This window comes from Neovison vison, chromosome 10, assembly GCF_020171115.1.
Source record: "Neovison vison isolate M4711 chromosome 10, ASM_NN_V1, whole genome shotgun sequence".
Taxonomy (NCBI): Eukaryota; Metazoa; Chordata; class Mammalia; order Carnivora; family Mustelidae; genus Neogale; species Neogale vison.
In genome coordinates, this window is record NC_058100.1 from 48,843,476 (window position 1) to 48,915,564 (window position 72,089).

Here is a 72,089-nt window from a genome sequence, read left to right on the forward strand (position 1 = left end):
ACTATGACTGGAATTGGGCTGTAAAATACTTCATCAAAGGAAAATAAAGAATAGATACAGGAACTGTGGAGAATCTTGATGATTGTTGAATCTTGCCAGTGGGATATGTTGGGGTCTATTATAGTATGCTCTCAACTTTTGTGTATTTTTGAAAATTTACAATATAAAATTTAAAAATAAAGTATTTGCGACATTAAAAAAATCCTTTGTTTTTTCATTCCTTTGTTTCTGTCCTCATTTTTGACGTTTCTTTCCCTTGACATGGCACCCATTCATAAACCTATTTCCTTCCATCAAAGACTAACACCTGTCCCGTCTTCCACACAGAACCTTCCCTCATCACCTCCAGCCCTCACAGGGCCCCCCCTTTAGAAACATCATAAAACTTAACTCTTCTTGCTCACAGATTTGTTCTGCTTCCTACAATGACTGCTTTTCTGTGTGGGCCAGTTTTAGCTCCTCGACTAGATGGTGAACTCCTTGATTTTGAGCAGGAGAAAACTATTTTCTTGTTGACATTGAATGAATATCCTGAATTTTAGCCACCCCTCCTCCCACTGAGGCAGCTTCAGGAAACGAGATTGCATGAAGAATGGTATTTTATTAAAAAAGAAAGAGAAAATTTGTTTTAATCTCCTATGGTCAGTGTCCAGCCTGAAAAATAAAAACTACGGAGACAAATCTTAACATGAGAAGGGCTACTAAAACTGCCGCTATTAGCTATAAATAGAATTTGTAACAAAAGTATGCACAAGGCACAGTGCTATCAGGAAACCAAACTTCCCAGAGACAAGACATTAGGGATCAGACCATGTGCTAGAAAAAGCATTAAACTGGGGTCAGGCAGTCTGGGCAACTCTGGACTTGCCACTCAGGAGCTGCACAGTTTTGGTAAAGTCCCTTCATGAAGCATCATTTACCCATTCTGGAAATAGAGCATGTCAGAATAGGGACCTCTGATGTTTGCCCAAGCACTAAAATCCTGATGTTTGTTGCCATGCCTGGGCATGATTTCACACTAAGTTAGAAGGAAACACAGGGTTGTTTTAGGAAGTGATTTGAACTATGCAGTCTAATTTAGAAGGCGGCCAGCCTTCCGTCCTCAGCTCTTGGTCTCCTATCTGGCTAGAAAAGTAGCTTCCCAGGGAACCCAGGAAGAGCCCTGAGTTTAGCCCCACGCTTCGTCTTGGTATACTGTTTCCAAACTGCTGCCCCTAGTCTATCAAACTTGCCAATTGGCTTATAATATGTATATATATATTTTATGTGTGTGCTTGTTTCCTTTCCTTTGGTTAACCTTGAAGTTGAACACAAATTTGTTTTGCTGCATTCATTCTTAGCTGACTGCTGAGTAGGTTAAGATTCTCACAGCCTTTTGTTTTGCAGAACATGGATTTTTCCATGCCCTAGGCGCTGCCTCCTGCCTCCCCAGGGCACTCCTGCCAGTGTGAGCCACCTTCCCTCTTCTTTCCTCCTAGTAACATTGCAGAATATCTTTGTGAACGACCATGCAATAGCCACAGATCATTTGCTATGAAGTTTAAATCCCACAAGGAGGTTATCAGAAAGTGGAGTGGCTGAATGACTGAACCCTAATTCAGTGATTTTGTGAAATTCGGGACATTGTCTAGCAGTCCCTGAAGTCATTCTGGATCACAGTAGCTTGAATGACATGCCTGGCTCTCAAGCTTATGAAGTTTGCGTTGAAACCCACCACTAGACCAACTATGTGAGCCTGTAGACTCTTGGAAGTTCTCTACCAGGGGTTCCTTGCAATGGAAATGGCGTCCCCAAGGTTGCTGTAAGGAACACTGGGCATGAAGAAGCATCTTACTTCCAGTCATATCAGACCCACTGCTGCCATGGAGTCAGTGATCTAAAGTTATTAGTCAAGTCTGGGGTGTGAGGGCTTGCTCTTGAGAAGGGCTGCTGTGGGCCAGTGGTTCCTTGCAAGAGTCAACTTGGAGAGAGTAAATACGGGCTTGGACAAAGAGCTAGAAGAACACTGAGGCCTCAGGAAGGTATTGTCAATGACTGAATGAACCCATCATTATTCCTGTGACATAAGACACCTTCTTCATCAATTAAGGGATGCTTTTTACTGAAAACTAACCAAGAGAAATAAATAAAAGTCAGTTTTCACATGCAGTGCGAGTCCGTTGTCAGACAATGCGGATTAATGGTGAGACGGAACACAGCCTCCCTCTGAAGCTGATATGAGCCCTGCTGAAAATCGCAGCCTTGAACCTGTGAAGGGTTTGGTGTCAGTCATTCTTCTTCCTTGGATACCCTATATTGAGAGTCTTTCTGTTTTTTTCTTGGAAGAAAATATAACTGAAAGAGAAGAGTGCCAGGTCCTTAGTTGGCAAATCCTAACTCAAGAGAAGAAAAGCTTCTATTTCTCAAGTTTATTCTCTGGGTACGGAGCATGTACCTGGGGTCAAGGTGACGTGCATACATCCTTCTTGACCCTCACACCACTGATGCACAGGAGATGTTCCATCTCTCTTTCACTTTTGAGAGAAATGGCATCCCCAATGTTGCAGAGTAGCAAGGGCAGAGTCAGGGGTAGACCCAGCTCAGACTGACCCCAAAGCCTTTGTTTTCACTGTCTCCCAACCTTCCATTAGAAGGGCTTCACCATCCTGGTTGAATGTAACTCTAATATTTGCCAAATTTTTCAGATTTTGAAGTCCCTTTGCTCAGTGGCAACCACACATAAAAGTCAAGGATTTATATTCTGAGAATGAAATCAACAAGGCAACGCTGCCTGCACTGTGGTTTTGAGGATCTTAGATGATGTGTTACCACCTTTTAAAGTGTTCCAGTGGCTCCTACTGCCAATGACCAGAGACCTCATCACTGACTATGACCACAAGGACCCTCTGCTCCCTCTGACCGCAAGCCCCTTCCCCATCCAATATGCCTTTCTACACATGCATGTCCCTCCACTGGGGAAAATCAGAACTCCTAGATCTGCTGACACCACAAAAAATCCCAGGATTGTGATACTGGAACCATCTGTCTAGACAGCTCCCCTCCACCATGGAGGGTTCCTGCTTCTTGCCACTATGGACATGGAGGTATGTTGAATGAGAACATTTCTGACAGACATACAGTGTCTCCAAGCTACACTCAAGGAAGCAGTTCTTGGCTTCCCCCAAATACATTTGACAGTTGCTGTGGACCCAAGGGGATTCATCCTGAAAGACAGAGCAAGGACTGTCATTCTGAAACCCTGCACCCCCTTGGTGCCCTACTCTCCAGTGACTAGAAGACATATCTTTTTCCTAGGGATGGGAATTCAGTCATATCCTGCTTCTCTTAACACTATGGGTTAGAGTAAAACCCTAAGGTCAGACCTCCAAGCTCTTCTTTCTACATGGGAAAGGAAACTTTGGAAATCCAAAAAAAAAAAAAAAACAAAAAAAACCCTTCATCCCTAACAAATCCTGGCTTCCCCAAAGAAATTTTTTCCATGGACTCAAAAAAGTCTAATTTGAAAAGGCAGTAATTCCCTAATCGTAGGCTATCTACTCAATGCTTGTCCTTGATTTTGATCTGTTTGTTTACCTGCCTGGGACAATTAAGTACAAGAATTGAGGCTGTTAGAGACTTTTATAGAGATTTGACAGAGAACTTTCATGTTTGTTGAATTCAAAAGTATTGTGCCTGCTCTATTTATGTTTGTTCTTAATTTAATTTTTCTACGAATTTATGTTTTGATTGTATTTTACAAAATGACGGATTGGAAGATTTTTTTTAATGACCCTTTAACACACAAAGTTTGAGAAGCATTGTTCTAGTTTTTATCTGAACTTCCCCCTTAGGGAAGGGTATGCCACCAGAGTCTCAATATATGGAACAGAAATAGAAAATGAGGAACTAAGTATTTTCTAAAACAAAAAAATGCAGGGGCGCCTGGGTGGCTCAGTCAGTTAGCATCTGCCCTCAGCTCATGTCATGATCCCAGGGTCCTGGGATGAAGCCCCAAGTCAGGGTCCCTGCTCAGTGGAGAAGTCTGCGTCTCCCTCTTTCTCCCTCGCCCTCTGTCCTTTCCCTGCTCATGCTGTCTCTCTCAGGCTCTCTCTCAATCTCTCAAATAAATAAATAAATAAATAAATAAATAAAATCTTTTAAAAAATAAGGAGTACTATGGCTTAAACCGGATCAAGTTAATTTCTTTTTCATGTGTTGGTCCGGCAGTTGGTAGTGCAGGATCACCGGGATGGCTCTGCCGTCTTCAATGAGTGGTGGCATCCTTCACCGGATCCAAAGGAACCAAACGACGTCTCACTGTTGCTCAGCCAATGAAAGTGAAAAGCAGTATACTTAGTTTATTCTTGTAAGGGCAAGTCTAGTAGTCTTTAGCTAAATGGCCAACTGCCCAGTTAAAATTCTATTTCTATTAATGATGAGGAAAACAGATAAACAACCTGCCACACTACAGAAAAATTTTTTTTTTTAGATTTTATTTATTTGACAGAGAGAGAGAGAGAGAGATCACAAGTAGGCAGAGAAGCAGGCAGAGAGGGAGAGGGGAAGCAGGATCCCCGCTGAGCAGAGAGCCCGATGCGGGGCTCGATCCCAGGACCCTGAGATCATGACCTGAGCTGAAGGCAGAGGCTTTAACCCACTGAGCCACCCAGGTGCCCCCAGAAAATTTTTATTTAAACCCTGAACTCTTCTGAGCTTGTCAACACTAGTAACTCAAAATTTTACACATAGAAACCTAAATAATATTCATTCTCCCAGTGCTTTCCAAGTCAAACACAAATTTGTATTGTTAAACAAATTTTTCTTGAAAAATCTTCCCCCAGGTATTTTGTGGTCATGACCTAAACAGTGAAGTCAATTCGTTTAAAAAACAAAACAAAAAACACCTTTAATTTGCCAGAATTGGTTCAAAAATATGTCTAAAACCTGGGGCACCTGGGTGGTTCAGTCAGTTGGGCATCCAACTCTTGGTTTGAGCTCAGGTCATGATCTCAGGGTCATGGAATCAAGCCCCAGGTGGGGCTCTGTGGTCAGTGAGGAGTCTGCTTGGGATTCTCTCTCACTCACTCCCCCTCAGCCCCTCCTCCTGCTCTCTCTCTCTCTCAAATAAATAAAAATAAAATCTTTTAAAAAAGAATGTATCTAAAACCTGAGCAATTGTTAGCCAATAAAGAAATTAAATTAAAAAAAAAAAGAAAATAAAAAATTCCTACAAAGAAAACCTGAGTTCCAGATTCCTTTCTTAGAAAGCTCTGCCAGTGGGCGCCTGAGTGACTCAGTCGGTTAAGAGTCTGCCTTCGGCTCAGGTTGTAATCCCAAGGTCCTGGGATTGAGCTCCATGTCCAGCTCCCTGCTCAGCAGGGAGCCTGCTTTTCCCTCTCCCTCTGCCTGCTGCTCAGCAGGGAGCCTGTTTTTCCCTCTCCCTCTGCCTGCTGCTCCCCCTGCTTGTGCTCTCTCTCTAATAAATAGTCTAATATATAAATAAAATCTTAAAAAAAGAAAGAAAGGAAGAAAGCTCTGCCAAGTAGTCAAGGAAGAAATTATTCCAATCCTATGTAAACTATTCCAGAGAAAAATGTGTAGACAGATAATGTGGGGAAGGGTATCCTAGGTGAGAGGAGCATGTGCAAAGACACAAAGGTAGGCAAAAATACAATGAATCTGGGAAACAAGTGGTTCAGTACAGTTGGAGCTCAGGGAACTTACTGGAGAGAAGCAGAAGATGAGACTGGAAGTTAGTCAGGAGTAAATTTTTTTTAAGATTTATTTACTCATTTATTTGAGAGAGATAGCAAAGAAAGCTTGAGCAAGGGTGGAGGGAAGGGCAGAGGGAGAGGGAGAATCAGACTCCTCACTAAGCAAGGAGCCCAAGGTGGGGCTCAATCCCAGGACCCTGGGCGTGACCTGAGCGTGACCAAAGGCAGACACTTAGCCAACTGAGCCACCTAGGCACCCCAGGAGTAAACCTTTTTAAGCCACACTGAAGACAACAAGAAATTTTGTTCCATCCTGTAAACAATTAGGGCACGTCGCATAAGACTTGTAATTACCTACAGTGAAGGTCTGTGATGACCCTGAGATACCATTTAATATTTATGCAGGAAAAAAACATATTTATAGAAAGAAACTCAGTACCAACATCAACTGAAAACCTTTTACTAACGTCACAGGAACAAAGACGTTCCAATGACCTCCACAAAGTGCCTTTACAAGGTATCTTAAGCACAATCTCTACAAGGATTTATATAAGCTGGAACTGGGATAGCAGATAGGCCAAGTCCACTCCTGGGCCCACAGTAGGTATGACCGTAACAGCTAATATTTATTGAGTACTCTGGGCCCAATACATTGCTGAGCTGTTGGCATGAATTATCTCAACTAACCTTCATAATAACCCTGTGAAGTAGGCGCTATAATCTATCTCCATTTTCCTGATGAAAATAAAGCCTGAAAGTGATTAAATAACTTGCCCAAGGTCACCTTGCTAATAAGCACCAGAGACAGGACTTGAACTCCTGTCTCTCTGATAACAACACCTATGCTGTTAACTACTATGCTGTCCTGCCCAAGGCAGATATTACTAATTAATTATTACATTACTCCCAACTTTTTTTTATTATATTACTCCCAACTTTCAGTGTAGCTCTGAGAAGCCACTGTGGGTAGACTGGACTTGACTCATGAGATAGGACTGATGGCTGCCCTTGGCCTACACCTTAGTGATGTCATCTCAGACGCAGCCTCAGATTCTAGGCACTGTAAGCATAAACCACAGACCTGCCACAAAAGCAGACCTGCCACCACAGCCTGTTGGAGTCTTTACATGAGAAGCCCCCACCCCACCCCGAGTGCTTTCCTAAGCTGATGCATATTCAGTCTGTTGGTATGGAAAAAGGACAGGAGGAATTCAGGTTATCCACAAGCTGTCAACAAGAACTGGCTGCCCTTTCGGGGCATTCTCACCATTCTTTATGAATATCTGTGGTGAGGAAATTACAGAAGTGAATCCAGAAAGAGGCTATGGCTTTATGCTATATATTCCACATATCTGAATTGCTTCAAGTAGTATAGAATCTAGAAGCACTGTTGAAGACTCGGTTGATTTGGATTTTGGAAAAGATTCATGCACTTCTATAACATACTTAACATACCTCGTCACCGCATGCTAAGTGGTAAGAAGTCGAGAACCTACAGAGACTTTATAGAGTCCTTCCAGGTAGACAGCCCTACCTTAATGCCAGTGCTTTTATTTTATGTCCAAATTCCACGACAGTCACACTTTGCCACCAAGTATTTACAACGTGATGACTCAGGTAATGGAAAGTCCAGGGCTGGGATGAGGGCAGAGGACTGACGAGACCAAGCAGGGACCTGATCCCTGGTAAAGAGAGGGAGCAACAGGGATGACCCACCTGGATTCCAGGCTGTTCCTGGAAGGGCAGCTGTGTGCTCCCGGAGCAGTGACATGAGTCGCCCAGCCACTCATGTCTCGTGTTGGAATAGGTGGGCGGGCGGAGGATCTTCAAAGTCCAGAAGCCTCTGGGTACCAGGGAGGCAGGTGAAACTGGATGATGCACCAGCATTGGCGAGAAACCCAACTGGGACTGAGATGTGAGGGTCCTGCCCTGGTCGCAGGCTTGACACTCATTGTATGTCTCCGCAAAGGGAAAGATGACTAGAGAGAACCCAACCACAGTGAGTTCAGGTCACACTCCCAAACACGTGGACTGGGACAATGGGTGGGAATAGGAAGAAGCAAGGAGAAATTTAAGCAATTTAGGGATAGCCTAGGTATTCAGATCGTAGGACATTTGATCCTTGGAAGGGTCCAGTACAACAGCCTTTAGGACCACAGGGGAGCTCATCTCCCACAGAATGTGGGGCAATGGTTTGATGCATATTTCATTTCTTCTAGGATTAGATCTCAGTACCCAGGGAAGGGCCTACAAGGGTCTGGTGACAGGGAAGAAAATTAGCATATGTTATAAAACTGCCTGTGTCGGACCTTAATTTAATATCCCATTTAACTTAATTCTTGAAACACCTCAGACACGTTAAGACCTGCAGAATCACAGCTAGAAGGTGATATGGCCAAGATCTGAACTCACATATGACTCCAAACACTCGACTCTCTCTATCCCATCAAGCTGTTTCTGGCACGATCTGGCCCACACCGCTGGAAAAGACGCAGAGAAGAAATACTGGAGGCCAGGCCAAAGCATCTGATTCTGTCATCATCTCAATGGTTTTCAACCCTGGCTACCCATCAAAATCATACACACACACACACACACACACACACACGTGTGCACACACACGTACACATATACACATACACACACGCATGCGCACTCACACACACGTTGGGACCATCCCGGGATTCTGCTATAATTGCTCTGTGATGGGATCTTTTTCTTTTCGATGTTTTTCTTCAAGAGCTCTCCTCGTGATCCCAAGAAACAAGAGCTGAGAACCGCTGACCTTTCTTGCTTCTGACCCTTTAAGGTAGACGAACACCCTCAAGCCTGCTGTCCCTTGAAGGCAAACTGAAAATCCAAGGCTCAGGTCCCCCCTTGCCTATTCCTAACTAACTTCTACTTTGTTCTTATCCCTCTTGGCTGCCAGGTCCCATGTTGCCTTGGGCAGAAACACCCAGTTCCTACTCAGGCTGTGGCACCCAATCCTGGCTTGTCTCAGCACAACGCTCTAGACAGACAGGAGCCCTAGGAGCTGGGCACATGCTGGGATACTGTGTCTTAGAAGTCAGTGGTCCTGGGTCTCCAGAAATCTCACAGAGGGGCCAAGTGCACAGAGGAGTGGGGGTCAGGAGGAAAACTGAATTAAATCCAGGGACAACATTCCAGAGACTAATCATCAAAGTAGAGGACCTAGGCAAGGGGAAACCGGGAAACAGATCCACGGAAAACAGCACTGAGAAGAGAAGGGCTTTGAGCCAAGGTTAGGAGATAGAGCCTGGGGAAGTTCTCGGAGTCGGAGATACTATCGTAGCTGCTGCTTCCTGGGAGCCCGCCACCGAGGGCTGGGTGAGGTCACTACATGGCTGGGCCTAGACCTCCCCGTTTACCTGCCTGAGCTCGAGGAATGTGTGTGTTGTTGTCCTTGTGCTGCCTCATCCTCAGACAAAAGGTCTGGCTGAAAAAACAGTGCAGGTAAATAAGACAGCCTGAAGCAGAACTTTGGACGTTAGCCAATGAGACTGTGGAGACACATTATCTCTCCATGTGCAAGTTCATGCTGCTTCAGGAACTTGATCTTGCAGAATTATTGATGAGATTTACCTAGATCAGCTCCACCCACACCCTTCTCTCTGCTTTTTCTAAATTACAAGAACTGGTCTTCGGCCAGCGGTCATGAGCTGGCCAAGGAGGGCAGCACTCCTGGAGGGCTCAGATGGGCAAGGCCCTTCTGGGGGGCCCGAATCCAAGTCGCTTCTCTATGCTCATAGCTTCTTGTTGACTTCCACCCTTCGTGGTCCTGTCACCTTTCATTCCCAACCATGTCTTGAATTTGACGGACGCCACCACCCAGGAGAAGCCAGGCCAGGGAACCACAGAGGCCCTCGGGACATGTCTAGTTCAGTTCTTCTCAAACTTGCTTATCATAAGCGTCTTCAAAACAGATTCCTGTGCCTCAACAAGGACTCACTGGATAAGAATTTCTGGGGGCTGTGCCCCCACTGACCTGGTGTGTTTCTCATCCAAACTGACACTCTGTTCAGCGCCTGGACTAAAAGGAACCCACCTTCTGCCTATTGAAGTCACAGCTCCCTTTCATGCCTATAAACATTTTATGTGATTTCTGATTCGGGTGCAATTGTGGTGCAGAGGAAGAATCAAAACCGTGACTGGTATTTGGTGAGCCAAATTTGCCTCTTGACCTCCTAAATCATGGTTCTCCATATCAACTTCATGGTAGAAAAGCAATTAAGAGCACTTAACCACACAGCTGTTGCTTGTGTCTCTAAGACAGTATCTTAAGAGATAGTCATGAGTAAGGAGAAGGAGACTGAATTTTGAATCAGAAGATCCAGGTTTTTGAGCCCACATTTTCTCCATTACTACCTGGAAAACCCTGGACCAATTCTATTACCTTTCTGAACTATCAACTTCATCATCATCATCGTAGAGCCAACATTTATGAGGCAATTACTGTATGCAGACACAATGTTAAGCACCCTACTGAGGGCATCGGCTTTAATATTCCCCAAACGCCTCTCCCCAGAAGAGAAGACGGAGTCCCAGAGAGTCAGCCACTTCGGCCACGTGATCACACAGATGTCCACCTGTGGTATCGCACAGATCTTTTGTAAAACTAGGGAGAGACCATGACGTCATAATTGCACCGTGTATGTGTTTCTCACTCCACAACGGCAAGTTACCATAATCAAGAGGTTGTCTTACCTGTCTTGCTGCTCTGCTACCAACACTGTACCAGCACATTAGTAGACACTCTGAAACATGGGTCAGATGAAAATGAATACATGATTAAAAACAAATAAACATATAACGAATGCCCTACATAAACAAAGGATCAACCTACTGCATCAGTGTGACAAAGGCCCCAGAGACACCTGTGCTGTGCCTTTATACCCACGCTGGGCCTCATGTCCTGAGGGTGCCTTACAGGCAGTTCTATTTACCTGAGGTCTTGATAGGCCTCCTTGGAGAAACAGTAACTAGACATCTGGGGAGTGCTTTTGGCCCCACGAATCTGAGCCAGCTGTGCAGAGTTTTAGCTCGCTCGATTGAACTAGTGCCACGCAGCAGGCCCCTGATAAAAGCCCTGACAACCAGGCCTTGTGCTTCTTCGTAATACCCGGACCTCACATGGCCTCCTCAGACCCAACCCCCTCCTCTCTCTGGCATTTGCTTTGCTCTACGTCCTTGACCTGACATGGGCACTCTGGTCCCAGCCTTGGCCATCCTCCTGTTTTGCAAAGGGCATTTACCCTTCCGAGTGCGTCTAAGGCTGCTATACTGGACAAACCCCTTCTCACTCGAGCTTGGCCTCCACATTTGTTGCCCAGAAGGCTTATTTTTCCTCTTGCGCTTGGTCATCTCTGTGGATCAGAGTCAGACACCGGACTGAGCCTCCTGGTCAAAACCAGGGTGAAGTCTCTCACGTTCATCCCCAGGGAGCGTTTCCAGGAGGACAGGGAACTCCCATATGACTGGACAGACTTGCTGTCCCCAGTCTTAGTCCCCAGATGGGGACGAGATTGAGCACAGGTGGGAGGGACAAATTCGAATGAGGTAGAATTTTGTGCCATGCTCACAGAGTAAATGCTCACAGAGTAAAATCACACTCTCAGAAACGTGTCCCATGCCCCACGTCCCAAACCCTTATAAGGAGAGGGAGAGAAGGATCCTCTAGAAAACGGAAAAAGATTCAAGTGAAAAAGTTGGTCTGTTTGCAAAATTGTAACGAAGGGGGCAAGACCTCCCTGATTTGGGTGTTGTGGGGGTGGGGTGGGGAGATATGAAAATAACACTGGAGGCCAGTTGGTTAGCTGAAGCAGCACAATTGGCCAAACCCGTGGAAACAGGGGAAGAGTGATAATAACGTGCCCATAACTGGTAGAGCCAAAGGACAGGTGGACCTCCCAAAGCTGGGCTAGGAGACACAGATTTAGCTGCTGTGACTGAGAAATTCCAGCCGAAAACAGCCGTGGATTAGCAGCTCAGGCCGCCAGGTGGCGCTAGAGTAGAGGCTGCGGGCGAGCGGCGACGGCTCAGCAGGTAGGGGGAGCCCCCAGGCCAAATGGGGGACGTGAGGGGGTTGAGAGCCATTAGTGCCACAGGTGGTGGTTCAGAGGTGAGATGTGAAGGCACTGGGGTCCTCACAGTCTCGCCTGGGCTGGAAGCTAAGGGAGGGCATGTTCCACTGGTTTCCTAGTGACAAAATTCCCAGCTGACCTCTCATTACCATTTCAAACAAACCACACTGCTGTGAAATTGGGCAACTCTGGGTGTTCCTAACTTGGGGAAGAAAGGCCATTTGCTTCTGGGTTTCCAGTCAGTGGGGAAGCCATCCTGTGACCCCCTGATACGCGATGGAGTGTGTAGTAAGAGCCTTGCCTAGAGCCCAGCCACCAGTAAATGCCCAGGAAACATGAGTTCTCCATCCCCAGGGAGCCCGGCTGGACAGCTGGTCTCCCGCCTCCGAGGGGCTGATCTGTGTCCCTCAGAACTGAAGTGCTATTGGCCCTCTACACCCCTCAGCCCCTCTGGCCTGAGACCCTTTGTCCCAGCGTCTTTGTTGTTCCAGATTTCTCACTGGGAGGCCAAGGCAGCTGCCAGGGGCCACCCCAGGAGCTGGAATCTCGGCTCACAAACAGCGCATTATACACGGCCCTTCCTCGGCATTCCCCCCACCACGGGGGTCTGGCCCAGCCCCACGCCCCGCGTCCAGCTCGCTGCCATGCTCCCTCTGGGCCCACAGAACACCCCCTGCCTCGCCCCTCTCCAACAATGTGTTTCTAATCTGCCCCCAACAGTCACCACGCTCGGTTTTCCAGCCCCGGGCTAACCAGCTTGGCCCTGGGGCCTCGGCTCACACGGAGGAGATCGGATTGCAGGGAACAGCCTATCTTCCTCCCTGCCCCTGCTTGTTTTCTTCAGGGGCAAGGGCCGGCCCGCTGAGCTGTCTTTCTCTAGCTCCACGCCTTAGCCTCCCAACCACACAGTCGGCCTCCAGCGGGTGCGGCCAACTTGGGGAGCCGGCCCCCGGCTGCAGGGAGTCTGAGTCCGCAGGCAGGTTTGCAGGGGAGGCCAGATGGCTAAGGCTGCAGGGGAATTCTTACACACCAGTTCTGGCCAGATCTCCTACAATGTTTTGCTCTTGCCTTGCTGCCTCTGTGCAGAGGGGGTGGCTGTGGCTGCTGTGGGAGGGGAGTTTTTTTCCCCCTTCCCTTTGCTGAGCTGTTACTTCGTAGGCCAGCCAGGCCTGCAGGAACTTCTGGTTCCTCCAGCCAGTAAACACCCTAGTTCTCCAGGCCACCCTGTTGCTCCCTTTTCTCATTTTCTTACAAAATGCAGTTTTTTAAAAACTCAGAAAAGCGGCAATGTCAGTGATCAGGGCTGGGTTTAAATATTTGAAAGAATCGTAAAATACAGTGTTTGCTTCTTCGGCTGTATTCTCTTTCTTGTTCTTGGCAGCATTAGAAATCAGCTGCGGGGCAGGCGGTGCGCAGACAATGTTGGCCCTTTCAGAGCAGTATCGAAATAAATATTTTCAATACAAGCATTAAAGTGAGTTCGTAAAGCATGAGCTTGTTAATCTCTTGAAGGCGTTGGAGCCCCCTCTGGCCACATTGGTGGGACCTAGAGCTTGCCTCTATACTCCGGCCTCTGCTTGGTGTCTTCTAGCACTTGGACTTAGCCAGGGAAACACCAGCTGACTGACCAGACAGGGCTGCTGGGCTTGGTGGCGCTCCGTGAGCCCCAGGGCCACAAGTCCCTTTCCAACCGTGTCCACCTACACCCAGTGACTCTATGAAAGACTTCGTCACTTTCTCTGAAGCTGATTTTCTTACTCCAACCACTTCGCTCCAGAAGAAAACTTTCTAGTTTCACTTTAAGTGCAAAATCCGTATCGCTTCCATAAATTTTTTTAAAAAGAGTATAAAAATAGAGAAATGCCATGAAACCATGAAAACAAAACAATGCTATTAATTTTTAATGTCTTGCATGTAGCAGTGAGTCTGAACAATTTATGAAAATAAGTACCTCAGGGAGAAAAAGGAAACAGTGTTCATATGCTCGGCTCAGAATCCTGAGTTAGCTATGTCTGAGTTTGCTACGTCTAAACGCAGGGGTCAGACTGCCTGGATGAGTCCCAGCTCCCAGGCCAGGGGTCCGTTTCTCCATGTCTGTGTGCCTTAGTTCCTTGTTGGTCAAAAAAGGCTAATCATAGCACCAGTCTGAGTTGTTTCTGACCACTGCATGAGTTAACAGATGCAAAACAGTTATGACAGGCCCGCCAGCACTTAGTAAGCTCTCCACGAATGTCAGCTATACTAATAACTAGTAGTCATAGTATTAGCCTTAGCAGGATTCATGAATTTAAAATTCCTACTCACTAGAGTAGCGTGTCAGGAAGATTGAAAAAAAAAATTATTGAACACTTTTACCTGGTAAGATTGGTTACTACGAGTCAGTTCCTAACCAAAATGATGAAAGTAACTTTAGCCCAACAAACTTCTCTTTGAATAAGGCTTCTGAAGCAATTTCCAAAATCTAGTTTTGGAACAGGTTGAGTTCCCTGGTAATGTTTGGAAAGTGATGGAAAATGGGTTCTTCTTCTACTTCCTGATGAATTCTGGTCTAGAAAAATACTTATAAAGATACTTTGTTTCATCTTCCAAAGATCCCTGTATAATATTCAAAACAAGGAGCTATTCAGATGAGTGTATAACCATAAGGCTCAGATAATGAAAATATTTTCTGATATTTGAAATTAGTTGAAGGCTTGGGTCAGCTTAGAAGACACATTCTTGGATCTTTGGTATATCACTATCTGACACCAACTACGTGCTATGTAGAATTAAATTATTGAATTCTCATAATAACCCAGTGGCATAGGTACTCTGTCTCTATTTTACAACTCAGATGCTAAGGCTCAAAGAGGTCAAGTGGGTTTAAGATTGCTTGGCTCCCGTGGGTTCCAGACTAGAATTCGAGGCTGCTCTCCAGTGGCCGAGGCCTGCTCTGCATCTCTGGGCTCCCTTGCCTCTGTGGGATATAATCTGACGCTATAGGTCTGCCTTAGTGAATTCACAGAGCCTGGGCCTCAGACCAGGGCACCAGGTGGGATGTTCTGCCCCCTGTGGGTTCCTACTGGTCTAGTCCCTCCTGAAATTCAGATGGTGCACAATGAAGCCTTGGGCATGGTTTACCCAGCAAGTGCAGGGGTAACCACGGGACCACAGCCTGAAAAGAAACCATAGTACCCTTTCCTTGTCTAGGAACTGCTGGCTACTCCGCTCCCTCCCTCTTGCCTTCTGTCCTTTCTTGCTGTTACTGGCAAAACCTGCCCTCTGACTGCAGCCACCACCTTTTCCTACCTCCTTTTGTGTACCAGCACAATCATCTCTGCTGGCCCATATACCATGTTTGGGGAAAACTGAATTAGTACGCTGTAGGTCTCTGAGACAGGTGTAAATAAATGATAAATGTAACTGGAAGCTTGACTGTAAGTTCCTTAGAGGTGAGAAGTGTGACTGATTTAGCTCTGTCTCACTAGAACCTAGAGCAGTGCCTGGCACACAGGAGGTGCTCGGAGTGTCAGTTATGGAATGTTGGGCACGAAGCAGCAGGAGGAAGGCTAAAGAAGAAGAGGTGAGTCTGTGTTTTATTTTTGGTGCCAATGTTTAGACGAATTTAAAGGAAAACCCAAACCTCAAATATTTCATTGAACTTCTAGGACATCTCAGCTCTGAGAAGATCTTACTATGATGTCTCACCTCGTTCCTAATCCTGTTTTATTCCAGAAGTGCTTGGGATGTTGAAGAAAGTTCTAAAGGCAGAGGGATGGTTGTCCAGAGATGGGCAGGGACCAGAGGCAGGACTGAAGAAAAGTAAGGGACGCGGCAAGGAAATATGAGAGCAAGGAAACGCTTGTATTTCTCCCCATGCACTTCCAGGCTGCCAAGAGGTCCATGAAGACTGGTCATCGGCCCTTCCCACCATCACCAGTGCCATGGCCAGGGTGAGGGCTCCAGAGACCTGAGGTATAATGTCCCAGGAAGATCAAAAGCTGTGATTATTTGGTCACTCTCCAAGGTCATGGTTCTTTCCGAGGCCATTTGACTTCTTTCAAGTCTTGACTGTTCCTGAGCGCCAATGCATCTTTTCAAAAATAGTTGAGATATGTAAACTCAGGGGAAGCTTAGGGAGGAGCCCTTGAGAAGGAGCCAGTTAGGTGTTGGGTGATATAAGAGAAGGGAGCTTCTTCAAGGGAAGCCCCTGGGAAGGGACGGAGACCTCTTCAGTGGTGCTTGCTCTCCACGGACTGGTGACAGAGGTCCTGAAAGGGACACTCATCAGGAAGGGTGGATGCTGTTCTGAGAAATGAGCTCACAGTGGCTCAAAGAGTCCTGAGGGGTCCCAGCGTCACATTGTAACATGGAGAGCTGCATTGCTCCATTACCACAGATTTCCTCAGACATTATCTAACCCGTGACAAAAGAGCTCTTACAAGGGGAGGAAAGAGCTGGCTCCAGACCTCCTGAGTCACCGTACTGAGCTTTTTTGCTCTCTGCCCACTCCATTTCTCTAGAAATACTCAGGACTGTTCCTCACAGCCCAGCTCTGAGTAAATTTTTTGTTACAGAATTCAGCTTTCCAGATACGATCGTGGTGGCCTCCAGTTTTGGCCGTCTCTCCTGCTGAGCCATTACTCTCCTGTTTTCCGTGAATCCCAAGAGTTGTGTGCTTTGGTGTTTTCCCCCTACAAACAATTTCAACTTTCTCTTTTTGCCCCAGCCAGCCATGGCTCCCTGGTATTTCAGACTTGGCTGCCTATGTCCTTCACTCAGGCCCTGTTATTTTAGCCTGGCCCTGACACTCTCATGGCTAATTTATTCAGCTCTTGCTCTCAGAAACCTCAAAGTCTCAGCCCAGCCCTGGGCACAAGACAGGATTAGTCTTGTGTGGGTATTTGAGCTCAATAGTTGAAGACCTGAGATACCTAAAATCAAATGCACATGTGATCCAGGACCCTAGACGCCATGTGTAGGGACTGCCCTTGGGTGTGTTGCTGGGCATTCTACATGCACTGCATAGACCTGGGAGACCCCTTCTGAAGGCAAGCTTGGACATATTTCTTGATTCCTTTGAAACCCTAAATTCAGACCATAAGAAATGTCACCCTAAATTCAGCCCATGGCCCATTTAACTCAGGCAACAATTACAACAGCCAACTTCTGCTATACAACACCAGTAACCTGCAAAGCATTTTCTTCTCAAGCATTTTCTTATAATATGTCTGTTCTCATAAGAATCCTGTGGAGTGGGCATCTTAAGAATCTGGAACTTAAAGAGACAAAGCAATCTGCCCAAGATCTTGCATGCTACAGAAAAGGACGTGAACCCAGATCTGTCTGAAACCCAAACCCAAGCTTTTAACCAATTACACTCCAGGGCTGAGACGTTTTAGGGGAGAATCATGCTCTCTGAGGGGCACTAACTGCGTTAAGATTGGGGTAGGTCTCCCCCAAACACTGTTCAGTTCTCTCAACAACCACGATGGTCTTGTTATCTGGAAGTTAATTGAATTCCTCTCGAATCTAAACCTCCTTGCACAATGTATTGAGTAAATGGTTTTAATCAGACTAGAATGTACTGTGGACTTCCTCTTATTTGAATGAATGCTACTGTTTTCAGTATTTCAAGAGCAGTCCTTAATTCTAACACTGTACGATCTGCAAATTCTAGTTTTCCCTCCTACAAACTTTTAATTTTCTTTAGATTTATTATATCCTGCTTTAAGGCCTCACCTTTCCACACCAAAATGCAATGTTTTCAGTGTTTCTGTAAGGCTGCCATTTCCTATCTCCCTTCCTGACCCCACGCTCCAGGCAAATGAACAACTGTAGGCAGTTTCCCATGACCCTTCCCTTTCATCCACCTGTTCCTTATCTCCTCAGAGCCGGTAATCTACCCTTTATGACTGGCTCAAAGACTACCCCCTCTTGGAAACCTTTTTTTTTTTTTTTTTATCCCCAACCCCCAACCCCAGATGGAAGTGATTTCTCTCTTTCGTACTATAACCATAGGAATGTACCCTTGGATTCTTCCTATGGTAATTTTCACTGTCTTTATTGGATTTTTAGTTACCGTAAGTGTTCCATACTTCTATTTCTAGATTATATGTACTTCAGGACAGAGTCTGTGTTTATATCCTGTACTGCGTGCTCATTTGTTCATTCAGTGCATAAACAGATATAATATCAATGGGCTTGCTTGATTTCTTTTCTGGAACATTTCTATTTCTTTATCAGAATGAGATAACTAACTGTGTGAAGCATTCCATGTGAAAGATTCATGCACATTTATACAAGGCTAAGACAACATTTTGTAGTTTGTATCCAACGGTCTCCAACATTTTATTGGTCTCTTAAAATTGCCATAGTGCATTGAATTGAAGACTTCTCAGAAAGGATGAGCCCTTTCCTGGGTTGGAACTGGGAGCTCTGTGCCTGTCATCTCAAGATGGAGTGTGGATATTTCTCTCATCAGTGCATTACTTTCCTTAACTTTAATCAGAAAATACTCTACATACAAGATGAAGATTGCACTAGGCACTCTTTCAAATGATGTATCTTACAGAGTTATTATCATCTGTTTCTTGTGCCATAACTACCAGCAAGATCTCAAAATTAAAGATACTTTTGTGTGAAAGAAATTGAGAATCCTAATTCATTTCCCTCAGTATTTAAAATCTGCAGTGGAGGGGCACCTGGGTAGCTCAGTCAGTTAAGAGTCTACCTTCAGCTCAGGTCATTTTTCCAGTGTCCTAGGATTGAGTCCCACATGGGGCTCCTTGCTCAGTAAGGAACGTGCTTCTCCCCATCCCTCTGCTGCTCCCCCTGTGTGTCTCTCTTTCCCAAATAAATAAATGAATAAATAATATCTTGGGGGCGGGGAGCACAAAAGCTAATTGCCCCTTTAAAAAAAACAATAAAATAAAATCTTCAGTAGGTTGGCCTGAATTTCTGGCCCACGCTAGAATGCAGAACTGACCGTGGCAACGCCACTGATGAGCCCTGGCTAAACCTTCATTCCCTGCACATACACTGTGAGTATTTTTTTAAAGATTTATTTATGTATTTGAGAAGGGGGAGGGGGGAGAGAGTGCCTACACGGGGGAGGAACAGAGGGAGAGGGAGAAAGAGAATCTAAAGCAGACTCCCGATTGACCGTGGAACCTGAGAGAGCCAAAGAGGGGCTCAATCTCACATCATGACCTGAACTGAAATCAAGTTGGATGCTTAAGCCACTCAGGTGCCCCTATGTTGTGAATATTTTGACAAACAATATTCAAAATATATTGTGAGTCTGTATATGGCTAATGTTGTATAGAAGATTGAAAAGGGACAATCTGCAAAGAACTAAAAAGGCTAAGAGCAGCCTTACAGATCAAAAATTACTCCTCTTAGAGAGACCTGAGTGTGTGCAAAGAAAAAAAAATCATGATGACCCAACAGTTACTGCTGCAATCAAATTACAGTAGCTGTGTGACTACTTTCTTTCCAGAAGATCACAGTGCTTAGAAAATAAGGGCTTTCCACCTATTCTAAATTCCTTGTCTCTTTTCTTACTATTGAAAAGGAATTTTCTCTGTGTCGTGTACATCAGACCCCAGAAAGGAGGCATAGGAGCTGGCCCTGAAGGTCTAGCTGCCTTAGGCCCTGGGCCATTGGCATATAAGCAAGGCTTGGCTAATGTCTGGCTTGGATGGCTTAGCAAACCCCCATCCAGAGATGGCGGGCTGAACAGTAGGAGGTTCAGGGGACTGGCCGACAATATGGAGTCTTGATGGAGATGCTGTACCAGAAAGGAAAGTCAGGCCGGCCTAGCACAGGGGCTAAGAGCAAAGTGGGACACACTAAGTGGCAGGGTCCTGGCCAGGGTTAAAGGTGGCACCCCCCAGAAGAAGGGGCTCCGAAGATGGACTCCGCCAACTTTAAAAGTCTGACCTGTTCACCCTTGGAAGGATTCTGACTTAAGCCTTAACTAAAAAGAGCTCACATAACCGCAACTGTCTGTTCTTATTGGTCATAATTTTGTCTTTAAAGTTCTGCTCTTATCTGATGAGTACTGTTCTTATCTTGTTATTCAACCCATTTCAAAGTCCATTACTTGAGTTTCATTCCCCACTCCCCACCCATCCTCTCAAGCTCTGGATTCGAGTCTTGTTGGTGGGTTGATTGGTTTTTCCGTTGCTGTGGCTGGGGTATGTGAATGACTAAGGGACAGTCTAGCCCATGACCTTTAGTTTAGGGAAACTTTCCAGGGCTGTAATTACCTGGGACTTAGCTCCATCAAAGGCATGTTTTGATCCATCAACCCCTTGTCCTGGCCCAACCCTTTCAGTTCCTGTAAGTCACCTTTGGGTAAAATAAAGATAACATGTATTAATTTTTCTCTTTTAAACAATTGGAAAAATATGACCAAGCCTTCGGGGGTGGCGGGGACCTTTCCCTGGCCCCTTTGATCCATTTCCTTGTGAGTTATAAATCCCTGGTAGTATTTCTTTAATGTGGTAGCACTTGATGCTGTATTATTCCATAACTGCTCTTAACCCTTTTGACCCAATCATTTCTGCTTTCATTCATTTTTTTTAAAGAATTCTTTTCAAACACTTTCATGTCCATAAGTTTATTTTAGTTTGAAAGATAGTCCTTAGTTGTGGGAAGGGTGTTATTAGTTCCATTTTTACAGATTCAAAAATTGAAGCCCAGAGATGTCAAGAGATTTGTTCAGGTTCTTACATCTAATTAGTGGTCAACTTGAGCTAAATATGAAGTCTTCTGACTGCTGGGCTCATGATCTTTGTGCTACATTTCACTGTCTGCCCATTCTTCCTCTTCTCTTCTTTCTTCATTTGTCTCAATATTTCTTCTTCTCAACACATTTTAATCTTAGTCCACATTTTCTCCACCCTTCAAAGCCCTCCCACTCTGTCCAGCCATACTCCTTACATGTGCTCTCTGAAACAGCCACACATACCACTGGCCCCATGTGCATCCCTCCTCAATGGACCAAGGAACCATATCATGTCCTGAGAGCCTCTCTTTGCTTTGTGTACTTGGTTCCATGTTCTTATGTTTTTCCGTAAGCTTTTGAGCCACAGCCTACTCAATGATATGGAGAAGAAGGTAACCCTTGTCTGCTCTAAGGGAGAGCAGTGAACCTGAGATGCCCAAAGTTGAGGTTCCCAGCCATCATTCTCTTTGGACTTAGACTGCTCACAGTGAGCTTCAGAGACACTGGGAATTTTTCAAAGAAGTTTCCATGTTAGTTACCTTGGTTTTTCTTACTTTTCAAAAAAAATTTATTTTATTTTTTCAGTGTTCCAAGATTTATTGTTTATGCACCACACCCAGTGCTCCATGCAATATGTGCCCTCCTTAATACCCACCACCAGACTCACCCATTCCCCCTACTCCCTTCCCTCCCCAAACCCTCAGTTTGTTTCTCAGAGTCCACAGTCTCTCATGTTTCATCTCCCTCTCTGATTTTCCCCAATTCACTTTTCCTCTCCTTCTCCTAATGTCAGAAAATGTTAGAGCTGGAAGATACGATCTTTTCCATCCTTCTCATTATGGATGAGGACCCTGAGGCCCAGAGAGATGCCTGAAACTTAAACCCCTTCCCAGGGTTTCAATATTTGGGAATGAGCATCATAGGATCCGGAAATGATAAGATCATTTCAGTTGTGAAAGAGTTGGGACACATTGGTTAATTTATCTCTTAAGTCTTTGTTGGATCATTGCTTGACTACATTACTGGAATATCATCAGATAAAGTGAACACCAGGACGAAGCAGAACAAAGTTATGTAAGATTTTTCTTCTGAAACTTTTCCCTGTCTCTTTTTGAGCTAGGTAGTCACTCCACACTGAGTTTTGTGTGCATCGCTGAAATGACCCCTAACCATTCATTCATTCACTGGTTTAACCAACATTGGTCAAGTCAGGCAATCGCTGTGTATCCTATATTTTTCTAGATCCTAGATCATTTTCTATATTACCATCTGCCTGCTGAAAGGGATATACCAGTAGGCACTATAACACAGCCTAAGGAAGTAGGCCCCAGGGAATAGGAAAGCACCAAGGCAGACATCTTATTCAGACCTGAAGTGACGCTGTGTTTGTGCGGGTTGGGGGAGTGTAGTCAGGAAAGATTTACACAAAGAGGCAACTGACTTCCAGATGGAATTGGGAAGGATAGACAGAAATGAGCCATCTTTCATTTATTCAATAAACACTAAGTGAGTCCCCTATACAACAAACAGTACGTTAAGGCATTCCCAGTTCAGAATGGATGGAAACATTGAAAATCCCTGATTCACTGGCCCTCACACTTTAGTCAGGAGTCAGGCACTAAAAGGTAAATAAATGTTACAAAGTGTGACATGCTGGGAAGAAAGGACAAGGAGGCTGAGATAGAGAACAAGGATTCTTCTATTTAGAAGAATCCAGAAGGGTCTCATGGGAGAGCTGAGGGTAGATAAAACCTAAGAGATACGAATGAATTAACCATGGGCAAGTCAGGTAAGAGGGCCCATTGCAGACAGGGGGGCTGGATGTGCAAATGCCCTGAGGCAGAAAACTGCCAAGCCTGTTTTACTAACTGCAACAAGGCATGTGTGTCTGGTACAAGGCGGATAAAGGAGAAAGGCATGATAGGCTGCTAGGGAGGACAGCAGGGACCCGTGCCTCAGGGCTTTGTTAGCTAAAGTAAAAACTGGCAGCAAGGACTTGCCCAACAGAAGGAATGGCCCATGCAAAGGCCTAGAGATGGGAAAACAGCTGGCAGCTGGAGGAATTGGTATGTGAGCACAGACACCCACAGCATGGTGGCTTCTATTCCATAGACAGCATGAGTTAAGCATCCAGAGGCTTCGGTCATTTCTATCCCAATAAGCCTTTCAAATAGGCTAAAGCCCTTGATCGTCTCCCTGGATCATTTGGATGGCGGTCATTCCAGCCTCTCTCCTCAGCTGCTGGAAGCAAAACTCCAGACAGCCAACTGGAGACAGAGGCTCCCCTAGTATGCCAAACTGGGCGCAAACAAGCCCTACAGCCCCATGAGATACATAGAAATTCAGAACTGAGAATGGCAAGGACAGCCGGCCAGCAGGGAGACAGGCACGGGGCCAATGCTTCGTGTTTGGATGACAAGGGCAGAAAGAATAAAATGCAAGAGAAAACAAGGACTCTCTCTTCAAAGAGTTGGGAAACACACTCTGCTTCCCTTCACTTCCCAACTGGGGAGGGCGGCAGCAGCGGGACAAGAGGTCAGGAGGAAGCATTCAGTCCCGGACACCCTGCCTGCTACCAGGAGACCTGCTGGGGTGGATGCCACCGGGCCGGATGCCGGAAACGGGAGACACAGGATGCGGTGCCCGGGCCCTGCCGATGCCAGGGCCTGCCCCAAAGAACTGGACATTGGCAAACAGAAAACCATTCAGACGCTGCAGCAGGCAGAGTTCCTATGGCAACCGGTGGTTCCCCAGCAACTCCACATCCCTTCTCTTCCTGGACTAAACTTTCCATTTGATCTCTTTGGGTAATGTACAGTTTGGATGGGAGGGGCTGGGAGCGGGGTGGGGGGATGGGTGTTCAACATCCACAAGAGGGTGTTGAGATGTGGCAAGAAGTCTGGTTTTCATAGTAAGTTTGAGAATTAAAAGCCAGTGGATCTCTGGGAAAAAGATAAAATCAAATTGTTTTTGTTTTTATGTTTTTCTTTTTTTTTTAAATCCTGACTTCGCTTTCAGTTCTGGCATTTCCCCGGAGCTCTTTCAGAGCCAAAGGCCACTGGTCACTGCTTCCTCCTGGCCCTTCCCTAGCCATCACTCTTGCCTGCTGAAAGAGGTGCTCTGCTGCCTGATATGGTTCCCAAGTCTGGGCTGGCTGAAGTCCCGCTGCCCTGCTGCGGCTGGCAGATTGAGGGGCAGGGAAAGGCACCCTGGGGTGTTAAAGAAAGTCAATGCCTGCGCCCCACCTCTGAGATTCAGTCCTTAAGATTTAGTGGGATTCCCTAATCTTCACTTTTCAAAAGCACTCTAGTTTACACAGGTTTTGATGGATGCTGAATACATACTAAAGAAATGCTGTTTTCAAGGATCACCTGATTGGCATGTAGCCCAAGGCCATGGAATAAACAGATTTCCAAGCATGTAAGCCAAGATTCAGGCTTGAATGCAGACATGCTGGAGAAAATACACCTTTGTGGAAGGAGATGTCTTTCCCACTCCCCAAAATGTGTGCTTTCCAGACAATTTGGAGGTGCTGAGTTTCCTCCAGCATCTTTCAACCAACACTAAAACTTTGCAAAAGAAGGAGGTTCTAGTTCTCCTCCTAGCGAAATGAGTGCTATGTCCCTTCTTCCAAAGTCACTCCAGCATCTCCAAGAAAGGCAGGGTTCATGCAAGGCTTGACTAAAGTTAAAATGTGTTAGCTGGTGGTCATTTCTGAGTCTAACAACACAAATAAGACACAGGGGAAGTCACATGAAATGAACCAGAGAATGAACAGAAATAAGCATGACCAGGAAAACTAGAAGGTATTTCTCTCATGTTGGAAATGGAGGAACTGTTTGTGTTGATCTTGCTTTCCTCTTTGGTGCTGATTAATTTTAAGTGGGGTGGTTTTTATTTTTGTGGGTAGTGACTATACTGTGCTTTAGGCCTCATCTGGCCCTTGGTTGCCCTGCCATTTAAGGCAAATAAATTAAGAGATCTCCAAAGGAATACTTTAATTCTTAAACTGACAAGGACTACACAGAGAGGAAGAACTAGGAAGGGACTGACCTCTTCTCAAGAGACAAAGATGAGTGATAACTTATGGAGAAAATGTGCTGACATCATTTATTAAAAGTTAACATACAGAAATTTCCCTGAATGGTACCAACCACTGTTCAATACCCGTGTGTTGGAAAACTTTTATACTACCTTGTATAAATTCATAGGGGCTGGTTAACAAAGGGATCATGTCATATTTTTTTGTAGCCATCATACTTTTCAGCATGGTTGCTGGCCCTCTGGTAGGTATTCAAAAAGTCATTCTTAATTGGTGGACTTTAAGAAGTCATTCTAATGGTTTTAATGCCTCAATAAGCTATTTTCAGGCTACATTTACTAGACATTGCCTCCAGGGTGAGATGACAAAGAAAGAAACCAGCAGTGTTTCTTCTGAGTATTTCTTCTGTGTGCTTGATATGCCTGTAATAACTCTCTGGAGAGATTGACCCAGTAAGATCTTTTGGAGGCAGCCATCTGCAAGAATGAGCTTGATTACAAGTTAGGTTTCTGAGCTGAAAAATTAAATGAAGCCAGTACAGAGGAGTGCTGAAGAGCGTAGGCTCTGATTGCAACCCTTTGAGCTGGAATCCCAGCTCTACCATCTATTAGCTACGTGACTTCATACAAAGTACTTAGCCTGTTCTCATCCAAGAGATGGGGGTCATAAAGGAATCTGTCATAGGGTTGCTATAAAGATTAAATGACAGAAGTTGTGTAAAGCATTTAGAAAATAGGCCAGCCCATAGTAAGAGCTCATAATGTTAGCTATTGTTAGCATCACTGAGTGGTGGCTAGAACGGGATTGGCTCCTGAACAAAGACTGAGGACCACAGCCACCGCTCAGCCCCCACAGACACACTCAAGTGGGGTTCTACCTCCTGTATGCCTCCTACCCAAATCATTTTTTACACCTGAATTTGTCACTGAATCATGGAGTATAATGACATCGGGTAACTAAATGTGAAAATTCTCAGCCATCTTTATCCCCAGTCTCATTTCTAACTCCATTCTGGAAAAACATCCTGTTTATGTTCTTCCCAAGCATCTAAGTTATTTAGAACTTGGTTAAGTGAGGAAAAGAGAGCAGAGGCACATAGCAAACTGTTCGCCCCAGAAATCTCAGTGAAGTTAGTTGCATTAAAAATAATAAGGGCTTTTGAATGAGAGGAACAGGGAATCAAAACAGGCACATTCGGTTTCCACTCATGATACTAAAATGCAACCCTGAGAAAGAGGAATCAGTTTGTTCTTTTTGTTTGTTTGTTTGTTTCAATTTGTTTTCAAAGGAAGCTGGGTCCAACTTCTGGGGATAAGGATTAAAGGGAATGTGTCAACAGATTTTGAAGTTTGGCATTCTTTAAAAAAAAGCATGTCATTCATGCCAGAGCAGAGAAATGAGCCACCAGATAGTTCTGGCTATGAGATTTTTGACCCACTGTCTCCAGGTCTTTTATGGACAGTAGTAGCAGCTTCATAAAATTATTCCCTCTGCTGCTTGTCCAAAATGAGCATTACACCCTCAATGCCAGGGGAGATCAGTAAGTATTTCTAACATAACATCTGAGTGTACATACCTATGATGGAGTATTATGAAACTTTAAAAAGGAAGGGAATTCTGACATACTCTACAGCATGGATGAACCTTGAAAACATGTTACATGAAATAAACCAGAAACAAAAGGACAAATATCATAATTCCAATTATGTGAAGTACCTAGGGGGGTCAAATTCACAGAGACAGAAAGTAGAAGCGTGGTTGCCAAGGGTGGCAGGGAGGGGCAAGTAGGAAGTTGTTTAATGGGTACAGAGTTTCTGTTTGAGATGAAAAAAAGTTCTGGGGATGGTTGGTGGTGATGGTTGCACAGCAATGTGAATGTGCTTCATGCAACTATCCAATTAAAAGGGGCTAAAATGGTCATTTTGTGTTGAGTATATTTTACCACAATAAAAAACCACCTAAAGCACAAAGAAAAATGGTGTCCAAGTAATGGATGGAAGAAGTTTGTGTTCCCCTCTGCACAAGCAGCTCTGTTCTAGCCCTATTATATGACTGTTTACCAATCTTACAGGCAGATGTTACAGTGTTTTTGAATAGATGTCCTGAGAGGGATGTAGAATCAGTTCTGAGGTTCTGACTTGTCTTACCAGTTCTGATGCCCGCTCCCCCCAGAGCATTCCACTAAGATGGTGGAAAGAACAGAAGGAGAGCAAGACGATTGAACTACAGAGCATTTTCCTGTATAGCGTATAGCAGAAGACTTCCTAAGAGAAGTGTAGGTTCTTGAAGTCTCTAGGTTTTTGTTTTTTTTTTTTTTTTTTTTTACTGGATCTTTGACTTTATTTTTTTTCCCAATTTATTTATTTTCAGAAAAACAGTATTCATTATTTTTTCACCACACCCAGTGCTCCATGCAAGCTGTGCCCTCTAAAATACCCACCACCTGGTACCCCAACTTCCCCCCCCCGCCACTTCAAACCCCTCAGACTGTTTTTCAGAGTCTCTAGGTTTAACTAAAAAGCATTTCTCTCTGGTTCCCTAAATAAACAATAGATTTGCCACCTGCCAACTCTAAGAGTTTTGGAGACAGTGGAATCAAACTTCAGTTTAACACTTTAGTAGCGTTCAAATTATTTTGATTGCAACCCCACAGTAAGAAATGTATTTTACGTCATGATGTAATGTGTGCATTCATATTGTTTAATTTATGTAACTGAAAGAACAGTTTCACCAAATAAAACTTAACCTTAGTACATGCAGGGCATTGTAATATTTTATCTTCCTTTCTCCTCAGTTCTGTTCTACCCTGTTGCATTTTTTAAATGTTGGTTGTACTCTATTAAATTTGTTTCACAACACTCTAATGGATGGAGATCTACAGTGTGAAAAATGCTACAATGTGTTTCCTGCTCCAGCCACTGGGTTAACACTAAATTCCTCGCTCCTGAGGGTCAACCACTGGTGAAACTCTCTGCTAGCAAGAGGAGACTTCGGGTCAGTGTCTCTTCACTCTCAGAGGGAAAAAGCCTGATGTGGTAACACAGGGATTTATTACGAAATGAGCATGCATGGGCCACAGGCCAGAGGCAAGGCTCAGCAGGAGAGGCTTGGATCATGTGTCTGCCCTTTAGCAGAAATGGTGAATATGCATGTTAGCAAAGTCTACTCTTTTTGGATATCAGCACAAAGAATTATCAAATTAAATCTAATTTGGGGGATCAGGGAAAAGGCAAAACCAGAAAACCCTGGGGTCTTGCTAAACATTTCAGTAAGGAGGGGAGTCCACAGACTATGGGAGAGTTTTCCAGAGGGAAACTGAAACTCAGATAACGTTGGAGGGCATATGCAGTGTTTCCTGGACTTCTCAGAGTCTCTGTAACTCACTGACCCATCCCGTTTCTGATTGCACCTTTCTTGCTCTGTTGTCTAGGGGGTGCTGGGAAACAGAATATTGGGATTTCTTGCCTGGTTTCTCTCTCTCTTATATGTTTTTTTTTTCTTTTTTCCATGCAAATCAGAAAGATCTGGAGGAAGGGAGCCCCACCGGACGACTGTGTGCTTACTGACCACTTAAAGTCCAATTCAAGATGAAAGGAATTAACATTCATTGAGATCACGTGGAAAAAGACAAACACTATGACAAGCACTGGGGACCATAAAAAAATTTATTATTTTTGGCAGATTATTTTGAAATGATGACATTTTCCAGAGCTCAGAGACTACACTAAAATTTCCTTTAAAAAAAAAAAAAAAGAAGAAAAGAAAAGAAAAATAATGCCTCTCTGAACAAACTCCAGACCACTTGCTGAAGTGGTATAGATGCTCAAGAAAGCCATCCAACCTACTCAGTTTACAGTGTTCTCAGGCTGCTAAGGTCAAGCCACAATCCCATCTTGCCTCACCTTCTCACAGATGTACCTAGTGATATAATAGGAGGTAGGCGCCTCTGTGCTACTCGGGCAACAAGAGTTGTGGCTTCCAGAATATAAAATGGAAGTTGCCACCAACAGAGTCGGTAGCATGTCGTATGGATGCAATATGGGGAGGGTTTCTACCTCCTTAGTTTTCAGTGACTGAATGTGAAGCTGGTGCAACATTTAAAGGTCACCTTTTCCCAATCCCGTCAACACATACATCCCAAGTCAACCTGGGATTCCTGGGAATGGCCTCCACTCCCAAGCTCATCTCCTCCAAACCACCGCAGTTCATTCCTTCCCTTTACTAAATTTCAGTAAACATTTTCAGACCTTGAAGTCTTTGCCACAGACTTCAACAAGTCATTTCTGTTTTGTTTCACTTTGTTTTTTCCATGCAGGTAGTATTCCATGTTTCTAGCTAGGTCGCACTTTCCCTCTTGGGCTTCCCTTTCCTTCTTCATTGGCCCATGGCATCACATTCTGTTAGTTGACTGATCACCACAAGTCTCTCCTTTGTGTATGTTTTGCTCAGTCAGTAGAACTGAGCTTAAGAATGTATCTCCTGATCTCCGACTGAGACAGAGTTGAGCCAGAAAGGAGAACTGTACATTTCTGATGAGGAATCTGACCATGTGAAAGAAACTTTGCAGAACTTTGAAAGATAATTAGCAAAGGGAGTTGGCTGTGACACTTACAGCTGCCTGAGACAGAAAATGCCTAGCAGACAGGCTCAGACAGGCTTAAATGTAGTGCATCACATAGCTTAAAGTCCGGAGATATCTTGGGTTCCAGGAGAGATTTGGTCCAGCACTACTCAGTAATGTCATTGAGGACAGAGGTTATTTCTGTCCTTGCATTCTGCTGTCCTCAGCACTGCCTTCATTTGAAGGTTGGATCTTCTCAATAGAATAAGATGGCTGCCACCAGACCTCAGGCTATGTGCTTCTTGTTCATACCCAACAGGACAGGGTGAATGAAAAGTAGCCTCTCAGGGCACCTGGGTGGCTCAGTCAGTTAAAGAGTTAACAGTCAGTTAAACATGTGCCTTCAGCTCAGGTCATGATCCTGAAGTCTCCAGATCAAGCCCCACACTGGACTCCCTGCTCAGGGCAGTCTGCCTCCCCCTCTGCCCCTCACCCCTGCTTGTGCTCGCACACACTCTCTCTCAAATAAATAAATAGAATCTTTAAAAAAAAAAGAAAAAGAAAAGAAAACTACCATCTTCCAAAGCCCTCTTCTTTAGTCTGGCCAGAGTAAGACGTGTTCATCACTGGCCAAAAAACAGTCACCAGGAGAATACCATATGCTGATGGATGTCGATAGGTCCAGGTTTCCGAATGGCAACACCATTGATGTTTTGGACTGGATTATTCTTTGTTGGGGGGCCATTCTGTGTATTGTAGGCTGTTTAGCACCATCCCTGGGTTTTATAGCTGTCCATCACCACCAATTATGAGAATTAAAAATGTCTCTAGACAAAATGTTCCCTGGAGGTAGGGGGAGGTCAAAATCACCCCTGGTTGAGAACCGCTGGTGTAGACTAATCAAGTTTCTTACTGGCTCTGTGCCTCAGTTTTCTCATCTTTAAAATAGAAATCACACTAGATTTTTTCATATGATCATTATGAGAATTAAATGAGTTAACTTATATAACAATGTAGACTATGGTAAGTACTTTATAAATGTTAGTTATTACTTTTATCCATGACTTTTAATTTCAGGGGTGTAGGAGCTATTAAATAAATATTTTCTCAACGAATGAATAAATTTGGTAGAGTAGGCATTTGTATCCATGTAACACTGATGTAGTTCACAGAATGGTACACTGCAATGCCACTCCTGTTGAACAATCTCTCAAGTTAGGATTATACTCTGAGTTTAGAGGACGTTTAGTTTCTTCACCTGAGAAGAAACCTAGTAATCAGGACCCTTGGTGAATCTAGGGATCCGTTCATGTAACATACCAAGCAAGTCCTCTCTGCATTGTATCCTCGAAACCAAGACCAAGAATGTTGTACTTGGAAATGTGGTGTGAAGTCCAATGGTTAAAGATGCTGAGAGGAATATCTTGATGACATCATTTGAAAGTGTGGTTTTGAACGTTGTTACTGTCAATAATAATGTTTATATTTGAACCATGCCCCCCTACAGTGTAAGTTTTAAAAAATCACTTTTACATGCCTCTCTGAAGCCTTACCAGGCCAAAAGAGGTATGAATCTGTATCACCAAGAAGTTTTAGCTGCGGAAGTTGAACTTAAGGAGTCCTGAAGGAGGATGTAAAGAGGTCACACATACTGACCAAGTTCAAGTCCTGAAAATCACCAGGACTGAGGAAGCCAGGGGGTGATCATAGGAAACCCCTTTGGCACAAGGGCTTCTTTAGGGCCATTTCTCAGCAAATTAGCACAACGGTGAATGGCGAGTAGACCAGGGGCAAATATAATGGTAGCGATAAGAGCCTCTGATGAAGCATGATGGGTTTAAAAACATGTGACCACCATCCTGAAACACTACTAATATGTCAGGGAAAAAGATTTAAGAGCCACGTTGCACATAAATTGCCAAGGACAAAGGAAATGGGACAGAAGGCATCACAAGATAAAAAATGGGAAGCTATGAAAGTGTGTGTGTGTGTCTGTGTGTGTGTGATGTGAGGTATGTGAGGTGTGTGGTGTGTATGTGTGTGTGTGTGTGTGTTAGTGGTATGTGCACGTGTGAGGTATATGTGAATATGGGTGATGTATGGGTAAATGCGATGTGTATGAGGTGTGTGTGAGGTGTGTGAGGTATGTGTGAGGTGTGTGTGGGGGGCATATGTATTTGAGGGGTGTGTGCGTAAGGGGTGTATGTGAGATTTGTCTGTGTGGAAGGAGGTTGTAGGGAGAAACTAACTTCTTTTTTTCACAGTAGGGAGTTGTCTTAGTCTGCTCAGGGTTTCATAACAAAATATCACAGAGTGGGTGGCGTAAACAATAGGTATTTATTTCTCACAGTTCTGAAGACTGGGAAAACCCAGATCAAGGTGTGGTCCAGTTTCATCCCTGGTTGGCTTGAGGATGGCCACCTTGTCAAGGTGTCCTCACACGGTTTTTCCTCTGTATGAGCTTTCAGGGACACCCTGTGTCTCTTCTTCCTCATACAAGGGCACTAATCCCATCGGATCAGGCTCCACCCTCATGACCTCCCTGAACCTTAGTTACTTACGTAAAGGTCCTATCTCCGAATGCAGTCACACTGGAGTTTGGGACTCCAATGTATACATTATAGCGGGATGCGATTCATTCCATAATAGAATTCAATAGAAGATATTAAATGGTAACATCAAGAAATGGCATATTATTTAGAAAAAAGGTGGTAAATATAATAAGAAATAGCAAAGAGTTAGAAGAGATTGTCCCTTGGGCAAAAAACAGAGGTGCAGAAGACTGAAGCAGGGGATTTATTTTTATCATTACTATTACTATTATTATTATTGGTCTGGCAACTCTATTTTCCTTTTAAAACTTGTACATATTAAATTTATAAAATAGAAATTTTATTTAATTTAGAATAATAGAATAATAGTTAAAATAGTGAAATATCAATTTATAATAATAGCGAAGTAGTAGAAAATAGAAATAATAGTGAAATGGTAACAATTACTATTATCTGCCTTTAAAACCCAACTCCTCCATGAATTTTGGATGATTAAAGCTGGAAAGAAGAGGGTAAATGGGATATTTGTTATTTATTATCCAACTGGGGCATCTCTTATAATGGAGGGGAGCACTTAGCAATTCCCTGGGGACAAAAGGTGCAAAATAGGACAGCCTTGGAGAAACTGGGATTTCTGGCCAGCCTCATCAGGACGTAACTAAGTCGGTTTATAAAAAAAATAGTAGGGAAGGATTATTTCAGTGATACAGGGGCAAAAGGATGGTATTTGTGGATTGGCAGGCAAACAGTGATCTCAAGTGACATCTACTCAAATGAGCGGTAACATCCAGGCAAGGGGTCCCTGACCCCTCTGCCAGACACCCAGGCCAGAATCTGTGCCCCTTCATGCTCCCTTCTTTATATCTTTATTGAAGAATTCACACACCCTTTTGACACCATGATTTTCTTGTCTGTGTCCTGAATTTCCCCTGTGGGACACCCACCCCCAATGCTGGACAACATTTTGGAGTATGAGGACTGTGTTAGTGTCACCTGTTTTCCCAGAGTCTATTGTAGTATGATAAACAGGTGCTCAAAATGTTTTTGGTGAATAAATACTGAATAAAATTACAACGGAGATTTAAAAATTTAATAAGACTACAGTGGGGATTATAAAACTTTAAAAAGAAATAAAGGCTAGAGAAAGCAGAGCTAGCTTATACCTTTAAGATGGCTTTAAATAACAAAAAGAAATAAAATATACCTAGAAAGTTGACCACACATGGAGTAAAATAACCTACTCAAGTTACTGATTTTTAAAATTATTCTCTGGGAGACTGCTTCACTCTTATAGCGGGAGAGCATGTGATTCGTTGGTGTCCACTGGAAAGTTAAGTTTATTTCTGCTAATTTTATGTTATCTTTGGTGGGGACAAGGGTGAAAAATTATGGTGAATACCAGTGCTAAAAAATTTAGAAGTAAAAAAATTCATGAGAAACTTAAGAAATAAATATCACAAGGGAGGTCTATGGACTAGAACTATGGGCAGGACTATGTAATTTGATAGTAAGAAACAAAGCAAAGCAAAGCTGAAGCTACCTGGTCATTTTGACAGGTGTCCATAGGAATTTGATTCAAAATTTTCATAAAAATTCCTTCCCAAAATTTTTAGTAAAACAGATATGGAAAATTATTCAGTAAGTGATAGAGCATTCACATAGACCCCATATCTGATACCATGTGCAACACTAAAAAAATTAGGAATTTTTACATTTAAAGGCTAGAAAGAACATAAGGACATGACTCTCCTGATGTTATTTTTAACAGTGGTGAGGAGGTTGTGGCCAATGAAATAAAATGGGGGTGGAGGTAGAAGAAAGGACGATGAAAATTATTTGCAGATGATATGATTGTCTACACCGAAAACCAAGGAGAATCTACTGAAAAAGAAAATATTATAAAACATATGGTCGGGCGCCTGGGTGGCTCAGTGGGTTAAGCCGCTGCCTTCGGCTCAGGTCATGATCTCAGGGTCCTGGGATTGAAAGATCCCCCCGGGGCTCCAAGCACCCCGGAATGGACCCCTTCTCAGGAGGAGACCCCCGGACCCAAAAACCAGCCGAGTCCACTGATCAGATGCAAACAGCACGAGGTTTATTGAGTTGACACAGGTACCTGCGGGCGATCAAGTCTTAGGAAGACTCGCGCGCCAGCCCTTTGTTCAGGGCCTTTTTATGGGGTTTGGGGAAGCAAAAGCATACGTACAGAAGCAGAAGCATGGTTACAAAGTTTTCATTGGCTGGTTTGAATGTAAAGGCATACTTGGCGCGCGGGAATACCCCTGATTGGTTCGCTCAGCATCCTTCATTTACATAGTGGGAAGTTACTTTCATTGGTCGTTAACAAAAGGGAAACAGACAGTATTGGCTAGATTTCAATCCTTCATTAGCATGTAGACTGACCATCGGCATTGGCCAGACTACAATCCCTTATTAGCATGTAGACTGACCATCGGCATTGGCCAGACTACAACCCCTTATTAGCATGTAGACTGACCTTTCAACATTCCTTGTAGTATCTTATCACTTTTTACAACATGGGAGGATTGTTTAAGGGAGTGGGAGAAGGGGGTGTTGGCTAAGCAAAGAGAAGGGGGAAGGAAGGGGAAAGGGAGGGAGAAAACCCTTTTCAGGATCGAGTCCTGCATCGGGCTCTCTGCTCAGCAGGGAGCCTGCTTCTCTCTCTCTGCCTGCCTCTCCATCTACTTGTGATTTCTCTCTGTCAAATACATAAATAAAATCTTTAAAAAAAAAAAAACAACATATGGTCAGTTTGACCAGCAGATAATGGTCAGTTAGAAAATTAATATGCAGACATAAAGACCTTGTCCTAGCAGTATCAAATTTAAAAAATATAGTGAAAAAAGTGTCATTTACAGTCAAAATTTTTTAAAAATATAAAATACCTCAGAATCAAGCTCTCAAAAATAGGTAATGTGTATATTTTTAAAAATTAAATAAATAATGTTTGAAAGCAAACGGCCAATCAAGAAAAAAAATTACAATTATATGCCAAATCAAATTTCAATGAGAATTTGAACTCTTGGCCCGATAAACTCAGAGTCAGCTTTGGGAAATTAAATAGAAATTTGTGGGGAAATCCAAGTAGCACAAAATTAACTGGGATAAATTGAGCTTCTAGATGAGTTTAAGAAGATATTCAAAGGAGGGCAACTGCCAGGCAGGAACTTATTCTTACATTGATCTGTTGATTAATTGCTTGCTACAGATTGTGCATAAATCCAATCCTGCCATACACAAAGTCCATGCCTGCTCACCTAGGGTTTAACAAACGGCAAGCATGACTAGAATAAATGCAATACTGTAGATCACATATTCTTTTTCTCCTCTCCGGCTTACCATTGTCCTGGAGGCCAGAGAGTGAGGACTACTCTTAGATCAAGGTTGAGCTGCAAAGCTTAAGTATCTTTATGTAAAACTTTTAAAAAAATGCTTAATTTTAGCAAGAGGATACTAAAGCATATGTGTGCCATGACTGTGTTGATAACGAGACAACAACAGGGCCAAAATGGAATTGCTTATCCTAAGCCCCAAGTTACCAAGACTTAATTATGGTTTCAGCTGTTTCAGAAATGAGAGTCTTAAACAAGCCAATCGGGAATCTCTTGATCAACACTAGTTAGGTCATCTGCCTGATAAAACACTGCTATTCCCTCCAGGGAAAGTAACATTGCCATAACCAATCAGGTTTTTTTTTTTTTTTTTTTTTTTTTGGCCTTGTGTAACTTCCTTGTTCCTCTTCCTTTCTGCCTCTACAATTCTTTCTTTTACTTTGCATAACTCTTCTGAACTCCTTTCTCTCTACTATATTGGTTACTGCCCGATTCATGAATCGTTGAATAAAACCAATAAGATCTTTAAATTTTACTCGGTTGAATTGTATTTTTTAATAATTGCAACTTTTTTTTAGAGAGAGAAGGTTGAGTGAGGAGGGCAGACAGAGAGAGAAAGAGAGAGAATCTTAAGCAGGCTCCATGATGAGATTGCAGCCCAACGTGGGACTTGATCTCACAACCCTGAGGTCATGACCCGAGCTGAAATCAAGAGTGGGATGCTTAACCAACTCAGCCACACAGTTGCCCAAACAACTGCAACTGAGAGTGTAGGCTTTCAGGGTGGGGAGGGAGGTGAGCATTTTCAAAGATTAAAGAGGAAGCAAACTGGTGTGGAGGCCTAGAGACTAGAGCCTGGTGAGGGGCAAGGTCTGAGGGAAACGCGGAGCACGGGGCACCAAGACAGGAAGTGATGAGAGAGAGATAGAGGTGAAGCCATTCAAGGCCAGGTGAGACACAGTGCTGCCCCGAGCTTTATCCAGAGGACATGGGAAACCATGGAAGGGTGCTAAGCCATCCCCTTTGCATGGTAAAGTCATCTTTATGCCAATAACATGGGGATCCCTTGGAAGCGGGTAAGCCAGGAGAAGAGAGAGCAGTGGGAAGTGAGACAATATCCATAGGACAATGATGCTGGCCTGGATGAGAGGCGGTAGGGATGAAGAGAAGTGGGTCTTTGGGAACTCAGATCGACTTAGGATAACCTGGACTGGGGAGGATCAGGGAGAGGGGTGGTGTAGGAGCCTTCAAGAGGCTGGGGCAGCAGAGCAGGGACCAGTGTTGGCCCCTGAGCACCAAAGGAAGGCAAAAAAAAAGGAGATACAATGAGCGGCCAGAAAAATGGAAAGGCAGGACACCGTGCTGTCCTTCAAGCTAAAGGAAACAAAACACTTCGGGAAGTAAGGACCGGTTCTTGGTGGAGTAAGATAAAGGCTGAGATATCTTTGCAAGGGAGTATGAAGATGGGACACTCACTTTTCACAGTGAAGTACTCAATACCTATATTGTGCTTGCAAAGAGGTATCTGGAAATGTTGTTTTTTTTTTTAAGACAATCAGGTCATCAATCCCATACAAGAGACTTAAAGAGGCAGGTGTTGGGGGGGAGTTGAAGAGTCATCTGTATGCTACAAGCATAGTGGGGTGAGGGAGGAAAAAGAAGTGTTTTCCCTTTACTCAAATCAAGTGAGAAGGGCATCAGTAAAACCACCTGAGAGCTTGGGGTGCGTCCCCTGCAGCTTGTAGGGTACAGAGAACTCGGTTGCATGCCTGAGGCCTCTGAAGTGGGACGTGGTTGCTAAGAGCATCCTGGTCTGTGAGCAGAGACAGAAGTGGGTGTGCTTGACAGTTTGCGCTCCTAGATTTGTCAGGGTCAAGAACTGATGAATGCTTCCCTGAACCACATGTGGGCTATAGGGAGAAGGCTGCTGTGTTTCTTAAACCCCACCCAGCATAGTCGCAGAGGGGAGAGGAGAAGGGTGGGGAATTCTGATGACCAGCCAGAGGACACACTTGTCCATTCAAAAGAGATACAAGAGAGAGGGCCCTGCAATGAAGACTTCAAAGAATCCACAAGGTGCCCCAAGAGAGCGCCACATTGAGATACCGGCTGCATCCAGAGAAAAACAAAGGCAGTCCATCACTGTTAGCCAAGTAAGATCTCTCCTGACCCTTCCCTCTACTTTGTCCACTTCAATCTGCCAGGGAGCAGAACCTACAGCTTTTAAGTCTGGGAGTGGGGAAGGGGGACTAAGAAATTGTCAGCAGAGTAAGAAGAACAGCCAAGCACTGCTCCCTTCCCTAAACGAACTTCACACCTGGATGTTCTCTGAGCTCAGAGAGGGGAGAAGATTAAACTTTAAGTCAAAGTTGGACTGGGAATTTTAATATTGGAAATGAAGTTATTTGTGAAACTCAGGGTGCCCAGAAAGTTTATTATTTAGAAGTGGTCAGAAAAAACCATGGACCGATTCTAGATTCATCTAAAGGGTATAGAAAATCTAGCCCCAGAGATCAGGTTTGAAGGGGGCAGTGGGCTCTCGGGAGAAGGGGGGGGGGATTAGTTACATCCTTGTGTGATCAACACAGAACTTCTCCAAACACTTTCAGTGGAGTGATGGAAGAAGCCAGATTGCTGTACACCGGACTGAGTTAGGAGGAACTGAGAATGTGTACACAGCAAAGACACATTTTCAAGAAGTGCAGGAGAAAGAGAAGGCAGAGCTGGGGGGTCATGCAGAATAGACAGAGACTTGTTTTAATAAATGGGAGAAGTTAGAGTATGGTTAAAAACTAGTGGAAAGGGGCGCCTGGGTGGCTCTGTGGGTTAAAGCCTCTGCCTTCGGTTAAAGCCATGATCCCAGGGTCCTGGGATTGAGCCCCACATCGGGCTCTCTGCTAGGCAGGGAGCCTGCTTCCTCCTCTCTCTCTGCCTGCTTCTCTACCTACTTGTAATCTCTGTCAAATATATAAATAAAATCTTAAAAAATAAAACAAACAGCAGAAAGCAAGCAGAGAGGATGCTGAACAACGCATGGTCTCTGATCAGAGTGGACGGGGGAAATGGGGGACACAGCTTCAGGCTTGGACAGGAGGTGTGGAAGCTTCTTCCCTTAGAATAAGAAAGGGAGGGAAAGGGAACACACAGAGACAGAAAGCTGAAGAGCTTTCATCAGACTGCTTTTGGTTGAGCAGAAGATCAGACTGGATCTTCGGTTGAGTAGAAAGTAAAGGGGAAACGGAAGGCTCAGCCCTTGGAGAAGCGTGGAAAAGGTCCAAAATAACCCCCTCAGGACTAAGGGAAGGCACTTAGTTTGTACACAGTGTGGGATGGCCCGGCTGCACGGAGGGTCCAGCTGAGGCTGGAAAACATATTTAATTGGACATTCATCTGGACTGTCTGCTAGAACCTGAGGGAAGACCCAAATGTAGCAACTTTGGCTGCGAAGTCCCTGGAGTTTGGGAATGTGAGACTGAAAACAGAATAAGGTGTGAATCTCTCAGATTGAATGGGAGCGGAATCCACATCACCATCTCTATTGTTTTTGGATTTTTAAAGTTATTTATTTATTGATTTTAAGATTTTATGTATTTTTTAACAAACAGAGATCACAAGTCGGCAGAGAGGCAGGCAGAGAGAGAAAGGGAAGCAGGCTCCCCGTTGAGCAGAGTGCCCAATGCGGGGCTCAATCCCAGAATCTTGAGATCATGACCTGAGCTGAAGGCAGAGGCTTTAACCCACTGAGCCACCCAGGCGCCCCAACTTATTTCTTTTTAATAACTGGATGGTGTTTGCAAAGGATACTTACGACTTGAGCCTGTGAAAGATGTGAGAAAGCCATCACCTAGTGTTATGACTGAAGTTTATGCAATTTTTCCCACTGGAGAGATGGTGTCCCCACTCTTGTCTTTCGGAAAGTCAACGACGAAGAAATGTAGGGAAACAGACAATGACGCACAAGCCACCACTGTTTTGCAATCTTCTGACAGACTAATCTGCTGACACCAAATATGGCCTGTAGGGGGATGGGGATGAAGGCATGTGAAATGAGCAAAGAAAGAATGAACATCACTCTGTTTTCCCCACTCACAACCTCAGACAAAGGTTTAACAGGCACAAATGTCCATAGAATATATGGCTGCGTATTTGAAAATGCCATTATCCAGGAAAGATATGAGTTGTCGATCTTATTCTCCATGGTATCCACAACACCTAGCACGGTGCTTGGTACATAGTAGGTGCTCAATAAATGATTGTCTATTGAGCAAATGAATGGTGCGCCAGGGTAGAGGGCTGACCTGCTTATCCCCGGGCACCCACTTCTCTTCTGCTCTGTGCACGTGAGCTCATGGAAAGTTGTTTTTCTCCTCTAAATATCGGTGGGAATTTGCAGAATTTGGAGAAAAAGGAGCATTCTTCCTACAGAGAATTTGTGAGCTTGATGACAGTAAAACCAGACAGATGTTTTAGATGTTGAGCTGAGGCACGGATACAGAGCGAGGCCGTGGGTACAGTGAGGCAGACAGAAGACCCAAGAACTTAAGGGTTCCAGGTCGTTCTGTCTGTCTGTCTATAGATCAACGAAAAAAAATCTTGTCCAGCGGCACCCTCATTGGTCTATACAAATGGACTGTGATGGTGAGCAGCTAATACGAATTTACTGGGGTGGTGACTCCTATCAGTAAGTGGTAATCAGGAATTCGCCATGCAAGAAGGTGCAGCCCTTCCTAGCGGGATAAGCCTTGGTGAACAATGAGGTAATCTATGTCGTGCTTTCAGGCTGTTCTGTCTTTCCTGGAATTTTTGGCAAACAATGTCTGAGGGACTTTTTTAAAACTTTATTTTCTTTTGTTATTTTTGAACTTTACTTTCTTGTTTGTTTCTTGGCAGAGGGAGAGAGAATCTTTATTTATTTATTTATTTATTTATTTATTTATTTATTTATTGGACAGAGATCACAAGTAGGCAGAGAGGCAGGCCGAGAGAGAAGAGAGATAGAGAGAGAGAGAGAGGGAGGGAGGAGAGAGAGAAACAGGCTCCCTGCGGAACAGAGGCTCGATGCAGGGCTTGATTCCAGGACCCTGGGATCATGCCTGAGCCATAGTCAGAGGCTTTGACCCACTGAGCCACCCCGGCGCCCCTCTTGTTTGTTTCTTAAATGGAACCCCTAGCCTGTGCCAGTTGTCATCTATGCTCAAATGCTTGAAAACTTTATCACTTTGCCTGCCTATAATGAGGATTTTTTTTTTTTAGTTCACTTGTTTGTTCATCTTTTCATGTTACATCAATGGCCAAAAATGAAATGGTAAGCCCTCTTTTAACCTTCTGACATAAGAAAAAGAGAGCAAAATGCGAACTTTGGTCACATACTCAGGTCCGAATTACACTGAGACAATGGAAGATCGGATTGCATAAGCATTACTGGTACTCACAGAATCCTGGGTCATGTCTGGGCGCCCCCCGCGGATCACGTACTCTGCTGGTTTAGAGGCTGGTACATGGGAAGAAGTTTGCAGGGTTTGACACATGGGGTGATTTGCACGAGTCAACTTGGTTAACCTCAAACTGTATTTACAGACCCCCTTCCCTGTATAGTTCTAGGCTACTGTTGTCCAAAAAAATTTTTTTGCATGAGATTTAGCAGGCTGAAGAGAAGCAGCCCGATGATCTCTGAGTCACCGTGATTCACTGTGATGACAGAGGGAGAGGCGCTGGCAGATTCCAGTTTGTTTTTGCTGTCACCAGCTCCGTATTCTGTTCTTCCTCCAACTCCTGACCCTGCTGAGCAACAGCGGCCCCAAAGCCCAGGCCTGTCACCAGATGCTTAGCGGTGGAGGCACAGTGTCCACAGACCTCCCGTGAGCTTCCCTTCGGGGTTGCACTTCAGCAGTGGGGCAGGCGTGGCTGCGTTACTGACGCTCCCTGACCCTTCAGCTCCCCACCTGCACCTTCGCTTTCTCTTCTCCTCCTATAATTATGTGAGATCGAATTGTTCATAATCAATCCCTTACTTCAGAATGCAGAGTAGCTCTCCTTCCCTGATCGAATCCCGAGATACCCAGCGGGGAAGGGATTATTAATTACTAGATGGTTCCTATTGGCAAAGCCACTACGCTGGAGTCGGAGATACTCTATACCAACCTCTGTTCCACCACTACCTGCTGATTGATTTGGGGCAAGATGTTAAACCCCTCAAGCCCATTTTCTGCACTTGTGAAATAACATTAGCTACCATATAGGGTCACTGTGAGGTTTATATGGCATATTGTGTGAAAAACCCATAGCCTGATACATAGCAAATACACAGTAAATGTTAATATCACTGACGGTGCTGAATGTCTGAAGGAGAGTCAAGTAGTGGAGACTAAAATATATGGAAAGAAGCAAATGATTGAGTATAGGTGTTTTAGGGTTTAGGGAAATCTGAGGTTGAAGAGACAAATAAGAATCAGCAACAGAAAGACAAGATGGAAGGAATAGACAGTTCAGGATAGAAGCTGTGAGTGCTGAGGGTCTAGACACAGACTAGTGGTTCAGAGTGGGCATCGATCGTTTTACCCAAGTCCTCTTGCTCAGTGCACAGGTCAGGTCTCCCTGGGTTCGCTGCGTAGAAAAGTGTCATGTAGAGAATGAGGGATTTCCTGTATTGCTCTGCTGGTGCACAGCCCATACCCAGCTCTAGATATTAAAGTTAGCTTTTGTGGCACTGGAAGAAACCCAAGACGGCCTCAACCCAGTTTTGTCCCATCCTGGAGTGTCATGGGAGCTGTGGTGGGGGAAGGGAGAGTTACACCACTGGGACCTAATGGCCCAGCCTCAGTAAGGAGAGCTGAGACTCAGGGTGAATGGGTGTGTGGTAGACCAGGAGAGGACAGCTAGGTGGGCAACCAGTTCTTCACCCCCATCTCTTCAGAGACCCAGGAACCTGCTCAGATCAGAAAACGAATAAGCCCACACTGCCCTCCTCCTGAACAAACTAAATGAGGATGGTGTTCAATTGGGGCATCAGCCCTGGGCAACTAGAAACCTTCAAGAGAATGGAAAAAGACCTAAAAACCCCATAGAATCAGAAAACATGATTGGAGAGAAGTGTGGATGTGCAACTTTAGAGAAGTCTCTGGAAGCATGTAGTTGCTGCCTTCCATTCTCTTAAAGTTTTCACAGAAAAATAGGTCTGAGATCAATGAGTGGAAATTATGAGGAGATAAGTTTGCCTCAGTGTATTCTTGTCATTAAAAAAATCATTGAAAGTAATGGTCAGCTTTTACTGGCACTTCCTATGTACCAGGCATCGTACTCAGCAATCTACACATATTATCTTGTTAAAATCTTAAAATATCTCTGTAGAGCACTGAGAAACTTGGAAGTTAAATAATCTGCCCATGTTTATAGAATTTGACATAATGGAGGAAGGATTCGGAACCAGGGAGACTGTCTCCAGATCCTACACTCCAAACCAAGGCCCTCTGATTTACAATGGAGGGAATTCCCATTCCCGCATCCAGCAGGATTTGGGGCTCCATTATGTCTGAGCTTTGTTCCAACTCAGATTCCCCGAAGTCTTTCCAGGGCTAGGTTGGTTGGTATTCAACGCAGTTGAACAAACACTTGTGGAGCATCGAGCATTCGCCAGGCTCTGGGCTGGGTACTGGGACAGCGGGATAAACCAGACACGACAGTCCCGGAAGAGAGGAGCAGAGCACTGTGGTCCACAGGACAGAATCACAACCTTCCCTCTAAGAGTTGTCAAATTTGCAAAAAAAAGCAATCTTTGGTTTTGAAAATTCCATCCCAGCTCCTTTGGTCACCCTCTCCTCCCTTTCCTGATGCCAACCAGCACACTGCATAGTTGTCACACTGTTGAAAGGGTTCCTGACAGTGCCTGGTGCTGAAAGGGATGAGAACCAAGTGAGTGTGCATATGAACCAGACAGACCTGGTTTAAAGGCTCAGGTCAACCACAGATAAGTGAGATAAACCATGTGTTTCAGACAAAACAATCAACGATATTGGGTCTCCTTCTATACCTGCCAGTTCATGACTTATTTCTCCCATTTGACCTAAAACTATCAGATCTGGACAGGAAAATAAAATAGTAATCAGGTAATCTGTGGAACCTTTTATTTTCACACTAGAACATTATTTATGGAGCAAAGGAATGGAAATACATTTTTGAAGAAGGGAGTAGTCTTTTTCCTTTTTACTAAAGCTAAAGTAAGAATAAGACATATTTATGATTGTCCCATAACCAAAGATGACATTTATTGAATTCTCACTGTATGCCAGGCAGCATTCATGAGCTTTCCCGGGATTAGTTCATTAAATCTTTATGCCACTCCACGGGGGTCAGTGTCCTGGAAACTCCATTTTACAGCTGAGGTAATTAGACACAGAGAAATTAAGCATCTTGTCCAGAATCACTCAATAAGTAAATGGGAGAGCCAGAATCGAACACTAGCAGGTTAGCCCTCAGACAACGTGTTTCTGTTGCTTCTATAACTGCAATTTAAAAATGAGGCAGAAAAATAAGAAAAAAAGAGGCAGTGAGAAGTTAAGAAATTAACCTGAAAATCGCATTAGCCAGGCGAGAGCCAGAATGCAATCTGATGAGTGTGTTCCCCATGCAGAGGCCTGTCCCTGCAAGTCCTGTGGCTCCCAAGAGGCCTTAGGAAAGATCCTTTCTCAAATGTGTGGCTGTCAGTGGCACGGAAGTGAGGCTCACAGGATTAAAGTCAAAGGTGTCTGCAGAGCTGCATTCCTTCTGTGGGCTTCAAGGAGAAGCAGTTCCTTGCCTTTTCCAGCTTGGAACGCTGCTCTCCTTCCTTGGCCTGTGACCCCATCACGTGGACCTCTGTTTCCATCCCCACATTTCCTTCTGTGACTCTTCCTTACAGATTTTAAGGACTCTTGTGATTACCCTGGCCCATTTAGACAATCCAGGATAATCTTCCCATCTCCAGATCCTTAATCATATCCACAAAGTCCCTTTTGCCCAGTAGTCACAGCCATGAACATCTTTGGTAAACATTTAACCACAAACACCAACTTCTGGTGAAAACATAAAGCAGCTCAAACTGTCACACACGGTAGGTGGGAATACAATAGGGTATGGTCATTTTAGAAAATGTGTACACAGAGACTTGTACACAAACACAACTTTATCTTGATCAACTGAAGACCATCCAAATGCCCACCTACCAGGTGAACAGATAAAAGAAGCTGTGGTATAGCCACACAACAGAGTATTCCTCCATTTAAAGAAAAAAACACAACGGGTACCTGAAAGAACAAGGCTGTTTTATATAAATTATGCCTCAATAGAGTTCACTAATTATTTATTTTTTCTGGAAAGGATCTATCGCCTGCCCTTCTGAGGAGGCCAAATTGCCTCCAGAAATCAGAGTATTTAACAGTAGCTGTATAGAGCCGACCCTGGCTGTCATCAAGCTGTTGACATGTTGAAGGATGACGCAGTAGCTGGAAACTAACCCAGCAGAGCAGTGGGAGAAGAGAGGGCTAACCTAGTTGAAAAGGTTCTAGAGTGTTTTGGTTTTTTTTTAACCCAAGCCCCTTGGGCTTTTGTAATAAACAGAATGATTCTGGAGAAACCGACTGCTGGTCCCACCAAATTCCTGATTGATAGAGGAGACATGAATGAAATGCTTTTGTAACAGTACCTGGAGAAGGAAGGAAGAACGGGACATGCATTCGTTCATTCATTCAACATCCACGGAACACTGGAGAGCGGTTACTAAACCAGGTCATTGTGCTGGTCCTGGGGTACATAAGACAGATGCAAGTCCTGTTCTCAAAGCCTCATGTCCAGTTGATTACTATTTATCATGCTTTCCCCGATGCTGGCCAACTTCCACCTTCTAGTCTGGCCCATTTATCACAGCCTGACACAGCCAGCACTGCCCCTACAATGACCCTTCCCTGCAAAGACCCTTCCCTAATGGGTGTAGGATGGTAGAGATCCCTATGGATTGGTCGAATGATCACTCAGGAAAGAACAAGCCAGCACTGCCCCTACAATGACCCTTCCCTGCAAAGACCCTTCCCTAATGGGTGTAGGATGGTAGAGATCCCTATGGATTGGTCGAATGATCACTCAGGAAAGAACAAGCCAGCACTGCCCCTACAATGACCCTTCCCTGCAAAGACCCTTCCCTAATGGGTGTAGGATGGTAGAGATCCCTATGGATTGGTCGAATGATCACTCACGAAAGAACAAGCCAGCACTGCCCCTACAATGACCCTTCCCTGCAAAGACCCTTCCCTAATGGGTGTAGGATGTAGAGATCCCTATGGATTGGTCGAATGATCACTCAGGAAAGAACAAGCCTCCCCTTTTCTGTCCCACCCCCACCACAATCCTTTTCAGTGAGCTCAAAGGAAATGGTGAAATGCGATTTGCCCCGAGGCCCCTTGATAAATTGTTTCTACACACCCCCTCTTGCATTTTAATGGAAAGAAAATGGGGTGGTAGATCTCTTGCACAATGTCAAAATTGAATGGACTTTAATTCTATAAAATAGATTCCAAATTACATCATAAATAATAGTACGGGAACACAAAGATCTGAGCCATAGAGACATAATTCTGACATGCAAACAAACAATAACAAAAAAGTGATTAGCTGCCCAGATCTTGGGAGGCTACAATTTCTGGAAAAGGAAGAAGTCTTGGAAAGTGAAGGCTTGACCAGAGATTTAGACTGACATGAGTCATTTGCACAAAGCCTGGCACATAGTAGGTACACTCTGTATGTAGTTTGCATCTGCCCTAGTTGGTGACGTATGATAGTTAAACAGGATGTGCAATGCTCCAACATTCTGCATTCCAACATTCCTGGTTTACAGTGGGCATTCTGAATTTTTTCTCGAATGTATCAACAAGGTATATGGTGGGGACCCTTGCTCCACATACATGGCAGAGTAAGGCAGTTTCACGTGATCCTGTCTGGTTAAACAAACTCTCCCACCAGCCAGACATAGTTTTACTAAAATTTACAAATGCATCGAACTTTTACTGTATTCAGAGCACTATGTTAAGGTGAAGACAACAGTAAGGCAGAGTACCTCCCTTCTAGAAGCTACATTTTGTTGGGTGCGTGTGTGGGTTCTTGTGGGGAGGGGACAGATACAAATGTAAGTAAGTAGGAGGAAAGAACACAAGGAAGCATAGAGAAAGAAGATGGACTATTCCTTGAAGAATTTACAAAGACCTTTTGCAAGAAACAGAATTGAGCTGATCTTGAAGGAGATGGTTGGGCAAATATTCCAAGAAAAAGGAATTTCAGAACAAAAGTAGACAATGATGGGAATAGAGAACATATTTAGGCAAGGGCCAGTAGACCCTATAAGAACCCATGAGCTGTCTGGTTTCACTATGAAGCTGGGAGTTCCCCAGTGGCCAGGAAAGGGAAACTGGCTTAAGAGCTTCATAAATTCTAAGAATAGAAATTTCATTACAGTCCTCTCCATGTGCAACTTGAGATTTTCAAAACACTAAATTACAAAATAAGGCCAAGAAGTCCAACAAAGTTCTGACTTTGCCCATTAAGAATGGACAGTTCAAAGTAGTCTGATCTTTTTCTTTTAAACTTAAATAACAAACTCTTAAAATAAAATTGTTCCAGAAGCTCTGCTTTGGAGTTCTAATTAGGATAGGAGAAGTTCTGCTGTAGGAGGAATGGACTCTGGAAACTCAGGATTAATCTCCAGGCATTTGGTTGGGGCAGCACCCTCAGGCAACACTTCTCCAGATGGCAACTCCAGGTTCAAGGCTCTTTCAAGCAGCAGCTCTGCTGTCTACTAGGGCCTCGTTGGAACCCTCCCTGATCTTGCACATGCAGCTGTCCAACTAGCAGAGAGAGAGATAATGGCACATTGCATAAGGGGTTAGAAGCTAAGCCCGGATCGGGTACACATCACATCCATCCACACTCCATGAGCCAAGCTGGTCTCATGGTAACCTACACCATCACTGTAGAGAGATGGGAAGCTGTAGGGGACAGCAGGTGCATTTACTTCCTACTGCTGCTATAACCAATTACCTCAATCCCACTGGCTTCAAACAACATAAATTTTATGATGTTACAGTTTCATAGACTTGAAGCCCAATTTGTGTCTCACTAGGCTAAAATCAAGGTCACCAGTACTGTGTCCCTTCCAGAGGCTCCAGGGGAGACCGCTTCCTTGTCTTTTCTTAGCTCCTAGATGCTGCCCACATTGTTTGGCTTATGGCCCCCTCCTTCCATCTTGAAAGCAACATTGCATCTCTTATAAAGGGTGACATCTAACCTACTGGATATTGTTTTGATTCTGAGAGCCAAAGGTTATGTTTTTTATTGTATTATGTCTTCATATTTTCACTTCTCCCACCCCCACGTTTCCATGGATAGATTCTATGTGACACTTGGTTGAATTCTACTTAATATGGTTCCATAAATTCATTTAAAACTTTACCAGAATATCACCCCACTTCTCAGCATCATGTCCCATGCACAAAAGTCAGGCAGACACACCTAGCAGAAGTGAACCAAAGTTTGTCAGGAGAGGGGTGAGTACCCCTCTGTATTTTTTTGGTAAAGCAACAAAGTGCCCTTCAGACCAGAGTGGAATTTTGTTTTGTTATTGAGTCACACACAATGGAATCAGAGGCAGCAAAACTCTATAACAAAGCACATACCTATTTAGTAATCAGAATAATGTGCATGAATGTGGTCTCTGAGTGATGATCTAAATAAATGTATCTTAGAAAATTAAAGATTTGCTGTAATATATTTGAGCCAAACAGCCCAGAAGACAAATGTATTACACCTTTAAAAAAAAAAAAAAAGCAAAAGCCTAGGAGGAGTTATTTGTTGTGAGAGATACATCTGAAGGACTATGTCTCAGACTCCAAACATGGGCCCGACAAAATCTCCCTGCTGATTTTAAAGCGAAACTGCTTAACAATCTTCAATATGTAATTTAATTAAGAAAAAAGCAAAATACCTGTTGAATCAAATAGGAAATGCAGACAAAAGCCAGGTATTCTTTAATAAACTTCAAGTTCAAGGTCAACATTAAATCTGCAAAAGCAATAAGTCTCCCCAAATAGCAGATAGTCAGTACAATGCTTTGCATGGCTGCCCGTGGCCAAAAATAAGAGGAATATTTAGATACTGAAGTGAGGAAGATATATCTTGATTTGGCTAGAAAATTAAATCATTTTTCTGAATGTTCAATGTTTCTTTTCTCACCAAAATCTTTTGTTGAATCAGTGAGGCGATTTAAACTTTTTTTTTAAGATTTTATTTTTTTATTTGACAGAGAGAGATCACAAGTAGACAGAGAGGTAGGCAGAGAAGGGGGGGGGAGCAGGCTCCCCGCTGAGCAGAGAGCCCGATGAGGGACTCGATCCAAAGACCCTGAGATCATGACCTGAGCCAAAGGCAGCAGCTTAACCCACTGAGCACCCAGGTGCCCCAGTGAGGTGATTCAAGGAAAGATACTTGTGACACTTGTCTCCAACTGATTGCAATACACAGTGAATAGAAGTGTTTGTCCAGGGACTGCCTGGGTCCTTTCCATGTGGAATGTTTCATTATTCCATGGGCTCTGCACCGCTGGTGTGCTGGTATCATTTTGCACCGGCCTGAGAGCCATTGTACACCTTTCTTCCCAACTCCATTTGGTGGTAATGTAAAAGGGCCACAGTGAGTATTTACCCCACCAAAAAAATGGGAAGCGCCACAAGTAAGGGCTTCATTTTTTTATTATTTATCTCTGAGACCTGCTTGTTAAGTGTTTACCAACACACGCCATTGTCCCACACTGACTTTAAATTTGTCTTCGGGATATATTTGGCGCAATCATTCTAAGGTACTGCTTAATACTATTGTTTTAGTGAGACTTCAGGGTCAAGAGATATAATGTCCTTTGACTTCTAGAAGTCCCATCAACAAAAAACAATTAGACTTCCGCCTATTACTTAAAAAGAAGCGCTTATCTTGGTTATTGCCTGCTTTCTTTGCTAGAATAAAAAGACAGGCCTCTTCCTCCCTTTTATTAATTGGTGTATTTCAAGAACTTAACAACATAGGGTAGGTACCCAATAAATATTTGTTGAGTAAATGACTAAGATTTGCCTGAAGCAAGGACCTTGTCTTCCTGGTTGGTGATTCCCCAGGCTTCCTCTGTCATTAGTATTGCAAATTCTCAGTGGGAAGAGAGTTAAAACTGTTCTCTATAACTCTTTCTTCTGCATTTTCATGGTAATTTTAATTTTTAAAAAATTTTAAATACAGTGTTTTATTAATTTCATGTACATAATATAGTGATTTGACACTTCCTCACATCACTAGGTCATCAGGACAACCACCCTCCTGATCCCCATCCCCTCTTGTCCCTCCCCCCAACCATCAATTTGTTCTCAATAAGGAAGGGTCTATTTCTTGGCTTATCTGTCTCTCTCTCTCTCTCTCCTTTGTCCCCTTGCTCATTTGTTTTGTTTTTTAAATTCCACATATCTCATAGTAATTTTTAAAATGCTGATATTATATGGAGGCCATTATCTACATTATTATAAGTGTTCCTTTTATTACATACATGCATGACTATTATAGCAGTGCCAAAATCAGAGTCTATGTTTCTGTTTTGTGTTTATTTCCTTTTTAAAAGTAGTATATCCTTGGTTTTTATTATTTATTCTCATGAATGCATCACATGGAAAGGGCTTCTCTTTGCCTATGTCCCTTAGCACAGTGGAAGCCCGTTTGCAGCAGATGTGATGGTCAAGACTGAAGTTCACGTCTTACCCCTTCATGTCTTTGGCCCTTAAAAGAGAGCAGGCTCAACACATCCTTACTGAAAGAACAGTGCTGACATTGACATTGCCTTTGAAAACCCCGGAGGGACTTCAACAAAACTCAAAGGAAAGAAAAGCTGGATTTCCTCCTAAGAGTTTGCGTGGTCTCTACCTCCCCCACACACATAGTAGCCAATAATCTCGATCTTTGCCCAAGGCACCTGTCAAAGCAAATCTTTCTTAAAGAGGCTTAAGTAGGAAGCCAGCCCAAGACTTGACTTGAACAGGGGCTGAAGGAGGATGACCATGTGCTTGATCTTGGCTGTCCCATCTGTGACTCAGAAACAACCTGAACTCCTCTGATGTAATCAGCTTTGAGGAGTTCTACATAATCAATTGACAAATCTTTTCCCGGACAGCCAGAGATGCCCAGACAACATACAAATGGCATATTGACAATAGCGATTAAAATAAATAGCTTTCCTTAAGCTTTACTGTCATTCCTGGCAGAGGCAATCCTTGAAACATGGACTTTGGGAAAAACAAATTTGGAGCTGACTTTGGCTGCTCACTGGGGTGTTACATGTTTAGTTTGTTATAAGCTTTAAGCTGCTGGCATAAGCCCAAGTGTCACGATATTGCAGCCCCGTGAAATAAACAGAAAGCTCTAACGCTAGAGGCCAGCACACCCTGAACTGATCTTCTGGGGAAGCTCTCTAGGGACCCAGGGTTGCATAAAACTCAATGGGAAAAAACAGCCCAACTCCACATAAACCCTCCTTACCCAATATAAGATATTCTGCAATCTTTGAACTTGCTAATTGTTGCTTGCAGAATCCATCTACCATGTAGATACTTTGTGGAAAGTTGTTTTTTTACTGGGGCAGGTCCTCCGGGGATAGTTGGAGGTCAGAGAGTTGTATTTTCCAGAACCCTCTGTCTTCAGCTTTGGTGCCAATTGGCCAACGCACCAGGCAACATTTTCTCAGTCAGTCAAGGTCAATGCTGTTCAGATTGGTGGAACATATACGTACAAATGTGTTATGTATTTACGTGTGTGTTATGTATCATGGGACTGAGGATGCTGTCCCAGAGGGCAAAGGGAATAATGCTGCCTCCTAATGGGAGAGAGTGGAAAATGAAAAGAAGCTGGCGAACAGGCTGCTTTAGAACAGGCGGCAGGAATTGAAGGGGGTCTCAGACCCAGAGAGACCTACAGACACTTCCTGCCGTTTAAGAATCTGACTTTATGCAATACAAAATATCTTTTTCTAAAAATCTATACGGCTTCTCTTGGTAGAGCATTTGAACCCACCAATCAACATTTTTTTTTTTTTACAACTTTTTATGTGTTCTAACATGGGTCTAGAATCATAATGGACACCAAGGAAATAGGCAGGATTTTTGCCCTTAGAAAATATATATGTAATTTGGGGCGCCTGGGTGGCTCAGTGGGTTAAAGCCTCTGCCTTTGGCTCAGGTCATGATCTCAGGGTCCTGGGATCGAGCCCCGCATCGGGCTCTCTGCCCAGCAGGGAGCCTGCTTCCCCCTTTCTCTCAGCCTGCCTCTCTGCCTACTTGTGATCTCTGTCTGTCAAATAAATAAATAAAATCTTTAGAAAAAAGAAAATGTATATGTAATTCAGGGGGAGAAACTGGCTTGTAATTTAAAGCGATGAGGAATAATAATCGAGTCTTCATCTGTGTGGCTCAGTTTATATGTCAACAGCCTACTCTTCCTCTGGCTCCCTCCGTCTGGTTTTGGTTTTCAGAGACCTTCATCATCTGGTTTCCCGCTCATATCCCACCCCGCACATTTCTCTCTTATGTTCTATGTTCTTGGAGCTGGCTTAAGAAGGCCCCTGGGAGAGTCAATCACTAAGACTTTCTAACATATCACTAGAAAGCTAGCAAGGCATGGAGAACAGAACTGTCAGGAACTCTCCGGGAGAGGACATTATGTCAGGTCCCGCGATAAACTGCTAAGGGTCGGGAGTGAGATCCACCAGGCCCACGCTTAAGGAACAGTAGAAGATTTCTGTATTGCTTCCTAAAGAAAACATGTCCACCTAACAGCGGAATTTTGCAGACCTGGGTCAGGGAACAAGGAACTGACTTGCCTGGGACAATTGAGAAGAGGGGCTACATCCTGCCTTCGGAGGGCTCTGGGCTTCTTTCAAAACAAACTTAAAAGAAACCTGTTGGAAGGGGCACCTGATTCATCAGGGAACTGAGAGGGGCTGTCTCTGGGCTACTACCTGGAGGAGGGATTTCCCCTGTTATCACGTCTCTGTGCTTTTGACAGTTTTGGCTGCGGCCATCCCACTGATACTCGATACCAACTTAATCTGAAAACTCAACAAAAACCATCGTCTCCTCCAGAAGATCTTCCTGGACTCTCTACTGTATTCTGGCCTCGCCTGGTCTGCTTTAGATGCCCGACCTTTGTGCTCCCACAGCTCTTGATGTACATGTCTTATCAGAGCACAGTGTTGTAATAAGCTACGAGTGGGTCTGGACCCTAGGGGAGAGGGCAATAACCTCCCTGATTGTGTGGGTTGTCTCATTTTTCTGTGTACCCCAGCATCTCTACTAGCTCCTGGCCATGTTGAATATAGCATTCTCTTTTTAAGACTAGGGAAAAGAAAAAACTACTGAGCAGGCCTAAGTAGTTGGTTTCATACCAGAAGACTTGGATTGAGTCTTGATCAGTAGGTAAGTAGAGTTGGAAAGGTCCGGGGCACGATCTTCCTGCCAGGAGAGTGATTCTATGCATGAATCTGTTAAGTAGTAAAAGACGCAAGCCCAACTGCGATAGGCAAAATATTTCTCTATGTATCTAAAAAAATTTAACAAAGTCCATTTCCTTTTTCTCAGTCCTTCCCAAAAGATATAGTCCTTCCCAAAAGATATCCCCAAAGTCCTTCAGAGATATAATTATATATATATATATTATAATATATTATATATCACATAAGTATAGTATATAATTATATACAAATATAGAAAATAATATATAAATATAATTAGGATATAGTATAGATATATTGTATTTTAAATAAGTATATATTACATAATATATAATATCTATTACATAATATAGTATGTAATTACATAATTACATAATATGGTGTTTTATAATGACATAATTATGTAATTATATATTACATATTATATATCATTACATTAATTAATATAGACAGAATCCTTGGTTGCCGTTCTGGCTATGAAATGAAATCTTAGAATGCTGCATAAATTCAGAGGAAAAGGTCTTTCCCATTACATCTCTCCCCTCCAACTCCCCCCACAAAATTCCTAAACAGAGAGATCTTGTTCAGAGGATATGCACAGCATGAAGTTGAAATAGCTACAGGTTAACCAGAATAAGTGGGCTCTTAACCCCTCTCCCCTTCCCACCCCCAGGTCTCAGCTTCCTATTGGTGGTGTGTCCCTTGAGCCCCAGTTGAATATTATTCTGCAGACAATGAGGGGGTTTACTTTAGAGATTGGTGTTCAGGGCTGTTATCTGGGCAAGTAGGTGGAGAATGGAGAGTACTGAGCTACATCTCCTTTACCAGGTTTGGACATGGTTATTCTGAAACAGAAAGATACCAGCTAACACCACTAGCCAGGCCAGAGTTTTCCATTTCTTGACAACGAGTGAAATAATAAATACGGCATTGCTGTGAGAGATTTTGTCTAGGAGAACACCTTTTAGATCACGTTCGCAGACAGAAAATGTAATATCCATACTTTTAAATGGCTTTACCTGCATCTTCAGTTCTGAGCAGAAGTGTTGAGAAAGCCAACCCTAGGGCCTACAAGAAACTAAATGGTCAAAGCCATTGTCAATTAAATGGATCATAGACCTAAAGGTAAAGGCTGATATTATAAAACTTCTAAAGGAAAACATGGGAGAAAATCTTCGTGACCTTAGGTTAGCCCAAGATTTCTCAGATTCAACACAAAAAAGATAAACCAGAAAAGGAAAAATTGATGAATTGGATTTCAACAAAAATCTTAAAAATTGCTCTTTGACAAATATGTTAATTGTACTGATTAATTCATTCTAAATATTATTAAATGTCTATTATGATGGGCACCTGGCTGGCTCAGTCAGTTAAGCATTGCACTCTTGGTTTTGGATCAGGTCACAATCTCAGGGGTTGGTGAGATCGAGCCCCCTGTTGGGTTCTGCAGCTCAGCAGGAAGTCTGCTTAAGATTCTCTCTCTCCCTCTCCTTCTGCCCCTCCCCTGTTTGTGCTCTCTCTCAAATAAACAAATAAATAAGTCTTTAAAAAACATGTCTATTATGTGCCAGTACCTTCTTTCTAGCTGAATTATGTCAATGCATTGAACTCTGTCATACTGAACTATTGCAGAAAAATGAACATTTTAGAAAAGTTTTCAACAAAGAAAAACACAAAACAGGGAAAATTTCATTAACCAAAAAGTCTCTACTATATTTTTCAAATTTGCCATTTAAATGCATGGGCAGGATCCAATACCAGGAAACGATGGGGAAATGCTGAGAAATAAGAATGTGTACTGCCATTTGGAATTTGTTGAATCTTGTCAAGGATCCTGAATATTTGGATGTGAGACAAAGAATTGTAGAACTTCCCAGAGTGATCTAAAGCCATACTTCACCCCATATTGTTTATTATTCTGTGAGACTTAAGCGTCCCTCAGACAACCCCAGATGTGAAGACTACTTCCTTCTACCAGCTGTAGGATTCCAGACTGATGCAAGTGCCTACCTTGTAGAGTTGTTTAATGAGGTAGTAATTGTGATGTGTACGTCTCAATAGAAACTCACTACATGATGATTTTAATAGTGATGATGATGATGATAAAATCCAATCAGCTTCCAAAAGTTGACCGGGTCTGAGCAGCTCACTTGTTACTTTTAAGAAATGTGCCTCCTCCCCCATGATAGCCTTAGGGTCTTTGGGAGGAAGGTGGCATTTCCATTCCTCCCCTCTTCAAGTGCCCAAGACAGGTATCACTAATCCACCCACTGTAGCACTCTTCAGTTAGGGTGGACTGGGTTTCAAATGCCTGTCAAGGAGGACACATCCAATGATTCAGAGTTAGTGCTGGAGATAAAATGTATCTACCATTCCTGATTTAAGGGTTCAGCAGACAGCTCCAACAGACCAGGAGGAGTGACTATCAGCTTATTTTTCCTATGAAGGTAAAGGCCCAAGTCAAGCCAAAAGAAAAGTGGATGACCAGGGGTTCTAGAAGAAGCTTAGTCACACTATAGCACAAATTTATTTCCTAAACAATCAGTCACTGATTAATTTGTTTTTTATTTAGTTAAATTATGTTCTTCACTTATTCTACATTTGGAAATAAACTTTAATCATTTATTCAATTCCCAGGATTTCCTGAAAGTAGATTTTCGACTTTTCAGTTCTTAGAGGCACATAATCCCCATCACACTTTATTTTGGGGGAGTTTTCCTTGTTTGTTTTATTTTCCCCCTCATTGTAATTACAGATGTTGTTCCCTAGGTTAAGAGGCCCTTGGGCTCTAGCTGAAAAGCCAATAGCTCCAAGAGGCAGAAAGAAAGAAAGCCTGTAAATTCCTTGGTCTGGTGATATGACTCAGCTAATGGCAATGACACTCAAAGGGGCAGAACCATCCTTAAGGCATGATTCTCATGTTGGCTACAAAATACAATCAATTGAGCAGTTTTTTAAAAACCCGATGACCAGACAGGGGCCCTGACCAATTATGTTAGTGATGGTGCAGATGCTGCCCAGGTGTCAGTATTTGAACAAAGCTCCTCAGGAAATGTTAATGTTCAGCCAAGGTTGAGAAACTATTGTCCTAAGTTGTTTTGGAAATTTGCAAGTTACTCCAATAGCCCAATAATTGGGGTGGAGGTGTTACTGGTATTTTCTTGGCAGAGATATGGGTTGGATGTTTTTGTAATGTCTTACAATGCCTAGGATGATTCCCCTCCCACCTCCCAAGGAAAAATTGCACTATCTTTTGAATGTCTTGCTGGATATTGACATAGTTGAAAAAATTTTATGATCTGGAACTTAACTCTACCATACATATAAGCACAAAGTATTCTTTCCATGTTTTTAGTTAACATGCACTGAATTTTCCCAGAATGTAATCAACATAAAAGTCAAGGTAGAGATTATGCTGAGTGAAATCAGTCAAGCAGAGAGAGTCAATTATCATATGGTTTCACTCATTTGTGGAGCATAACCAATAGCATGGAGGACAAGGGGCGTTAGAGAGTAGCAGGGAATTTGGGTAAATTGGAAGGGGAGGTGAACCATGAGAGACTATGGACTCTGAAAAACAATCTGAGGGGTTTGAAGTGGCGGGGGGGTGGGAGGTTGGGGTACCAGGTGGTGGGTATTATAGAGGGCACAGCTTGCATGGAGCACTGGGTGTGGTGAAAAAATAATGAATACTGTTTTTCTGAAAATAAATAAATTGGGGGAAAAAAAAAAGGCATATATGTAAAAAAAAAAAAAAAAAGTCAAGGTAGAATTGTACTTTATTCTGTTTAGAACTTTATGAGGAGTTGCTCACCTTGTCTGATAATCATATCACTGATATTAGCACTACTTGTGGTAGTCGAGTAATTACCATTTGTTGTAGAGCTTTTCCTTGTGATTCAATATATAGATGCAAGCACCTGATGGTCTCATTCTCCTTTACATATTGCAATATATCGTACCTTATTATAATAAACCTTCATGTCATGTCTCTTTCTGCCAAAACACTGATTTCCAAATATTGTGTGTTAGGGTGGGTTATATGATTTGTAAATTTCATTTCAGGAGAGCAAATGCAGCATTATAAAATTAAATAAATAAATAAATAAAATTTCCTATAAAAAGGGACTTTAGGGTCCGTTTGAGTGGAGACCTTCTGATCTAGGGATTCCCTTTGGGATCGGTAATAAGGTCGTCTCGATTTGTGTCTCTGTTTATTCATCAAGGCCATCCTGGTAAGCCCAGAGATAGGGGTATGTGCAACTTTGAGCAAGTGTCTGTAATGTCTTAATGTCGTCTGTAAGCTTCAGTTTCCTCATCCTTAAAAATGGCCTAACAAGAATACTTCCCTCATAGATCTATCCGGAGAATTAGATGAGATCAACTTTAAAAAGCACTTAGCAAAGTTTCTGGCATGCAGGAAGCACTGTTCTGATGATGACGACAAGGACAGTGATGATGAGAAATTAAGCAGTACGACTCAGAAAGAGACCAAAGACTCTTTAATCCCTTCCCCAGTCAAGTATGTCATCTCTATACCCTGCTTCCCCGTTTTTCAAAGAACGCTGCCCAGAACAGGGATCCAGAATATTCAGTCCTGGATGGGAACACCTTGCATAATCTCTCCTTCTTCATTCTTGTATTTGTTTTGAGCAGAAACCATGGACAGAAACTTAGGGCATTTTTGTGAGTGTGCGGCGAGTAAAGCGTTACAGGTTTTATCGTGGTGTTAGCGTTCCAGGAGCTCAGAGACTTTGCACCTGGAGATACGCAGCTCTCATGCACACTCCTTGGGTCTTTCAAAAGGAAGCCAGGCACCACCATTCCCAGTATGCTTGTTTGTCTGCTCCACCCTCTTTTTACTGACTTATCAGCCTTTCCTTTCAGCCGTATCTCCACATAACCTTGCAAGAGAACTGATTACTCTTTGGAAAAATCTAAACTAGATGTTCTGTTCTATCTTTCGAACACAAGGGCCAAGACTCTTCTTTCAGGGGCTGGTCCGTAATCTTGAAGCCAGGATCTCAGCGTTCCCTTCCAGTTTCCTGCTCAGCCCTGACTACACTCATCTGGAGTATTTGCTGGTCAGAAGACTCCGTCCCCCTCATTCAGCAGAGACACTACCTTTCCGAGTCCATTCAATCTGTGCGGTGCAAACACATGAGTTTTGTAAGCGTAAGAAACTGGGAGTCTTTGTTCAGAGATGGTCTTCTATGTAATTCAGGTTTTGACTGTGAGGACCTTGAGTAACAGCATGGGCTATGTAGGCAGGGGTCTACAGCTCATTGTGGATTTCCAGGTGAAGAAGCCCGGAAAAGGTAACATACTCCATGCTTTGGGGTAGGATGACCTACAAACCATTCCCAGTAGAGGAGAATCCATCCCAATGTTAAGGACCCACCGAAATGAAGATTCCAGAATCAGTAACACCATCTACTGTTAGAGTAATACTATCTCACGGAAGGGGAGTTAGTATTTACTGAATACTTACTAATAGCCAGAAATAATAATAAGCCTTTTACCATTCACTGTTCTTAACTAATTCTTACAAAAGCCCTTTGAGTTAGGAACCAGGAACATTCTTTCTATAGGTAAGAAAGTGGAAGTGCGGAGAGGTTAAGTTCTTTGACCAAACAAGCGGCAGAGTTCACATTCAACTCTAGGCTGTCTAGTTGCAAGGTTCAGGATCTTATTAGCTGCCAGGCTTCAGTTATATTGCTTCACGTGGACATGCTGGACACACTCCAGTTTATACCTGCTCCTCTGTATTTGCTTCTGCATATCCACTAGTGTCACTCAAAACCCTGGGTTTTACCAGAGTCTCAGACTAACCAGACCAGCACTGTTCAATGAAAATATAACGGAAGCCACAGATGTGAGCCACATTTGTAATTTCAGTTTTTCGAGTAGCCACATTTTAAGAAGTAAAAAGAAATGGGTAAAATTAATGTTATGAATATATTTTATGGAAGCCAATAGATCTAAAATGCTATGATTTCAACATGAAATCAATATAAAAATTATTCATGAAATAATTTTCACTTTTTTTGGACTAAGCCTTGGCAACAAGGTGTATATTTATACGAATGGCACATCTTGGGTCCAGACCACCCCCATTTCAGTTGCCCAAGAGCCACATGTGGCTAGGACCTGCTGAAGTGAACAGCCACCCTAAACACATAGATCCCAACCTTCTTAATAATCCTGGTGGCTCTTTAGGTAGTAAGGAAAGCACGGGGAAGATGAAGAGCATGTTTCCAGTTATTTGCTTGATTTACTCTAAGCAAAACATGAAGAGAATAAACTCCCCAATTTCTATCTATAACTGATGGTTGGCTTAGTTGCCCAAGAGCAGACGAGAAGCTGCATGCTGAAAATCTACAGCATCACATAACATATATCAGGTGTCCTCATGCCCTTAGCGGGGTGCCGGACACAAGAAGAGGACCAGGAAACCCCAGGTCCCTGACCAGAGACATGGCCCATGAAGCCAGCTCACCGAGGGTATCAGCTAGGGCCACCATGACTGTTTGGTCCTTCTTCTCCTTGTATTTACTCCCACTCCTACTCCAGCTTGAAAAGCAAGGTGGATAAGCCATGCCTAAGAAGCATGGGATAGGCTCTATCCTTCTTGCATTGATCTTGACATCTGGAGAGCAAAGAGAAACCTCAAAACTCTCCTTCCGCCATCCCATGGATAATTCTCAACTCCAGGTCCACAAGCTTTTGCACTCTTAGAATCACTTAGAATCACTTAGAATGCTTGTTGAAACGGATGGCCGTGCCTTACCCCAAGAGTGTCTGATTCAGCAGATCTGGGTTAGGGACAGAGAATATGCATGTCCAAGAAGTTCCCAGGTAAAGCCGATGCTGGAGGTCATGGACCACACTCTACGAACCAAGGCTCAATGCTAAAAAATTAATATCGTTAAAATCAAGAACGATTCTAAGGCACAGGCACCTTTCTTACTCTTCGTGAAACAGATACGATTTTTACATAATTGATGTGTGTTAGGCTCTTTCTCTGTTGCTCCCCATTATTTTCTCTTGTCCAGGAAGGGATGGAGTGATCATGATGATGGGAGAAAAGGCTGATGAGAAGAAATAATGTAGCAGGAAGGCTGTAAGGAAACAGGAAGTCGGATCGCGGTTGATCCCCTGGTGTTCAGCGCAGCTGCTCCCAGGAAGGTAAAGGGCAGCAAAGCCACCCCCCGGAGCCCTCAGCTGGGACAGACACACAGATTAGAGGCAAATACACCAAGTCACAGAGACATCTCACACAGAAGTTATTTTCCCCTTTGTGGAGTTTGGTTTTTTTTTTTTTTTTTAAGATTTTATTTATTTATTGAGAGGGAGAGAAAGCATCAGTGGTGGGCGGAGCGATAAAGGGAGACGCGGATCCTCCGCTAAGCAGGGAGCCCAACAATGGAGCTCAGAACCCTGAGATCATGACCCAACCCGAAAGCAGACACTTAACCCACCGAGCCACCCAGACGCCCCTCCTCTTTGCTGTTTAAGAGGGGAAACTGTGGTTGAACGTCTGCTGACAGCAGTCAGCAGCAAACACACGGAGCCTCGGACACCCTTTTGTGCATGCTTATTCATGTCTAACCTTGCAAGGCACCTAGATTTCAGAAGGAGAGGCACGAAGACTGGCTGAGTTGCAAGCAGCTGAGAATTTGGAATGCATCTCTGGAGATACACACTGAGCCTCAGAATTTCCAAGAAAACTCAGTGGGAGGGGAGGAAAAACAGGGCAATGACACTATGCCTTGTAGGGCCCGCCTCTGTCTTGCTGATTCATCCGGAATCTGTGTTCCAGCTGCGCTGCCATGACCCAATGTTCTAGTAAACAAGGAGGGGATGGCAGACCAGATAGATCTCAGATCAGGCTACCCTGGAGCTTTAAAATAGAACACAGGGGACCCGCTGGGTGGGGCCAGAGCTGGGGAGTTGCCTCTGTGCATTTCCTCCATTGGGGAGGCACACCCACACCGTCCACCAGGCACATGTTTACACATCCTCACTTCTTTTTTTTTTTTAAGATTGTATTTATTTATTTGACGGAGAGAGACACACACACACAAGAGAGGGAACACAAGCAGGAGGAGTGGGAGAGGAAGAAGCAGGCTTCCCAGCCAGGCAGGCACTCCGATGTAGGACTCGATCCCAGAACCCTGGGATCATGACCCGAGTGGAAGGCACAGGCTTAACGACTGAGCCACCCAGGTGCCCCGACATCCTCACTTCTGGTGGGGCTTGGACAAATGCCAAAACCTCAGAGGGTCCAGTCTGCAAGGGTCAGAACTGCTGACCTCCTTCAGGGCACTTTCCAGGAACTCTGGAGCTGGAGGGCGTGTAAAGGGACACTGACTCACACCAAGTCAGGCCACTGACTAATGGAGTTTACTCTCTAAGCAATACTTCTGCCTTCCGGAAAGACAAAGGGACTGTGGCAGACAAATACCGTCATTCAGGTTATTCCCAGCACCCCCATTTGATGCCATGGCAGAACACAACAGACTGATAATCTTATTATTTCTCCAGTTTATTCTACCCTCCCTGCCTGGAGCTCACATCTGTATTTTCTCCAGTCTCTACTTCTGTTTCACAGCCAGCAAGTGGGTCTAAGTGGTACTCAGAGGGGCTTAAGGAAAAGTACGAAGGAGAGTACCCCTGGCTCAGAGAGCGAAATTCTGGAAGTTCCTTCTCTGAATGTCTTCTGCCTGGGATAATCTAGGAGTCTGTAGCCCAAACCTGTATCTAGTTTCCCTCTCCCACCACATTAGTGTGTGTGACAGTCCAGGTGACTAGGAAACCAAAGAATTTATTATCCGCCCTGGGATATCTCTGAGAGGGAAGGGAGGGTGCTTTGAAAACAATTTGGGGACAAAGCTATTAACCAGGACACCTGGCTCCCTGAATGACTGGAAGGTCCATCTCTCCTCCGTGAGTCACTGACACCCTTTCACAGGTCTGCCCTGCCTCGCCAGTGATCTTTTTTTTTTTTTTTTTCCTATGACTGATTTGTCCTTTCCCTTTACTGGTTTGGGTAAAGGGAAATTTTTCTTCAATAACAGTCTTCTGCAAGCAATAATTGCCTCTGTATTTTGAAGTGGTGAAAAGGCAAGTTTTGAAAATTCTCCATATAAAAAGCCGTGTGATCCCATCCTTGGAACTCTGAGGGGCGTGTCCCCAAGTCTCGATTCCAGGCGCACTTCATTTGGAACGTTAGTGCCCCACTGAGTATTGTCAGCTTTTACTCACCAAATGGTCACGCCCCAGTTTTTGGACCAGCAAAACAGCGTGAAAACGGATGAGGATTGCCTGAATGCTCATGGCCGGAAAAAAGCCTTTCTCACGCTATTTCCTTAATAATAATGATAACAACCTGCCTCCTGTCTCTGGTGCTCTTGAAGCTCCACACACATTGTTTCTGAAGTTTACAGCCATCTTCATTTTGCTGACCGGGGCTCTAAGTCGAGGCCTCAAAGGGGAATTAGCCGGGTATCTGAATCCAGATTTGTATGGCCCCAAAGCCCTTATCTGCACTCCAACAGCCCAAGCATCTGCTTTGGCAAGGCTGACTTGCCCTCCTTCCCCCGAGGCTATGGAACCATTAGACCCTGTAGACGTCAGCCTCCATAGGTGCCCAGGCCCTCCCTCAGAACTGGCCACTCCTTTTCAGTCACCTGAGCAGCTTTGAGTACCCCATAATGGAGCCTTCCTTACTCTTCAGAAACCCATCTTTCTTTTCGACTGATTGTCCTTTCCCCTTTTGGCTGGTGACGATTGTCTTCTCCTGCAAGGCATACACCATCTGTGCACTAGACTCAGGAAGTTCCAGAAAGTACTAGGAATGCATGGTAGGGCTTGGGCTAGGAGTCTGGCAATTTTGGCTAAAGTTCAGAGAAGACCCAGTACTAGAATGAGATTAAAACAAAACAAACAAAAAAAAAAACCCAATGAGATAAAAAGCTTAGTCTTGAAGGGTCTAACTGGCCTCCATGAGCAAGACTGGGCCCCAAGCCAGGCTCTCCCAAGCTAAGTTCCTACCAGGGCAGCACTCTATGCCTGGAAGTAAGGAGCATGTCGGCTAAGAGTGGGAAGCAAAGTTGGGGAGACTAGGGGGAGCTTTAATTACCTGTTCCTTCCAAGCACCCTTTCGATCCCAACTGACTTATCTCTGGATCATTCTGGCAGGAGGACATATTTCTCTTGCCCTAAGAGACCGTTCCTCACAGCACTTTCCCTCCTCCTCCTTCCTCTCTGTCCCTCCCCCTCCCCCGCAAACATACTGTGGTGGTCCCATGAGCATGCACTTGGAAATCAGACCCCCTTGGGTTTGCTTCTTATTGGCTGTGTGACCTTGGGTATGTTTATAACTTCTACGGCCCTCAGTCTTCCTATCTAAGAGGCAGGAATAAAAGAACTCATAGATTTGTTAAAAGGATTCAATAAGTAAAGCTATCTCTCACTTTATATATGGTAGTCATCCATAAATAGTTATTATTGCTATGACTCCATTGCTGTTACTTCAGATTGGTGGAAGTTCTTCCTTCAGAATGAGCGAGCCCGAGAGCTGTTGGAACAGTGAGAATGTTAGAGATAGAGGGACTTGGGCATTCATCTAACCTACTTATTCATTTGGGAAGGGACCTGAGGTGCAGAGGGTGTTAATTGGCTTGTCCAAGGTTATATGCCTGACTAGTTCCACCCTTCCCATAAGGAAGTTAATTAGTTGGAGCAGCAGAAAGAGCTTTGGCTTTGGAATCAGTCACATGCAAACTTGATTCTACTGGCCAGCATGGAGGAAGCCTTCGTTTCTCAACCTGCTTCTGCCTCGTTTCCTTATCTGCAACACAGGGATAGTAGAGCCCTTCTCCCAGGAGGGTGGAGAGGACTTCATGGGATAATGTACATCAGGTACTCACTGAGCCTCCACGACTTGGTTTCCCCTTACATGGAACATTCCAGGGCCAGTTAGGACGGGGCAGGCCAGTAGAAGGAGCCGTATGGAGATTCTAAATATAGTGGGCTTTGCCTAAAAGATGAAATAGGAACATTTAGGGTTCCATGTCGATGCCCACATGTAACCCTGTCGATGCCCACATGTCAACTTTACAGTGGGTTTTGACACATTAATGCTGGTGAGGCTAAGAGCAGACGGCGGAGATAATCTGTGGACAGACCTCAAACTCCACAGGGAGGGACTGAGGGAGGAGAGCTGGGGGGAGGGGAGGAGTCAGGGAAGATGATCCTGAGGGTTTACACGGAACTTCCGGAGTATGTTCCAAAACCATTTTGAAAGCACCTTGGTTTCTAGACACAAGTTGTGTTTTGAATTGACAACACAAAGGAGGAGGTGGCCTCGAGATGGGTGACCATTTCTCAGAGGCAGCGGCTTTGAAATAAGAAGCATAGATCAGTTTTGCAATGGAAAGTGAGTTCCAAGATGGGTTTGTTCCAAGATGAATATAGACAAGGACACTGAGACACTCCACAGCAGGTCAGGCCCCAAACGATCCAATTACAGGTTTTGAAATGGACCCAGGGGCAAGAATTTAGAAACCTAAAACAGAAAGACAGGGAAAAAGCAATTTTGCAACTAGACAAATGACGGACTCCACAAGAGTCCGCTAGGGAGAAAGGGGACTGGAAAATGCCAACTTGGCAGTTTCTAACTATCCCCGGGGGAGTTAGAATGGACTTCCTGGGACGTATTAGGATGAGGTTGTTTGGGGCCCAAGCGGGGACGATGATATGGTGTTTGCAACTCACCCAGCAACTGGGTGACCTGTGAAATGGAAAGTGGGAACAAGCATCTTCCGCAGAAGCACAGTATGTGGCCTTATTTAACAAACAAACAAAAACAGCAGGGAAATTTGTTCTGAAGTATGAAATTCTTAAGTACTTGGTGTAGGTTTTTGCTATCTCGTATTCCCAGTCCCTGGCAGAGGGCTTGGACTCAATGAAATTAATGGCTTCGACTGCCTTATAAGATAATGAGTTCTCCAGCATAGCAGGTATTCAAGTAGTAATCCCTTGGCAGCAACTGTGTAGAGGGTTTTGAGTGTCTTTGGGATGTGACTGATAATCATTGGGGTTTCTATCAAACTTGAGATTCTGGGCACCCAGAACTCTCTAAGACAATTGGTTCTGATTTGAACATGGGGGTCCTCACATTGACTGAAGGGAAACAAGATAGAGCCAAAGTCCTGTCCCAGTGGGAAAGCTAGACATTCTTACCCTCCATTTTCTCGTCTAGTCTGTGGTCCAAAATCCTTCTTGAGGCTACCTGGGCTTTGCACCCTCACTCCTGCATGAACATAGTCTGCCCTAGAGCATTCTACTGGTCCCTTCTCAGGTCTGCTATGGCTTAGGCCACTGGCTGAGCTCAAAACCATTCTCTCCACTTCCTGGGAAAACAGTCCTCATCTTCGGGTCCCACTCCAGTGAGATGTGGCCATGGAGAATATGAGTAGGAGTGACGTACACACCTCACCTCCAGGTGGGCCAATAAATGTCTCCCACTTGGCTGTCTCCCATGCTCTTTCCCTATCTGCCAGCTAAGTGTTGACTCCCAGGACAGGGCTGGCAGCTACTGTTGAAGCCCACAGTGCTCACAGCTTGCTGGGTCCTTCCCGCACCCTCCCTCCCACTCATTAGACTGTTAGATGAGATAGAAATCTTTATCCTGTTAACTGTTACAGCAGCGTGCATATTGAATAGAGATGTTCACCTTCTTCCATCTTCCCCTCCTTTTCTCTTTCCCCGCTTTTTATTCTTTCACTTGACAAGGGACTCAGAGAGATCTGTGAGGTTATGGCCACGGTCAGGAGAGAATGGGGGCTGGATGAATAGATATGTCTCAAGTGGTTTTAGTCTCTTTCTTCTGCCTGGGATGTTGGTGTTTCAATGCCCTCACTCCTACTACAGAGGTATGTGAGAAACGTAGCCAGGTGCAAAGTGTTATAGGTGAGCCAAGTGTAAGCTTCAGACCCTCTTCTCCCTGCTGCAAGCTTCACTGGTCCTCTTCTAGCCTTCCCTGGGCACCAGCTTCCCTGCCCTTCCCCACAGCTTAAGCAGAGCAGGAAAGGGAGGCAGAGGTGCTGTCTTTGGGCTACAGCCATGAAACTAAAGGCCTCGTTCTTCTGGCTTCTTCCATTTCACTTCTCTTCTGTGAGGCACCAGCAGTATCACACGCAGGAATGTGAGGAATTTGAGTTGAGTATAACCTACAGGAAAGAAAGCAAATTATAGGTATAGAGTTGGAGTGCAGCTTTGGCCACTTTAACTTTCCCCTCAACCTTGTTGAGAGATTTTTTAAAAGATTATTTATTTATTTATTTGTTAGAGAGAGAGAGAGAGGAGAGAGAGAGAGAGAGAGAGAGAGAGAGAGAGAGCACAAGCAGGGGAAGCAGCAGGCAGAGGGAGCAGCAAGCTCCCCGAATAAGGAGCCCAATATGGGACCTGACCCCAGGACCCCAGGATCATGACCTGAGCCAAAGGCAGACTCTTAACTGACTGAGCCACCCAGGTGTCCTGTGAGATATTTTGATTCTGGGTCTTCTCTGCTAAAAGACTATATGCTATCTTAGCATATAGTCTTTCTTGTCCTGCCTCCTAAGTCTGCAGAAGGTCCTGTAGAGTCTGTTTTCTCTTCCTGTACTGACTGTGCCATTCCCCTCTGTGCCAGGCCAAAGCCTCTGTCTTCCCCTGAAATGAATATCGCTCTGTTTACCTTACATTTTGCCCAAGCTCTCAAACAGGCAGACTCTTAATGATCTCAATTCCATTTTAAGTACTGATTTTCTGCTCTGCAATTTTTGGACATTTCCCTAATTAACCCTTTTCGGGAAGCTTCCTCTAGCAGAGGCCGGTATATGTTATCTCTTATGTAATCTCGTCTTAGCAGTAGGAGCCCTACAGCTACCTAGAATAAAAGCTATATTTGATAGATCCCCTGGCAGGTGGGTGTGTCTGTAAGACTGAGTTCCACCAATGGAGCATAAGCATATGGTCAGTCACCATCTTGGGTCATGAAATGACCTTGACAATGGAAGCCATGCTGGGTGGAACAAAGAGACAGAAGGAGCCTGGTACCCCATTCTGGCTCTACATGGCCAATCTCTAGGCTTTCACATGAGAGATAGATAATCTTGAAATTTACTGAAGTCACCATTTTTTATGGTTTTCAACTACTTTAGCCTCTGACATTAAAAGTGAACCTTCCTTCCTCCCCCTCTTCTCTTTTAGAATCGTATTGCATTAAAATAGAAAAGATGTTAATTATTATCTCATCTGAGCCCTTCACTTCACAGTGAGGAAACTGAGGATCCCAGAGAAGGGAAATGACCAGGCTAAGCAAGCTTGAACCATTGCCTTGACTCTCACACTTGGATCCCATTCGCCCTTCGTTCACTACCCAAGGAAGAAGGTATTTGCCTACAGCTGGCTTGCACATCATAGTAAAGGGGATGCTGGAAAGGAAAGAGAGTTTCCTATTACTTTCATCTTAGGGTGATGATTAAGAACCTACTCCATAAAATGAAACCTGTATGTATATATAAGTACAGAACATATACACACGCGCACGTGCACGCACGTGTGTGTGTGTGTGTGTTTGTGTATTAAGCACAGTGCTCAGTGGAGCAATCATAATCATGGGAACTAATAGCATGACATTATAAATCTCCATTCATTCTGTAAACATTAACTAAATTCCTGTCACCTGGGCATTCAGCACTGACCGAAACAAATGGGCGTCTGACTTGGAAGTTGCCATCTGCTGGTAACCTGTAATTACTCAAATAAATGCCATAATTAAAAATGGTGGTAAATGCTACAAACGAAAAGTGCAGACACTATGAGAGAGTATAACTAGGAGTCTAATTTGGAATGGGAGGAGATTAGAAAGCGATACTTAACTTGAGACCTAGAGGACAAGGAAGAATTAGATGGGTGTTGAGCATTCTGGTCAGCAGGAACAGCTGAGGTAAAGTCCTCTGGAGGGAGAGAAGATGAGAGTGTCTAGTACACCAAGACAATGGTGAGCAAAGGGGGTGGCCAGAGAAGAAGGTAGTGGCACACCACACAAGCCGAAGGGGCCACGTTGAGGACTTTAGATTTCACCTAAGAGTAATGGGAAAACCGGAGATTTTGAGTGCAGAGTGACCCAATGTGACTTATATTGTAAAAAGATCCCCCAGGACCATTAGTTGGGAGAAGCCCCCAACTAATGCAATCCACAGTCAGTCAAAACATTTTTTGAAAATCTTTCATGAGTCTAGTTACTATGAAGAATGAATCCCTCCTATTTGCTGGTTGTGAACTAAGCCAAAGAAGCATTCGTTGTAGATCCCTGGATAAGACTTCAAATTCTGTGTTCTAACTCCACTGCCAAAATAAGTAAGGCAGGAAGAGTTTCTAGAAATATCAGGCCACCGTTTCAAGAGCACAGCCCAAGTGCAAACACAGACAGCATGGTTTTATTGCACTAACCAGGAAGGGGAGCTAAATATCAACTACAACAAAACATCAGTAATAATCCTTGGATGGGACAGATTCCAAGACTTAATTGGTTGATATTCACTAACGTTCTATGGTGAATGAATCATAGAGCTTCCTAAGAGTTTATCTGTGGCTAACTCATTCCAGTGGCCAATGAGGGAGCCATGTTACTTGGAACTAGACATTCCACCCACCTAAGTAGGTTTCATTCTAGCTATGATGACCTGACGTGAAATATGCTGGTGGAATTTTAGGATTTTTGTTAAGCACAAATTCTAGTGGGTCATCTGTATTTGGAAGAAATGTGGCCTCCTTCTATGTGAGAATATTGGTAGTTTCCTCTATTGCCATAACAAACAGTGACCTTCCCACCCATTCCTCTGGTTTCTAAAAAGGGTATTATGTTAATTAACAGAATAGAGCAACTTTCTAAAAGCCTAACTTCAAACATCAACTGCTATCAAAAGCCTCGCCTCCTTATCAGATTTATTACAGGTTTGGTTAGACAGTCTATAAGGCATGAGTTCTATGCCCACTTCTAAATATTCTTAATATCCCAATGAACTTTTTAAATTATATTAATGCTTCAGCATGTTTTTTCTTTTGCATCTATCAAAAATTATTAAATTTCTCTTCTTTATTCACCATGAAGTTGATATTGAGAAACTTGTATCCCTTAGTACCTTCTCTTAGATGACAAGAATGATTCTATTTCATTCTTTTCCCTCTTTCTTTTTCTTTCTTCCTTTTTGTTTCTTTTTGTTTCTTTCCTCCTTCACATGTCCAGAAAATTCTGGTCAAGTTTTATATTTATCTCAGGCCCGCCTTACCTCTTATGGTAGTTAGAAATTGGGTTTCTACTTCTTAGTTCTGTGTCCCCATTTAAATATCCTTCACTCGGTAATCTGAATATTTCTGTTTCATGAAAAAGATATGATTCTTTTAAAAAAAGGAGAATATACATAAATCCAAGGAAATATATTTTTCTTATGTCTCAAAGTACTTATCTGCTTTGAAAGGTAAGCTATGAGGACAGACCACCAGTGGAAGGTTAGGATGAAAGGTTTGGTCATCTCTGTACGATTCAGAGAGCTGCTTCCTATGAAACCACTCTGAATACAGCAGTGTTCTCCCTTCTTAATAAATTTATCCTCAGAGCAGACACTGGTAAGAGCATAGAAAGAAGAGGCAGGTACTGTGGATTCTCCTATCTAGTGGCCTCCAATTAGCTATTAATCTTGAGTAATAGCCAATAGTTAAACCAATAGTTTCCTGGAACTGACTTTCTTCATCTGTAGAAAAAAAAATTGGACTAAAGATCTACTGAGCCTGCTTTCAGCTCTAACACCTTGAGGTTCTTGAGCTTCTCCTAGAAAATACATAGGAGAGTGGTTCTTGGCACCAAGAAGCTTATATTCTTTGAAGGATATAAAATACAAACCCATGTCCCATTTGTGAAAAATCACATATTGAAAGTCTGACGTTGCCAGTATCACACCTGGCCTCCTAATATCGGTGAAAGATAACGATGTCGTTTTATTTCTTTAAGATTATATTTATTTATTTGATGGAAAAAAAGAGTACAAGCAAGGCGAGTGGCAAGCAGAGGGAGAGGGAAAAGGAGGCTCCCTGCTGAACAAGGAGCCTGATATGGAGCTCAATCCCAGGACCTTGGGATCAAGACCTTAGCTGAAGACGGATGCTTAATAGATTGAGCCCCCCACGTGCCCCAACTATGCTATTTTAAAGATGAAATAGTTAAGAAAGAGAATTCTAGAAAGAATCACACATATATATATGTATGTATATATACATACATATATATATATATGACTTCAGGAAACTGAATTTTATAAAATAAACAGAAAAGAGAGAATAATCCTTTGGTCAATGACTCCAAAAGGCAGGACACCTAAAGGGGCTTAATTACAAAAAATATTCTTATTCATATAGTCATAAGTCATCCCATCCACTGTGCATGAGTGCCTAAACATGCTGAAAATAATACGTGGAAATTAACAATTTGGCCATCCAGGGCCCTCAGACTTTAAAAGGATGAGTGCAAAAGATGAAACAAAAGTTCCCTAAAAACCAATGTCAGAAAAAGCAGAGAATGGCAAAGATTTTTGTTTTAGTTATGTTCAGAGCAGGGAGAACAAGAAAAGACTGAGCTGACTGAGGCAGATGGTGTAGTATTACAAACAGAACTAAAGATCTGGCAGCCAATATGGGATCATAAGAACAAGTCTCATACAACTCTCCTTTGCCTTTTTGTTTTTTATGAGATTACCAAACAGGTCATGTAAATAGCTTGATCTGAGCAAAACATTCTACCAAAACTCTCCTTATACTCTCATGGGCAAGCTGGGGAAACCCAAGGTGACTTCCTAACTCACTGAGCAAATAAGCCCAGGAGGCTAAGTGAACTATGTTAGTCTGAACACCAGGCATGCCTCAGCGTTGTGTCCTCTTCAATATCTGAATATTGGTTTGAAAGTGCACATTATCACACTCACAAATGACCTGAAGCCAGGAAGGATGACTGATCTATATATTAAATGGTAGACTCAAGTGGAAGAAATATCCAGCAGGCTGAGGCAAGCAAGGTGGAGACATATCTATGTAGACAGCTTGTTTTCAAAAATTATTGGAATTAGTAAGAGATATGAGAGTTTTGACTTTACAGTTTTCACTTTTACTGGGAATATTAACTCATAGAACAACAGGGAATGGACAAGAACAGAGCCTTCCAAAGGGCTGCCATCTTTGGCTATTTTCATAGAAATACCTTGTTCAAATTAAGAAGAAAGTCTTTTCGCTGTTTCTGTAGCATACATTCCATATTTGGAGTAATTTTTTTTTCAAAGAACCAAATTAGGAAAGAATCCTTAACAAATAAAAGGAATTGTTGATAGCAAAGATCAACCATGGTATTTTGGGATCAGAAAACATGGAGAGTTGTGTCTGGATGACTCAGTAGTTTGGGTGTCCCACTCTTGATTTCAGCTTGGGTCATGGTCTCAGAGTCATGGGCTTGGGGTCGTGGGATCAAGCCCTGTGTCAGGTTCCACACTCAGCAGGGAGTCTGCTTAGGGTTCTCTCTCTCCCTCTGCCCCTGCCCCTCCCCTCTGCCCCATGTGCTTGCTCTAACTCTCAGATAAATAAATAAATAAATCTTTTTTTTTTTTTTTAAAGAAAACATGGTGAGAATGTTGTAAAAAAAAAATGGTGAAAGAAATGGGAATAATCAGCTTTGAAAAAAAAGAAGCCTGTAGGAATTCTGATGTTGAGAAAGCTCAGCTCTTTGGAGAGCAGCTTATGTGTGCCCCTTCTGTCACATCACTCTGTGTAGAGTCTTTGCCATCTGAACTCATCTTGTGCTTTTATTGTCTGTTTTCCGTTCTTCTAATACAAGATTCACAAGACAAGGGGCCTTGCCTGATTGTTCAGTATTTTATCTGAAGATAAACTAGAACAGTGCCCAACACATAATAGACACCAATAGAAAAGATGGGATGGTGTCTGCACAACCTACAGAGAGCCCCTCTCATGTCAAGTGGATGGGTAAAAAATGGTCTCTGGGGACTCTTTGATAGTGTGCAATATACAGAGGGGCCATTTTTTTGAAGAAGTATGGGGATAAAACCCCCAAACATCTCATTCCATGCAGATGAACTTGTAGCTTGAGTCAAAGGTTTCAGCTGACCACTGCTGTGGCTTCAGGGATGTCTGGACATGTCCAGAGAAATGATGGAAAAGACTGGGTAGAAATCAAATTTACACAAAGACTAAAAATCCTGCTGGAAAAACAAAACAAAATGAAAACCCCACATGATACCCCCTGGCAAACTTTTGACCTCTCAGGACATGTCTGGCAATTTGGTGGGGGAGTCAGCCAAAAGTCTACTGGCCAATAAGGGGATAGAGAAACTAGATCACTCCTGCATTGCTGGTGGCCATGTACAATGGGATAGGAACTCCAGAAAATGATTTAGCAATCTCTTATAATACTACAC